The sequence below is a fragment of the Phyllobates terribilis genome, unplaced genomic scaffold, assembly GCF_046119375.1.
Source record: "Phyllobates terribilis strain yellow unplaced genomic scaffold, ASM4611937v1 Scaffold_5__5_contigs__length_657084704, whole genome shotgun sequence".
Classification (NCBI taxonomy): domain Eukaryota; kingdom Metazoa; phylum Chordata; class Amphibia; order Anura; family Dendrobatidae; genus Phyllobates; species Phyllobates terribilis.
Genome location: NW_027362765.1, coordinates 149,642,576 through 149,714,580, shown reverse-complemented (window position 1 = coordinate 149,714,580; position 72,005 = coordinate 149,642,576). Strand labels below are relative to the sequence as shown.

Here is a 72,005-nt window from a genome sequence, read left to right as displayed (position 1 = left end):
GATGAGGGATACCATACACACCAGGATAGGGATGGGGTACCATGCATACCAGGATGAGGGATACCATACACACCAAGATAAGGATGATGGGTGCCACGCATACGGGGATTGGGGGTGAGGGGTGCCACGCATACCGGGATTGGTTGTGAGGGGAGCCACGCATACCGGGATGAGGGGTGCCACGCATACCGGGATTGGGGGTGAGGGGTGCCACGCATACCGGGATTGGGAGTGAGGGATAGGGTGCCATGCATACCAGGATGAGGGATACCATACACACCAGGATAGGGATGAGGGGTGCCACGTATACCAGGATTGGGGGTGAGGGGTGCCACGCATACCAGGATTGGGGGGTGAGGGGTGCCACGCATACCAGGATTGGGGGGTGAGGGGTACCACGCATACCAGGATTGGGGGGTGAGGGGTGCCACGCATACCGGGATTGGGGGTGAGGGGTGCCAGGCATACTGGGATTGGGGATGAGGGGTGCCATGCATACCGGGATTGGGGATGAGGGGTGCCATGCATACCGGGATTGGGAATGAGGGATGGGGTGCCATGCATACCAGGATGAGGGATACCATACATACCAGGATAGGGATGGGGTACCATGCATACCAGGATGAGGGATACCATACACACCAGGATAAGGATGAGGGGTGCCACGCATACCGGGATTGGGGGTGAGGGGTGCCACGCATACCGGGATTGGGGGTGAGGGGAGCCACACATACCGGGATGAGGGGTGCCACGCATACCGGGATTGGGGGTGAGGGATGCCACACATACCGGGATTGGGAGTGAGGGATAAGGTGTCATGCATACCAGGATGAGGGATACCATACACACCAGGATAGGGGTGAGGGGTGCCACGCATACCAGGATTGGGGGTGAGGGGTGCCACACATACCAGGATTGGGGGTGAGGGGTGCCACGCATACCAGGATTGGGGGTGAGGGGTGCCACGCATACCAGGATTGGGGGTGAGGGGTGCCACGCATACCAGGATTGGGGGTGAGGGGTGCCACGCATACCAGAATTGGGGGTGAGGGGTGTCACGCATACCAGGATTGGGGGTGAGGGGTGCCACGCATACCAGGATTGGATGGTGGGGACAGGATGGGGGCAGCACAAATACAAGGAGGGGGGGCAGCACATACCAGCATGGGAGACCATATACCAATAAAAATGCTCACCACCCGGGCGTAGAACGGGTTCAATAGCTAGTCTATAATATAACAAGGGATGTGTCCGTCTGCGCAGTCTTGCCAGAAACAGACAAACACATCAGCTGTTACAGGTGAGAGGGAGGAGGATGAGGATGAAGGACTGTGGTGCCGGAGATCGCGGTATGCCTAAGCGCTGACTGCATCCCGCCATCTCCGGCGCCATTAGGACACACCTCGATCTCAGGCGAGGCTAGGCTGGAGGAGTGTGGCGCCGGAGTTCGCGTCTGCGCATAGAGAGATCTCCGGTGCCACTTTGTTGAAGACACTATGTGCAAATTTGTCTTCAACAAAATGGCGCCGGAGATCGTGTTATGCGCAGGCACGAACTCTAGTGCTACACTGCTCCTCCAGCCTCGCCAGAGATCGAGGACGCGCTGCAAGGAAGAGGGGAAAAGGTGAGTAGCAGTGTTTTTTTTTTTGTATGGATGGAAGAACAGCAGAGCAGGCAGGATGGGGGACCAGGATGGAGGATCATATACCAGGATGGGTGCACAAAGTCCAGGATGGGGGCACAAATACCAGGATGGGGGAGCATATAGCAGGATGGGGGGGAGCATATACCAGGATGGGGGACCAGGATGGGGGAGCATATACCAGGATGGGGGAGCATATACAAAATAAAGTTAATTTTCTCCCCGCTGCATTCGGCTGCGTCAGAGCACTGGGCAGCATAATAATGCTATTAACCTGCAGATTAACTGCATATACAGTGGGGAAAAAAGTATTTATTCAGCCACCAATTGTGCAAGTTCTCCCACTTAAAAAGATGAGTGAGGCCTGTAATTGACATCATAGGTAGACCTCAACTATGAGAGACAAAATGAGAATACAAATCCTGAAAATCACATTGTCAGATTTGGAAAGAAATTTTTTCAAATTTTGATTGAAAATAAGTATTTGGTCAATTACAAACAAGCAAGATTTCTGGCTCTCACAAACCTGTAACTTATTCTTTAAGAGGCTCCTCTGTCCTCCACTCATTACCTGTAGTACTGGCACCTGTTTGAACTTGTTATCAGTATAAAAGACACCTGTCCGCAACCTCAAACAGTCACACTCCAAACTCCACTATGGTGAAGACCAAAGAGCTGTCGAAGGACACCAGAAACAAAATTGTAGCCCTGCACCAGGCTGGGAAGACTGAATCGGCAATAGGCAAGCAGCTTGGTGTGAAGAAATCAACTGTGGGAGCAATAATTAGAAAATGGAAGACATACAAGACCACTGATAATCTCCCTCGATCTGGGGGTCCACACAAGATCTCACCCTGTGGGGTCAAAATGATCTCAAGAATGGTGAGCAAAAATCTCAGAACCACACGGGGGGATCTAGTGACTGCAGAGAGCTGGGACCAACGTTAGACAGGCGCCAGGGACTCAGATCCTGCAGTGCCAGACGTGTCCCCCTGCTTAAGCCATTATATGTCCAGGCCCGTCTGAAGTTTTCTAGAGAGCATTTGGATGATCCAGAAGAGTACTGGGAGAATGCTATATGGTCAGATGAAACCAAAGTAGAACAGTTTGGTAGAAACACAAGTCGTCGTGTTTGGAGTAGAAAGAATGCTGAGTTGCATCCAAAGAACACCACACCTACTGTGAAGCATGGGGGTGGCAACATCATGGTTTGGGGCTGTTTCTCTGCCAAGGGACCAGGACGACTGATCCATGTACATGAAAGAATGAATGGGGCCATGTATTGTGAGATTTTGAATGCAAACCTCCTTCCATCAGCAAGGGCATTGAAGATGAAACGTGGCTGGGTCTTTCAGCATGACATTGACCCCAAGCACACCGCCAGGGCAACGAAGAAGTGGCTTCGTAAGAAGCATTTCAAGATCTTGTAGTGGCCTAGCCAGTCCACTATAGAAAACCTCTTGGGTGAGTTGAAAGTCCGTGTTGCCCAGCGACAGCCCCAAAACATCACTGCTCTAGAGGAGATCTGCATGGAGGAACGGGCCAACATACCAGCAACAGTGTGTGCCAACCTTGTGAAGACTTACAGAAAACGTTTGACCTCTGTCATTGCCAACAAAGGATATGTAACAAACTATTGAGATGAACTTTTGTAATTGACCAAATACTTATTTTCCACCAAAATTTGAAAAAAATTTCTCATTTTGTCTCTCATAGTTGAGGTCTACCTATGATGTCAATTACAGGCCTCTCTCATCTTTTTAAGTGCGAGAACTTGCACAATTGGTGGCTGACTAAATACTTTTTCCCCCACTGTATGCAGGTTAATACCTTTTTTCTGATGACAGGATCCCTTAATTTTGTAGCATAATACTTCAATAAAATGGCGCCGGAGCCAGCGCATGCGCATGCTCTATCTGGTGCTATTTATTTTTAAGACACTGTGTCTGCAAATTCGCATATACAGTGTCTTCAATAAAATGGCACCGGATAGCGTGGCATGAGCTGACTCGGTGCCATTTTATTTAAGTAATGTACTACAACGTCAACATAGCAGTGCAATGCCCATCTCCATTACGCCTATGGCCGCCACGTGCGCACTGCTATGTTGACATTGTAGTACATTACTTGAATAAAATGGTGCCGGCGTCTCCGCATGCACATACCACGCTCTCCGGCGCCATTTTATTGAAGACACTGTATATGCAAATTCGCAGACACAGTGTCTTAAAAATAAAATGACACCAGAAATGTACCAATAAAAATGCTCGCCACCCGGGCATAGAACGGGTTCAATAGCTAGTATACATTATATACCTTTTGGCTGAGCGATTGTACGACTGTCAGCTATCTCTCCCGGCTTCCCCATGCATAGGAATGCTCAACATGCCACATACTTCTCTACCCCAGCATCATCTGGGCCAGTTGGGGGAACGCCATAAAAAAAGTGGTGGTAGACTGAGATCTCCCCAGAAATTGGTGAGTTTGGCCTACTGTTATCTACTGTGTATGGGTGCCTATGGAAGAGGAAAACAAGGTTTCCAAAACTAAAATTTTAGTGTAGACTTGTAGAGTGGGGTACATTATATGTCTGTACATGGTAAATGCAGGTTGAATATGGCAGCAATTGGTCCTACTTGAACCTTTGTGTTATATACCTTCATGAATTAGGGGCTCTGAAAACTATTCATTCTAGAGAAAATATGCAAGACAACTGACGTAACATGAGATAACAACTTCTTCCCATTGTTTCCCCAAATATATACAGGTTACTATTTCCAATATTTTCTATTCCACTTTCAATTAATCTATTAATATTACTTGTTTCCTTGAGTGGTCGTTTTGATGAGGGTGTTTTTATAAAAAACAAACAAACAAGTAGAGAATTAGAGGTGGCCACAGCCCAACTGATGTATTACAACTAGTGATGAGCGAGATGCTCGGAGCTCGCCGAGTACTTGCGCGATGCTCGGGCGGGAGCTCGGATCCCCATCCTGCATGTCTGGCGGTATTTAGAGCACCAATCATGCAGGGATTGTCTGCAACTCACTGTAATGCCACAGCCATGGTGGTTGTGGCATTACAGTGATTGCCCAAATCGATGGGAACAGTGCTCACAGTGAAACATGAAAAGCCGGCAATTCAGCAGCGGCATACACCGGTACCCGACAATTTAGAACAGAAAGAATAGAGCATCACACATACATTACATCAGAATGCCATCCCAGCTTGGGATAATTCTCTTGCTCAAGAGCTGAGCGCAGGAGAATTCTCCCACGCTGTGATGGCATTGCGATGACAGGCTGGATCGCAGCTGAGCGCTGCCATCAAGCATACCATCCTTCATAGACACTGCAGAGCGCAGACATGCTTGAGCTCTGCAGTGTCTCTGAAGGATGACAAGCTGGATGGCAGCGCTCAGCTGCGATCCAGCCTGTCATCAGAATGCCATCCCAGCGTGGGAGAATTCTCCTGCTCAAGAGCTGAGCGCAGGAGAATTCTCCCAGGCTGGGATGGCATTGAGATGACAGGCTGGATCGCAGCTGAGCGCTGCCATCAAGCATACCATCCTTCATAGACACTGCAGAGCGCAGACATGCTTGCGCTCTGCAGTGTCTCTGAAGGATGACAAGCTGGAAGGCAGCGCTCAGCTGCGATCCAGCCTGTCATCAGAATGCCATCCCAGCGTGGGGGAATTCTCCTGCTCAAGCGCAGAGCGCAGGATAATTCTCCCACGCTGTCAGTGACGTGCATGAGGTGAGCTGAGTTCATTGGACATGAACTCGGCTCATCTGGATGCCGTCATAGCGAGACACTGAGGAGCTTCACTGAGAAGCTTCTCAGTGTCTGCGGCATGGCAAGCTGGATGGCAGCGTTCTGCTGCGGTCCAGCCTGTCATCTCGATGTAGCAGAGCTGAAGCTGTCCTGGGAACCATGGAAAGGTAAGGATGAGGTTGGTTTATTATTTTATTTTTATTGCAGGAGATCGTTGGCTTCAGCTGGAATGGGCGTGACGGTAAGTAGAGTTTAATTTAGAACATTAAAGAATTGTGTGTTTATTTCAATTAAAGGACTTTATTCTGGGTGTTTGTGTTTTTTTTTAACTTTGACTATGGGGTTAGTAATGGGGGTGTCTTATAGACGCCTCTCCATTACTAACCTGGGCTTGATGTCAGCTGGCATTATAAGCTGACATCAACCCCAACCCTATTACCCCACTGCCACTGCTACAGGGCAGTGAGAAGAGCGAGGCAAAGTGCCAGAATTGGCACATCCTATGGATGCTCCATTTCTGGGGCGGCTGACGGCTGGTGTTTCTAGCTTGGGAGGGGACCCATATTCATGGCAACCTTCCTGGGCTATTAATATCAGCCCCCAGCTGTCTGCCTAGCCTTTGCTAGCTATTAAAATAGGGGGGACCCCACGTCTTTTTATTTTTGGGTCCCCCATTTTAATAGCTAGTAAAGGCTAGGTATTCAGCTGGGGGCTGATATTAGTAGCCTGGGAAGCTCTGTGGGTATTACCCCGTTCCCAGGCTTCAAACATCTGCCCCAGCCGCCTGCTTAACCTCCGCTAGAGACTAAAATTACGGGGAACCCCACGCCAATTTTTTTTTTAAGAAATCCTTTATTTTAACACTAAATGACAAGTACAGTAACCAACACTATCACTGTACTTATTATATACAGTACAGACCAAAAGTTTGGACACACCTTCTCATTTAAAGATTTTTCTGAAGGCATCAAAACTATGAATTAACACATGTGGAATTACATACTTAACAAAAAAGTGTGAAACAGCTGAAAATATGTCTTATATTCTAGTTTCTTCAAAGTAGCCACGTTTTGGTTTGATGACTGCTTTGCACACTCTTGGCATTCTCTTGATGAGCTTCAAGAGGTAGTCACCGGAAATGGTCTTCCAACAATCTTGAAGGAGTTCCCAGAGATGCTTAGCACTTGTTGGCCCTTTTGCCTTCACTCTGCGGTCCAGCTCACCCCAAACCATCTCGATTGGGTTAAGGTCTGGTGACTGTGGAGGCCAGGTCATCTGGCGTAGCACCCCATCACTCTCCCTCTTGGTCAAATAGCCCTTACACAGCCTGGAGGTGTGTTTGGGGTCATTGTCCTGTTGAAAAATAAATGATGTTCCAACTAAACGCAAACCGGATGGAATAGCATGCCGCTGCAAGATGCTGTGGTAGCCATGCTGGTTCAGTATGCCTTCAATTTTGAATAAATCCCCAACAGTGTCACAAGCAAAGCACCCCCACACCATCACAACTCCTCCTTTCTGCGTCGCACAAAGACACGGTGATTGGAACCAAAGATCTCAAATTTGGACTCATCAGACCAAAGCACAGATTTCCACTGGTCTAATGTCCATTTCTTGTGTTCTTTAGCCCAAACAAGTCTCTTCTGCTTGTTGCCTGTCCTTAGCAGTGGTTTCCTAGCAGCTATTTTACCATGAAGGCCTGCTGCACAAAGTCTCCTCTTAACAGTTGTTGAAGAGATGTGTCTGCTGCTAGAACTCTGCGTGGCATTGACCTGGTCTCTAATCTGAGCTGCTGTTAACCTGCAATTTCTGAGGCTGGTGACTCGGATAAACTTATCCTCAGAAGCAGAGGTGACTCTTGGTCTTCCTTTCCTGGGGCGGTCCTCATGTGAGCCAGTTTGTTTGTAGCGCTTGATGGTTTTTGCAACTGCACTTGGGGACACTTTCAAAGTTTTCCCAATTTTTCACACTGACTGACCTTCATTTCTTAAAGTAATGATGGCCACTCATTTTTCTTTACTTAGCTGCTTTTTTCTTGCCATAATACAAATTCTAACAGTCTATTCAGTAGGACTATCAGCTGTGTATCCACCAGACTTCTGCACAACACAACTGATGGTCCCAACCCCATTTATAAGGTAAGAAATCCCACTTATTAAACCTGACAGGGCACACCTGTGAAGTGAAAACCATTTCTGGTGACTACCTCTTGAAACTCATCAAGAGAATGCCAAGAGTGTGCAAAGCAGTCATCAAAGCAAAAGGTGGCTACTTTGAAGAATCTAGAATATAAGACATATTTTCAGCTGTTTCACATTTTTTTGACAAGTATATAATTCCACATGTGTTAATTCATAGTTTTTATGCCTTCAGTGTGAATGTACAATTTTCATAGTCATGAAAATACAGAAAAATCTTTAAATGAGAAGGTGAGTCCAAACTTTTGGTCTGTACTGTATGTGACTGACATGTTTCTATCTATCTAATCTATGTGTGATGCTCTATTCTTTCTGTTCTAAATTGTCGGGTACCGATGATGAATTGCCGGACGTTTTTTTTTAAAGAGACAGGTGCATGAAAACACTATTATTTTTTTTTAATAAATCCTTTAACACTAAATGACAAGTACAGTAACCAACACTGTCACTGTACTTCTTATATATGTGACTGACATGTTTCTATCTATGTAATCTATGTGTGATGCTCTATTCTTTCTATTCTAAATTGTCGGGTACCGGTGAATGCCGCTGATGAATTGCCGGCCGGCTTTTTTAAAGAGACGGGTGCATGAAAATCGGAGGGCACTAGTGTGTTCCAAGTGCCCTGCTATGTTTTTCATGCACCCTCCTATATACCCTGCCTGCCTGTCTGCCTGCCTATATATTCTGCCTGCCTGATGTTTAATTGAGCACTGTTCCCATCGATTTGGGCAATTTTTGACCTTCTGCAGACCGCAGAGGGGGACCACCAGAAAAATGCTCGAGTTTCCCATAGACTTACATTGGGCTCGTTGCTCGAGTCGAGCACCCGAGTATTCCAATGTGCTCGACCCGAGCTTCGAGCACCCGAGCATTTTAGTGCTCGCTCATCACTAATTACAACCTCAATTCCAAAAAAGTCTGGACACTGTGTAAAATGTAAAAAAAACAAGAATGTGATGATTTGGAAATCTCTTACACTTGAATTTTATTCAGAACAGAGCATAGAACACAGATAAGAAGGTGAACGTTAGACATTTTTCCATTTTACTTGAAAAAATTAACTCACTTAGAAATTGATGGCAGCAACACGTCAACAAATTTGGGACTGGGCCATGTCTACCATTATAAAGCATCCCCTCTTCATTTTACAAAAGTTTGTAAACATCTGGGAAATTAGACAAATTACTTAAATTTTCGTAGAGGAATGTTGTCCCATTCTTGCCTGATGTAGGATTCTCGCTGCTCAAAAGTCTTTTGTCTTTCCTGGATATTTCTATTTATAATGCACAAAATTTTTGTAATGCTGGTGGATGTGAACCCACTGTGCTACGTGCCAGGTTTACTCTGGAGGGGTGTGACTAAGCGTCTACAGGGTCTTCACTAGGGCGTCTGATGGTGAGGATAGGCTGCGTTGCCGGTAGACACCAGGTACCACTCCACGGTAGTCCCTGAGACTGCAGCAGCTGACCGGAGGGTCAGAGGCGTGGGTACGAGGTACAAGAGGGTGAGACAGAGGTGTAGTCAAATGATCCGAAGTCAGGGGATGCAGCACAGGATCAGAGTACAAAGCAAAGGTCAGGAGCGGAGAGGTCAGACAGGATGGGCATACAAGCCGGGTCAATAACGAGACAATCAATACAAACAAATTATTAAACAGGACACTAGCAGACGAACTAACTAAGAACCAATGTTCGGGGAGAGAGTGGTGAGAGGAACTGCCTAATATAGACCCTGCTGGCACAGGATAGGCAAGGGAACCTAATTTCTGAAAGACACTACAGAGACCGGCCATGCCCTCCTAAAGCCAAATGGAAACCACTTGCAGAAGCAGTAGTGCTGAGGAGTGCTGCAAAAGACAAACTCAGTGAGATGGCATGACATGAGGAGAAGTTGCGTGGTGACCATGGTGAGTAGGGCGGCGCTGAGGAGGCATGCTAGTTACCACCGTGTAAATGTTTTCTATCGGTCTGGACTGCAGGCGGCCAGTTCATCACCAGAACTCTTCTTCTATGAAGCCATGCTGTTGTGATGGATGCAGTACGTGGTTTAGCATTATCTTGCTAAAATGTGCAAGGCCCTCCCTTAAATAGATGCTGTCTGGATGGGAGCATATGATGTTCTAAAACTTCTATATCATGCTCAGCATTGATTTTGCCTTCCAAGATGTGTAAGCTGCTCATGCCACCAGCACGAATGCAACCTCATACTATCAGAGATGCACGATTTTGAACTGTGTGCCGATAACAAGCTGGATGGTCTTTCTCTTCTTGAGTTTGTAAGACACAGTGTCTGTGGTTTCCATTAAGAATTTCACATTTCGATTCATCTGACCGCAGGACAATTTCCATTTTGCCTCAATCCATTTTAAAGGATCTTTGGCCCAGAAAAGATGACAGTGTTTTTGGATTGTGTTGATATATGGCTTCTTCTTTGCATGACAGAGCTGTAAGTTGCATTTGTGGATTGCATGGAGTAGTGTGTTTACAGACCATTATTTCTAGAAGTATTCGTGAGCCAATGTAGTGATTTGCATGACCGAGATATGACTGTTTTTAATGCAGTGCTGCCTGTGTGCCCAAAGATCACGAGCATCCAATATAGACTGTTGGCCTTGTCTTTTGTGCACATGGATTTCTCCAGATTATCTTAATATTTTGATGATATTATGTACTTTATATGGAGAGATATGCAAAGTATTTGTGTTTTTATGTTGAAGAACATTTTTCTAAAATTGTTCAACAATTTTTAGACGTAGTTGTTCACAGATTGGTGAACGTTCAAACATCTTTTCTTCTGAGACTCTACCTTTATAACAACATGCTTTTTTATATACAGTCTCGTGACTTAGTTGAAAATTAACTCTCCAGCTGTCCTTCCTTAGTACCACTTACTTTTCCAGCCTTTCACTAACCCTCTCCTAATTTTTTTGAGATGAGAAAAAATATGGCTATAAGAGATTTTTAAATCATTGCATTCTTGTTTTCTTTACATTTTACACAGCACTTCAACTTTTTTAGAATTGGGGATATACAACAGAGGTACTGTTAAAGGGCCTGTGGTGGAGATTTCGACACTAAAAGGATTCTTAAAAATGATGTGCAACCTGTTAACATTCTGTAAGATTCTAGCCAATTTAATGCCCATAGAAAAAATGCATCTGTAAGCCAGCCTCAGGAAAAATTGCATGACTATATCCCTGAGGTTTATAGCCTATTTATGTGAGTTCTAATACTCTGACCATGTGGGTTTCTCCCATCTCCATCCCTGTACATCACATGCTCCCTGCTCTCACTCCTCCCTGTCTCTAGTGGTATCCTGTTTCACATGCTGGGTAGTAGTGCAGTATCTCTAACAAATTTCTGTTGAGTGAAGATAGTAATTATAGCACTACGTTACTCCTTGTAATAGATGGTAATCCCACCAACTGCAAACCCTGACAGCATCAAGACAAATGTAGAGCACAGAGCTGGTCAACATAATGAAAAATTAGCTATGCCAGCATCACCTGGTGGTCTTCTCTAAATCTGTCACGATTACTTCTATCGATGTGTCTGCAGTGAGTGACAGTTCAACCATCTAATCTAGGGCGGTGCATGCTGAAGTGTTAGTATGGTGATGTTCAGCTCAGCTGTCCAATTGAAGGCTGGGTGTACTGAGCTGTCATTGTTTTGAGTGACAGTCCAGCTTCCCAATCAGGGCCGGGGAGTGCAGGGTTTACTCCTTGTATCTTCTGTTTGAAGTGATTACCTGGCTATTTAGCTGGCTCTCTGCCTCCAATTACTGCCAGTTGTAGCTTAGCTCAAGTGGTGTGTGTTTGCTCTGTGCTTTTAGTTCTTGTATTCTGATCTTTGTTGCCCAACCTTGGATTTGCCTTTAACCATTTACTTGCCTAGCTCCTTTGTCTTGATCTGCTACCTTCCTGGAATTTTGACCTCAGACCGTGACCTGGCTACACCTCTGTCTTCCCCCTTAGTTTATGATGAGCTCTCTTGGTATCTGACTCTGGACCTCTTGACTACCCTGCCTCACGGCTTGTCCGTGAGTAGTAACTGGCGTTAAAAAACATTTTTTATAGCCTTCAAAAACACTGCTTCTGTTGACAGTGTCATAGTGGCAAAATGCAACTGCCAATAGGTAGAGACCCCAGCTTATACAATTTTTTACAGTTCCCAGTTTAATTCAGTTGTAAAGTTAAATGTATTATTTTGCAGTTAGCTTACTTTAGCAATGGCTTCATATAACCATAGAGCATAACATATTTCTTAATTAATACTCCAACCACTATGAAAGCAAAATGTTTACCTTCAAATAAGTCAGAATTAAGGTATACGTCTGAAACTATCTTCTTGAAGTTCAAAATCTCCGGTGACACATCATACTGTATGTTTTTCGTTGTCTGTAACATTTCAGTTGGTAACTGTGCAAGAATTTTTTGTTCCCCTGGCGCTTTGTGGCCCATAAGCCTGTAATTTTTCCCCTCTGACACTTCCCACCACTTCTCCTCTCTTGTTGACTTGTTCAAAACACCACGTTTGGCTGAAGCCTTTTGGTAGAGAATTCTTTGTTCTGAGAGGGTCTTATCAGGAGACTGGGATGATGTTGTCCTCCTAGAAAAAATAATGGTATTGAAAATTGAAGAAAGATTTGAAGTGTTATAGATAATCTGCAGCTCTATCAAAGCTAAATCCCTAGTGTCTAAGGAGGCTCAAAGGACTCACATCACATAAGAAGCCAATAGTATTAATGCTCCTTATTAAGTAGAGGTCCATATTGTAAATTTTGCATTGGAGAGCTACAGTTTGAATCCACAGCAGCATGGGCACAGAATACCAGAATCTATACAGCACTGTGTGCATTGGCACTTGGTTTTTTTTAAGCTTTACTTTTTATAATTGGCTTGAAAATATTTTTCTTTTTTATAACTTACGCTGCTTTCATTTGTTCCATTGATGTTGTCATTTCTTTTCCTCCTAAAAGATTGACAGGGTCTTGTGTGCCTTTTGTTGATTTCACGGAAGCTGTTTTTCCAGTCTTCTTAATTATGTCATTAACCTTAAATAAAAGTGTACAAAACTGCATCTATAATACATGTTCTCATCATCAAAATAGAACATACTACTAATAACAAATGTAGACATATATAAAATATATAAAATTTAGGTAGAAAGTTTTTGCGTTTGTGAAAATATCAAAATTTTGGCAAAACTTTTGGCTAACTTTCAAATTTTATATCCTTAAACCAGTAATTCACACTGTGCAAAATAATTTATAAATAACATTTACCACATGTCTACTTTACATCATACTACTTTACCCATATGTGGAGGAAAACTACTGTTTGAATCCATGGCAGAGCTCAGAAGGGAAGGAGCGTCATTTGGTTTTTGGAGAGCAAAATTGGCTGGAATAAATTGCGAACACCATGTTGCGCTTGCAGATACCCTGATGTGCCTAACCAGTGGAAATCCCACTGTTTAGTCTCTGTTTGACCCCATTTTAGAAACTACACCCCTCAAGAAATTTAGAGGTGTTGGGAGCACCTTGAACCCACAGGTGCTTCACAGAAATTTATAATGTTGAGCTGTAAAAATGAAAAAATATTTTTTTCCCATAAACATGTTACTTTGGCCCCAAATTTTTCATTTTCACAAGGGTAACAGGAGAAAATAGTATGTCAATACCCCATATGTGGTGAAAAACTACTGTTTGGGCGCACGGCAGGGCTCTAAATGAAAGGGGCGCCATTTGACGTTTGGAGCGTAAAATTGATTGTAATATATAGTGGACGCCATGTTGTGTTTGCGGAGCCCCTGATGTGCCTAAACTGTGGAAACCCCCACAAGTGACCCCATTTTGGAAACTACACCCCTCAAGGAACTTATCTAGAGGTGTACTGAGCACCTTGAACCCACAGGTGCCTCACAGAATTGTATAACAGTGAGCCGTGAAAATGAAAAACGTAATCTTTCCCACACCTCTCTTGGAATTTATCTACAGGTGCAGTGACGATTTTTACTCCATGGGCGTTTGCTAGAAACAAGCAGTAGTAAATTTTGCTGAGTGAATATTGAACATCTGCCACTGTAGTGCCCTTACATTGTAGTGCCCAGCTTGTGCTTCTGGAGACATGGGCCCCGTAAATTAAGCGGGGTTTCATCACTACAGAGATGCCAAACACGTGGATGCTAAATGTGGTTTAGGCACACTGTGGGGCTCAGAAGGAAGGGGGGCATTTGGATTTGGGCGAGCAGAATTTGCTGGTTTTCTTTTGGGGGTCAAGTAGCCATAGCGCTTTTCCAAAGTTTTTCAAAGTAACGTTGAAGTCCCCTATATTTCCATTGATGGATGACAGACCTGGGTGGGCACTTGTTTTTGTGGATTCAGTTGAAGCTTTTATTGGGAACATTTTACATAAAAATTTGAATCACATTTATCCTGTGCTCTACGCTGAGAACTTGCATTGAGGTTTCCATCTAAATCTCCGAATGACGTGATTCAAATGAAACCCCAAAAGGATCCATTCACTAAAAAGAGGCAGCACAGTTACTCTGGACTCCATCTGGCCTCTGTTCTGCGGTGTCCTTCTTTTCAGAAGTGCACAAAACTGTGGCTGACTGCACTTTTATGCACGCTTAAAAAGACGGACTCCTCCGAATAATATGACAGACAGAGTCCACAGTGTGTTCATCTGCCTCATTATAGGGAATCTTCTGCTGGGGGTTCCATCTGGATCACATATTTCAAAGATTTACATGGAAACCCCGATGTAAGCGCTCAGCATAGAGCGCAGGATAAATCTGGGCCGAACTACAATGTTTGGGAGGCAGAATGAAAAAATCAACAGCAGGTCAAGAATTGATTTTATTTATTTTTTACACCGTTCTCGGTGCGGTATAAGTGATTAAACAACTTTATTGTTCAGGTCAGTGTGATGGATGTGATAAAATGGACCGACTCCGACTCCTAAAATATATTAATTGGGTACAGTAGTTCAATGCAGTATGTGCTGTAATTTTTTCATAAGAATTTGGGAAAGTTATGAAATGTTCTATAAATGTCTGTTTCATTCTTGATCTAAGGATCTAGGCTTTTAATTGAGATGAATCTGTGCTGCATTTTATGTACATGCTCAGTAGTGAGGCAGTGCTGTGGAGTCGGAGTTGGAGGTTTGGCTTACCGACTCCACAGCCATGGCGATTACAGAGCTACCACATTTACAAAGTTTTTTAATGGCTATTATCAGACACTAAAAACTGCTTTTTTTTTGCAGAAACAAAGTTTTTGCATTGCCATATTTTGAGAACTATAATTTTTCTATATTTCTGCCAATAGAGTCATGTGAGGGCTTGTTTTGTGCGAGATGAGTTGACGCTTTATTGGTATAATTTTTGATAACATTTTTTGATCGCGTTCTATTTCGATTTTTGGGAGGCAGAATGAACAAAAACCAGCAATTCAGGAATTGTTTTTTTTTTTTTTTTTTATATGCCGTTCACTGTGTGACAAAAGTGATAAGAGAACTTTATTCTTCGGTTCAGTATGACTACAGTGACACCATATGTATATCTTTTTTTAAGGTTTTGCCGCTTTAACACACTAAAAACGATTTTGTAAAAAAATAATTGTTTTTGCATCGCTATGCTGAAAGATATCATTTTTTTATTTTTCCACTGATAGAGCCTCATGGTGACTTTTTTTGCAGGACAAGATGACTTTTTTAACTATACCATATTTGTTTACATTTGAATTTTTGATTGTGTTTTATTCCATTTTTTGTTCGGCAGTATGATGAAGAAACATAGTTTTTTGCCATGTTTTTTATTTTTTTACCGTGTTCACTGAAGGGGCTAACTGGTGCGCCAGTTTTATAAGTCTAGTCGTTCCAGACACGATGATAACTAATATGTCTATGACACACCACCTAGGACCGTGGGGAACTCGCCACCGGGTCGGTCGGTTCCTTGGGATAGTCACGGGGGCGTGACCCGGTCCGGGGCCCTGGGCGGTCAATAAAAAGGACAGTTTATGTAGGGGAAAAGTTTTGTGACACCACCAGTAGTATGCGGCTATAGGGGCCGCCACTGCTGAAAGAGACCACTGGGGCCGTTGGTGATGCAGCTGGGATGGATTTGCTCCCCACAGGTAGAGCGGGGCCCCAGGGCTACCGGTACGGTTTATGTAGGGGATTGTGGATGTTGGGGTGCAGGACTGAGGGTGCAGATAATGACCAAACAACACAGGAATGGTGGTTTCCTCTACCTTTACTTGATGTTTGATGGTGCAGACCGGGGCACTGGTAACAGAAGGTAATGGAGATCTGGGCAGCCTAGAAGCAATTTGGGATCCACCTCGCCAGGTGGGGTTGTAGGCATTCCTTCTGCGCTGTCCTCTTTGGCCCTGCTGCCTAAATCTATGCTGCGGCCCTCTTTCCTGAGTGATTGTTAAATCCTAGCCCGTATGGCAGGCAGCTCGAGCCTTTTACAGGTGTCGCTCCTTCGTGGCGGCTCAGGGCTCTAGTATGCCGCTGAGCCGCCGGGTGTTTGGTGGGGCCAGGATACCTGCAGTCTCCTGCCCTCCGGATTTAGCTGTCAGTACTTCAGTACCCGAGCAACCACGGACTCCGTCCGGTGTCCGGTTTCTGGTGCTTTTCTCTGGGGCGAGCTTGGTCACAGCTCCCCTCCCAGGTTCTCCTTTGTCTTCCACTCGCTCTCCTCCGTTCCCAACTGACTCTCCTCCATCTCCAACTGACTCTCCTCCGTCTCCAACTGACTCCCCTAACACCCACCTCCGGGCCCCAATTTAAAGGGGAAGCTCCCCTGAAACCGGGTTAGAGCTCCCCCTTCTGATCTGGAGCCAGGAAAGTGTTGGATGCTGGTGTTACCAAATAAGGGGACCCCTCCTTGCTTCCAGGCATGGCACCACCCCCTTTGAGGGAGGCAATGCCAATGTGGCAACGGGACTCCTGGGGTGCCACATCTACTATATTTGTTTATTTTTGTTTTTACATAAATATATGTATTTATTGGATTAATATTTTTCTTTTTTTTCATTGTTCTTTATTTTGTGATTTTTTTTTTAATATATTTTTAAAATTTTTGAAAACTTTTTTCTTTTTTTAAACTTTTTTACCTTGTCCCTTTTAAACTTTCCCTGCCCTATTCTTTTGCATTGCAGGACATTAGATCAGTGCATCGCACACAGGGAGGAGGCATGTCAGCTCCTGCTCTAATGACATGTTTGAATCACTCCTGTGTGCATGATTTGCGACTGTTTGACAGCTTTAATACATGTTAGTAATGCTTAAGAAACAACCATTCCTCACATGTATTAAAGCTGTCAAACAGTCGTAAATCATGCACACGGGAGTGATTCAAACATATCACTGAGTACGCTGAAGATACTCGGTACTTGCCTGAGCATACTCGTCGAAAGGATTAACCGAACATACTCGCTCATCACTACCTGTCATGCCTTGGTAGTTTTATCATGCCCGGCAGCCAGCCTCCTCTCAGAACGTGTCTTCAGTTCTGCTAGTGGTGTCCTGACGGATAAGTGCATCCGGCTGTCCCCTGAAAGTGTAGACCGCCTAACTTTCATCAAGATGAACAAATCATGGATCTCCATGGACTTTTGCATCCCAATCGCAGACTGTGCAGACTAGACGATGATGTTTTCCTTAGTGTCCTGCATTGATCTCGCGTTATTGCAGTCTGTGATATCTTTGTTGTGGCTTCTGCACTTGCTGAAATGTGGAGACTCCTGATTGGGTCTCCATCTGCTGGGTTGGCTGTAGTGGAAGAGGTGTCGGCCCCCATTATACTATTTCTACTCTAGTGAAATTGATGCCACTTTGGTGGTGTCTGCCCCTAATTTTTGGAAATGTGGAGACTCCTGATTGGGTCTCCATCTGCTGGGTTGGCTATAGTGGAAGACAGGGGCGACCTACCGCCCGTGCAGCCCGTTCATTGAACGGGGGCCCCGAGGGAGAGGGGGCCCCTCCAGCCTCCAGCAGGGGCGCCATCAGGGCATGACTGTCCTGACTCCAGTATGGGGCCCGGCCGGTCAGGGCCCCCTTGGGGCCCCCCTCTTGTGTGTCTCCTCATGGGGCCCCCGCAGGGCCGGCGTCAGCACCCGGCGCACCCGGGCAAATGCCGGGGCCCTGAGCAGGCGGGCGGGCCCTCACCGTCGGGCACCCCGCGCGCTATGGGACCCGTGAGCGGAGGAGAGCGGTGTCAGAGCCCGCTCCCCCCCGCTTGCTCAGGGCCCCGGCACCCGGCACAATACTTACCCCTCCCCGTGCCTCCGCAGCAGCTCCTGCATCCTCCGCGGCTGCTGCACTGTGACGTCTCAGGTCAGAGGGCGCGGTGACGTCTTTACACCGCGCTCTCTCCTGAGCAGTCACAGTGCAGAGCGGGAAGATGCCCGCAACGCTGAGGAGTCCAGAGCAGCGACAGCAGGTGAGATGTGAGGTGAGTATTTGATTTTTTTTTTTTATTGTATGGAGGCATGGGGCAGTATAAGGGAGGGGGATGTGTCATCCTGCATGGGGCATTATAAGGGGGGGGTGTGTGTGACATCCTGCATGGGGCATTATAAGGGGGGGTGACATCCTGCATGGGGCATTATATGGGGGGGTGAAATCCTGCATGGGGCATTATATGGGGGGGTGACATCCTGCATGGGGCATTATAAGGGGGGGTGACATCCTGCATGGGGCATTATAAGGGAGGGGGGGTGACATCCTGCATGGGGCATTATAAGGGAGGGGGGGTGTGGCATCCTGCATGGGGCATTATAAGGGAGGGGGGGTGACTTCCTGCATGGGGCATTATAAGGGGGGGTGACATCCTGCATGGGGCATTATAAGGGAGGGGGGTGTGACATCCTGCATGGGGCATTATAAGGGAGGGGGGGATGTGACATCCTGCATGGGGCATTATAAGGGAGGGGGTGTGTGTGACATCCTGCATGGGGCATTATAAGGGGGGGTGACATCCTATATGGGGGGGAACAGCCTGCATGGGGCATTATGTGGGGGGAACAGCCTGCGTGGGGCATTATGTGGGGGGAAAAGCCTGCGTGGGGCATTATGTGTGGGGAACAGCCTGCATGGAGCGTTATATGGGGTCCAGTATTCTGTATGGAGCGTTATATGGGGGGGGGGGGGTGAAATCCTGCATGGGGAATTATATGGGGGGGGTGACATCCTGCATGGGGCATTATAAGGGGGGGTGACATCCTGCATGGGGCATTATAAGGGGGGGTGACATCCTGCATGGGGCATTATAAGGGAGGGGGTGTGTGACATCCTGCATGGGGCATTATAAGGGAGGGGTGTGTGGGACATCCTGCATGGGGCATTATAAGGGAGGGGGGTGTGACTTCCTGCATGGGGCATTATAAGGGGGGGTGACATCCTGCATGGGGCATTATAAGGGAGGGGGTGTGTGTGACATCCTGCATGGGGCATTATAAGGAAGGGGGGGTGTCATCCTGCATGGGGCATTATAAGGGGGGTGACATCCTATAAGGGGGGAACAGCCTGCATGGGGCATTATGTGGGGGGAACAGCCTGCGTGGGGCATTATGTGGGGGGAAAAGCCGGCGTGGGGCATTATGTGTGGGGTACAGCCTGCATGGAGCGTTATATGGGGGCCAGTATTCTGTATGGAGCGTTATATGGGGGCCAGTATCCTGTATGGAGCGTTATATGGGGACCAGTATCCTGTATGGAGCATTTTATGGGGGCCAGTATTCTGTATGGAGCATTTTATGGGGGCCAGTCTCCTGTATGGAGCATTTTATGGGAGCCAGTATACTGTGTGGAGCGATTCGCTGGTTTCTGAGCTATTGTGGAATTTACAATAGATATCACTCATGTAATGTAAGAAGTGAAATCTTTGCATTGTACTATATATATATTTCTCTTCGGTATCTGTACATCATGAATCGTGGTATGTGTTAAAGGGGCCCACTGAGACTCTTTCGCCCGGGGCCCACAAAAACCTGGAGCCGGCCCTGGGCCCCCGGCCCCATGCTGAGCGCTAAGCGCTGGGACATCTCAGCGCTGCTTTCCTCTGTGTAGCAGTGTAGCGCTGCTGCAGCAGCACCTTCATGACTCCCCTGATTTCCGGTCATGTGATGGCGCCGTCACATGGCCGGAAGTCAGGAGAACCTGGTGGCAGCGACGTGGACGAGCACCAGAATTCTGCAGGGATCGCATGGGGGTAAGTATAACAAGTTTTATTTTTTTTTTAAATACAATTAATTAAATAGGAGTGGGGGGAATCAGAGATGCACAGGGGGATGAGAGATGCATGGGGGGGATGAGATGCACATGGGAGGGGATGAGAGATGCACGGGGGGGATGAGATGCACGGGGGGGTGAGATGCACGGGGGGGTGAGATGCACGGGGGGGTGAGATGCACGGGGGGATGAGATGCACGGGGGGATGAGATGCACGGAGGGGGGCTGAGATGCACGGGGGGGTCAGAGATGCACGTGGGGGGGTGAGAGCTGCACATGGGGGGGTGAGAGCTGCACATGGGGGGGATGAGAGATGCATGGGGGGATGAGATGCACATGGGGGGGATGAGAGCTGCACATGGGGGGGTGAGAGATGCACATGGGGGGTTATGTTTACATAACTTTGTTGCCCTATGAAGGGCGGGGGGGGGGGCAAAAATTTCTTGCACAGGATCCCACTACAGTCTGTGTCTGCCCCTGGTGGAAGAGGTGTCAGTCCCCATTATACTATTTCTACTCTAGTGAAATTGATGCCACTTTGGTGGTGTTGGCCCCTAATTTTTAGAAATGTGGAGACTCCTGATTGGGTCTCCATCTGCTGGGTTGGCTGTAGTAGAAGGGGTGTCAGTGCCCCATTATACTAGGTCTACTCTGGTGAAATGGATGCCACTTTAGTGGTGTGTGTGGCAATAATTTTTTGAAATGTGGAGACTCAAAGTTCGGTCTCCTTCATGCGTGTTGTCTGTAGCAGTAGGGCTCCCAGACTGGCAGACATGCCTTAAATTTTCTAGCAATAGTAGTCTACAAAACTGATATTTGTGCCACCTGAGTGTGGTTGGGCAGAAAAGCAGCTTGAGCTGTTGCATGTGGCATCAGGGATCCCAGCACAGCAGGCCTACACCGATTCCTCACCCACCTCGTTTTAATTTGAAGTTAAATTCAAAGCTGTAAATGCTGGCCCAGGCCCTGATACCTCATGCATGGCCCATGGCTGACTGCTGCTGTGCCATTATAAAATTTGTACTGTGGGTCAATTGATGCCACTTTTCCTGGTGTCTGACCCTAATTTGAGCTGTTTTGGCAGCTTTTGGGCTTCTTTGAAGGGGTTATGTATGTGTTTGGTTTTGCCTCCCATTGAATTCAATGGGATTCAGACATGTTCGTCGAACTGTTTGACGAATTGTTCGGAGAACATCGGGAAGTTTGCCTATCTGAAATGAATCGAACCTTGAGAGGTTCACTCATCTCTAATGGTCTCGCCATATATGTACGGTGGTTTGGGGAAATGCACCTCCCACAGCGCCGTACATGTACGGTGGATGTCGTAATGGGGTTAAATATGGACAATATCAGGCTTGAAAGTTATCCCCCATCATTAAAAGTTATCACCTTATCATCAATGAAAGGTGATAACTTGCAGATTTGTGGCAATGTAACCACTTGGTGTCACGCACAGTGTAGGAAAGACAAAATGTGACACAAAAGGATGAGGGGAAGCGATGCCCAGACACTAGGGAAAGGAGGAAGTGGAGACCTCCTAAGCTGATCTGCAATCACCCTGTCAACCCCTACATCCCTATATTGGTTCCTCACCAATCGCCGCACAGGAACCTATCCCTGTATTTACTTAGCGCTTGGCCCTAGATAGGGATGAGCGCTAGTCGATCCCCACTGACTACTAAAGACAGCAAGGGGAGACAGGCACGGGGGAAGTAGCTTAGCTTGAGTTGACTTCAGAGAGATGGTACACACGTCCTCTTAGCACCAGAGAGGAAGTAAGAACTGCACTTGCTCCAAGCCTTCACAAGAGGTCATGTGAATATCACTGGCTCCTCCCTATTGCAAAGTGAAAGTATTTATACACCCAGGCCAGGGTGTTAATTAGCAAGAGGAAGGTAGCCACTGGGTCCTAGAGTGAGACAGATCTAAGAATGGTGTCTGTATTGCCAAACGAAGAGATCTTCTGCAACCAACTGCAGGATGACTGTCTGTCATATCTGACACACCCGTGACTCTTGGGCCCCCAGCAATCCAGAGAGTGGGCTCTGAAGTGCCCTGATGAAAAAGAGCAGTGGCTGCTCATGCACCATCCCTGCATTTATTTTCTATGATACTTTCAAGATTGAACACTGCACTTGGCTATCTCTGGCATAGAGAATGTATGGAACAATGGCATGCGTGTTTGCATTTTAAAGCCTAATTCTCGGGATCAGTAGGGGTCCCAGCGGTCAGTTTCCCACTATCAGTATTTGGTCAGTATTTTTTCTCAGGAGTGAGAGCCAAAACCAGGTGAGGAACAATCAGACAAAAGGTATAATAGAAACAAGTGCACCAATTCTGCATTTATCACACACTCTTGGTTTTGTCTCCCACTCTTGAGAAAAAATACTGACCAAATACTGATAGTGGGGCCGTGGCCTTTAAGTGTAATGTTTTTGCCCAGTGTTTTTATATCTTGAATATATCTAAGTTGTGACTTAGTCAAAAATCAATATAGGCTAAGTGTTTGGGATCTTTTCATTTCCAGCTTTTGGGTCTTGATATAATACCTGGTCAAGTTGTGTCTCTGGGTCTTCGCCTATACTGTTTAGTAGTAAGCTATCACGTGAAATCTGTTCATTCTGTGACTCTGTTGGTTTTTGATTTATTTCCACAGCTTGTTCTTGGGCGATCATTAATGGTGGCTTTACATCTGCAGGTTGTACTTTGCATTTTAAGATTCCTAATAACTTATCTTCCTTAGCTTCCAGCTCACTTTTGTTAATGTGAAAGTATACGGCTTGTTTCTTGTCCACGATGATAGTTTTCACCGTTTCATGTTTCCCTACAGGTGTATCTATGGTCTCAGCTGTGGTGTCCTCTATTGTCTCATAACATTCCTCTAGTGTTGCTTCTGGCAAAGGTTTTCTTGTCTTCTCATCGTGATGTAGCTGCACTGGGCTGTCTTTTTTTTTCTCAATATGTACAGCCTCTGTTGGTAAATTATCTTTCTTTCTCTTAAAAATGCTATAGAGGAACTGTATTATTTTGCTCATGTTTTGCTTTGTTGAGTTACTTCTTAATTGTTCTTGCTTTCCACGCGTGGTCCAAGTTGCTTGAGATGTAGAAACGATGAATCCCTATGTAACCAAAAACAATCATTCAATCTGCATGGACTAGAAATTAAGGATAAGATTTAACTATATGTTTACATGTAAAGCGCCTTGGAATAAATGGAGCTATAATAATAATAACTATAATACAAAACAGATAAACAGAAAATCCATACACACTTTTTTAAAGACTTTTTTTTTACCCCTTAACAATTGCCATGCTTTTAAGGTTTCTCATTTAAGGGACTTATTTTCATGAACTGCCTTTTGATGGCTTTGCTCTAGAAGAAGATTGTGGTTCTTTGTGCTGTAAACACCCAATGTTTAGGCTGTTGTTAACAAACAGCCTTGGGCATTAAGACACAGATCAGTTTTTCAAAAAGTTGGTCTCCAGTCTTTTAAACTGCTTAGATATTCTAGGCAATAGTAACAGTGACATCTAAGACAAGGTGCTCTGGTGAACTTAATAGACTGAAAGTGACTGCTGCAACCAATCACTTGACTAGTCGTTATGGTCAGTTTTACTTGCAATGATCATGTGACTGATGCATGGGAAGTCCTCACTTCCAGGACTGCAAGAAATTGCTTGAACAGCAGCTCTGGAGCAGTAGGATATTCAACTGGTGGTAATGGCTATTTCTTTATCATATTCTCTATTCTATTGCGTCTTTTGAATAGTCCTGAAAAAACACTTAAAGGAGAAATTTTGGTTTTAATTTATTTGCACCTAAATTGTGAGATTGTGGTTGCAACTGAGGCCTCCTTCACATGCCTGTGTTTCCAGTATTTGTGGTATCCACTTTTTTCATGGATACCATAAGAAACCATGATAACCTATGGTGCTATGAACATGTCCTTGTTTTTACATGGACCGTATGTATGTCTGTGCAAAACACACGTAGACATGTCTGTTTTTTTTTCGACAGCAGAGATGACAAGGGCCAATAGAAGCCTATAGGTCCATGAAAAACACATACTGCACACGGATGGCATCTGTGTGCCATCCGTGTTTAACATTTCAAAATATAGAAGAAACTTTGTCATTTATTCCTTTCTTTATTCATACTGGAAAAACACTGATGACACACAGATGACAAACTGATGGAAAACACTGACACCGGTACCAGTTTTTCACGTACGTGTTTTATATGGACGCGTGAAGGAGGCCTGACACTGATTTGGTCAGATGGATTGATAGATTATAGAGGTGAAGTGATGTCTATTTTATTTCACTAAAAGGACTACCCAGGACTCTATTCTTTAATCTAAATTGGCTCTACTGTATTTCATAATTGCAATGGATTTTACTAAATTTGGTGGATGTTAAAAAAATAATCAGCACAGAATTACGAACCTAAAATTCACATTGTGTTAAATACCAGTGGAGTTTTTATTCTTAAATTCAATTATAATAACTGATCTGTTACTCAACAATCCCATCTCCAGTGCTGTGCTCTTCATTGCCATCTTGCTGTGTTTGGTATCCTCTGCTCCTTGTAACATACCTGGCGGCGTCCTTGCATAGTGGTCCATCTCCCACTGTGCAAGAGCGCGCACTTGATCTCCTGTCCAGAATGTCTCTCTGGCTTCCCTCCATGCTGTCTGTTTGTGTCTGTTTCTGCTGCTTAAGGGCGGCGCCCGATCACTTCCTGCTTTTTGTACCTGCTGTGGGTCACACCCCTTGTGCGTCCTCAGCCTATTGCTGTCTGTCACCTGGTATATAGCTCAGCTGCTCCCATCTATCCCTGCCTGAGCATAGTGTTTCATTCAGTGTGTGCTTGCACTCTGAAGGTGCCAGGTCCCGTTCTGTGTTCTCTTGTCTGCCTATCCTGGAGGCTGTATTTCCAGGCCTGTCTGAACACGCTCCTAGCCTGTTCCTCCTGCCTTCTAGGGGCCGATTACCTAGACCCGTTCCTGTATCTTGTCTGACCTGTCTGAACACGCTCCTAGCCTGTTCCTCCTGCCTTCTAGGGGCCGATTACCTAGACCTGCTCCTGTATCTTGTCTGTCCTGTCTGAACACGCACCTTGCCTGTTCGTCCTGCCTCTCTGGGGGCCGTATTCCCAGACCCGCTCCTGTATTCCGCTGCAGTGTCGGTCTCCTCCGTACACTCAGTTCCAGTCTGAACTCTCTCCTATCCTTTACCTGTTTTGCCTCTATGTCCGTTCCCTTCCTTTTTCTGCAGAGTCTGAACTCGTACCTAACTCCTGCTTGTTGTCTCTGTACTCCCGTTTGTGAGTTTGTGGTCCACTCGCTACTTCTCTGCTAGTACCCTGTGGGTGTCTGGCTCTGCCTTTCCCTTCCTGTCTGTTCCGTGTGAACAGAGCCCTGTCCCCCCTACTCAGCCTAGCCTGCTCTGACTCCTTTGCTCACCGCTCCGGTGGTTCTAGCCTGCTCTGACTCCTTTGCTCACCGCTCTGGCGGTTCTAGTCTGCTCTGACTCCTTTGCTTACCGCTCCGGCGGTTCTAGCCTGCCCTGCTTCTGCCCACTGCTCCGGCAGTCCTGTCCTGCCCTGCTTCTGCCCGCTGCTCCGGCAGTCCTGTCCTGCCCTGCTTCTGCCCGCTGCTCCGGCAGTCCTGTCCTGCCCTGCTTCTGCCCGCTGCTCCGGCAGTCCTGTCCTGCCCTGCTTCTGCCCGCTGCTCCGGCAGTCCTGTCCTGCCCTGCTTCTGCCCGCTGCTCCGGCAGTCCTGTCCTGCCCTGCTTCTGCCCGCTGCTCCGGCAGTCCTGTCCTGCCCTGCTTCTGCCCGCTGCTCCGGCAGTCCTGTCCTGCCCTGCTTCTGCCCGCTGCTCCGGCAGTCCTGTCCTGCCCTGCTTCTGCCCGCTGCTCCGGCAGTCCTGTCCTGCCCTGCTTGTGCTCGCTGCTCCTGCAGCCCCGTCCTGCTCTGTTCTTGCCCACCGCTTCGGGCGTTCCCTCTCTGCTGTGGTTGTCTACCGCATCTGCGGTTCTGTGACCCAGTCTGTACTGGGTCTTAACCTTTCTGTGCTCCAGCCCGTCCTTTCGGCCAGTACCTCCCTGCCTGCATACTCGCCTGTATCCACCCATCTGCATACCTGCCGTGTTTGCTTATATCCACCAGTCTGTGCCAGCCTAACCTGCCTGTTCCTGAGTCCCAGTGTGTACTGGGTCCTATCCCGCCTGTGTTCCTACCTGCTAGTGCCTCCCTGTCTGCACTCTAGCTGTGCTTGCCTGTACCCCTCTACCTGTATTGTTCCTGAGTCCCAGTGTGTACTGGGTCCTATCCCGCCTGTGTTCCTACCTGCTAGTGCCTCCCTGTCTGCACTCTAGCTGCGCTTGCCTTTACCCGCCTGCCTGCATACCAGTCGTGCCTGCCTATACCCTCCAGTCTGTGCGCCAGCCTAACCAGCCTGATCCAGTAATCCCTGTGTGGGTCAACCCCCGTGTCCGGAGTTTGACCTGGAGTAGCACCTGGTCCCTCTGCCCGGTTTCTCCCTGGTGCACTGGCGTCGTATGCAGTCGTGCCATCTTGGTCGGATCGGCCAGATACTTAGTCACGCCCCTCCAGGCACTCTCCGGTTCATGGTCCAGTGGAATCACTACAATCACACGCACACGCCGCTCAGCCCGGGCGTGTGCATAACAGCATGCTCAGGCCATGGTTCCCGTTGAGCCCCACGGCCTTCGCTCTCTGAGAAGTTTTCCAGCGAATACATGCATTAAAATAAATAAATATTTTTTTTTCCTTTAGCTGAGTTCCAGGCGAATTACGCACCCGTCCAGATGGATCTATCTGCTCTCGTTCCCGCGGATCCGCTACGTTATTATGGGGATCCTAGACAAAGTCGTGCATTTGTGGAGCAATGCATGCTACACTTCAAGTTCTACCCTCTATGTTTTCCCACCGATCGGGTTAAGGTGGCATTCATTATGTCTTACCTGGCGGGTGATGCCTTGGAATGGATCAACCCCCTATATGAAACACAGGATCCGATCCTCCTGGACCTAATGGCCTTCCTGGTGGCCTTTCTAATGGTCTTCGATGATCCTAACCCGGAGGCTCCTGCTGAAGCTTCACTTCCCAATATCCCGGAGCAGCCCCAATGGGTAATGTGTGTGGGTAGCGCAATAGTCCTCCAGCCCAATGAGACTACTGCCCACCCAGAATCCTCACAGGGTGACTACGCTTTCCGGAATACTTCTCCCAACCTCAAGAGGCAGTCCAGACGTGCTAGACGTAGAGGCAAGCCGTCACGCCAGGGTCTGTCCTCCCTGAGACCTCCTGACCCCAACCTTGAAGTCCCTACTGAAGCTTCATCTCCCTGTATCCCGGAGAAGCCCCAACGGGTAATGTGCGTGGGTAGTGCACCAGTTCTCCTGCCCGAAGAGACTTCTGCCCATCCAGACTCCACACAGGAGAACTTCCTGCACCCGGCATCAGATGCTTCACCCACTTTAACCGGTGTGCATGTCCAAGGATGCTCCAAAGCTGTGGTTACCTCAGAGTCTGTGCACCTCTACTACCTGGCGGAGGACCCCCTGTTGCCTCCTGAATCCTCCGGGATACCACTCGATGACAAATGGAGAGAGAATTCTCTACACCCGGTACTCGATACTTTGTCCGCTTCGTCCTGTGAGCCTGACAATGGGTACCCCAAAGTGGTAGTTACCCCCGAGTCTCTACACCCCTCCGACCAGGCGGAGGACCTCCAGTTGTCTCCTGAACCCTTCGGGGTGCTACCTGGTAGCGAAAGGACAGAGACTCTCCTATACTCTGTACCTGATACCTCGCTCGCTTCGTCCAGTGAGTCCAACCTAGTGTACTCCGAAGCAGAGGTTACTCCCGAGTCTCTACACCCCTCCGACCAGGCGGAGGACCTCCAGTTGTCTCCTGAACCCTTCGGGGTGCTACCTGGTAGCGAAAGGACAGAGACTCTCCTATACTCTGTACCTGATACCTCGCTCGCTTCGTCCAGTGAGTCCAACCTAGTGTACTCTGAAGCAGTGGTTACTCCCGAGTCTCTACACTCCTCTGACCAGGCGGAGGACCTCCAGTTGTCTCCAGAACCCTTCGGGGTGCCACCTGGTGGTAAATGGACAGAGACTTTCCTATATCCTGGATCTGATACCTCGCTTGCTTCGTCCAGTGAGTCCGACCTAGTGTACTCTGAAGCAGAGGTTACCCGTGAGTCTCTACACCCCTCTGACCAGGCGGAGGACCGCCAGTTGTCTCCAGAACCCTTTGGGGTGCCACCTGGTGGAGAATGGACAGAGACTTTCCTATACTCGGTACCCGATACCTCGCCTGCTTCGTCCAGTGAGTCCGACCTAGTGTACTCTGAAGCAGATGTTTTCTCTGAGCCTCTGCACTCTTCTGACCCGGCGGAGGACCTCCAGTTGTTTCCTGAATCCTCCGGAGTACCACCAGAAAACAAAGAGACAGTGACTTTTCCTCATTATGTACCTGATAACCCGTCTATTTCTTCCTGTGAGCTTGACAAGATGTACCTCGAAGCAGAGATTACCCCCAAGTCTCTGTCCCCCTCCAACCCGGTGGAGGACTTCCAGTTGTCTCCTGTACCCTCTGGGGTGCCAACTGAAAATATGTGGAGAGAGACTTCCTTGTGTGCTGTTCCTGGTACTCCACCCGTTTCGTCTGTTGCTAAGGGTGGCTGGATGGGAGGTAGCATCCTAGCTACCCAGAGGAGACCAGTTTTTCCGGTGGACAGGGGAAGTGATCTCTTCGAAGTGAAGAATTGGCCCTCGAATTCCCTGCGGAAGATTCTGGCAGGCCTGAAGAAGAGGGGGCGTAAGGGGGGGGGTACTGTAACATACCTGGCGGCGTCCTTGCATAGTGGTCCATCTCCCACTGTGCAAGAGCGCGCACTTGATCTCCTGTCCAGAATGTCTCTCTGGCTTCCCTCCATGCTGTCTGTTTGTGTCTGTTTCTGCTGCTTAAGGGCGGCGCCCGATCACTTCCTGCTTTTTGTACCTGCTGTGGGTCACACCCCTTGTGCGTCCTCAGCCTATTGCTGTCTGTCACCTGGTATATAGCTCAGCTGCTCCCATCTATCCCTGCCTGAGCATAGTGTTTCATTCAGTGTGTGCTTGCACTCTGAAGGTGCCAGGTCCCGTTCTGTGTTCTCTTGTCTGCCTATCCTGGAGGCTGTATTTCCAGGCCTGTCTGAACACGCTCCTAGCCTGTTCCTCCTGCCTTCTAGGGGCCGATTACCTAGACCCGTTCCTGTATCTTGTCTGACCTGTCTGAACACGCTCCTAGCCTGTTCCTCCTGCCTTCTAGGGGCCGATTACCTAGACCTGCTCCTGTATCTTGTCTGTCCTGTCTGAACACGCACCTTGCCTGTTCGTCCTGCCTCTCTGGGGGCCGTATTCCCAGACCCGCTCCTGTATTCTGCTGCAGTGTCGGTCTCCTCCGTACACTCAGTTCCAGTCTGAACTCTCTCCTATCCTTTACCTGTTTTACCTCTATGTCCGTTCCCTTCCTTTTTCTGCAGAGTCTGAACTCGTACCTAACTCCTGCTTGTTGTCTCTGTACTCCCGTTTGTGAGTTTGTGGTCCACTCGCTACTTCTCTGCTAGTACCCTGTGGGTGTCTGGCTCTGCCTTTCCCTTCCTGTCTGTTCCGTGTGAACAGAGCCCTGTCCCCCCTACTCAGCCTAGCCTGCTCTGACTCCTTTGCTCACCGCTCCGGTGGTTCTAGCCTGCTCTGACTCCTTTGCTCACCGCTCCGGCGGTTCTAGTCTGCTCTGACTCCTTTGCTTACCGCTCCGGCGGTTCTAGCCTGCCCTGCTTCTGCCCACTGCTCCGGCAGTCCTGTCCTGCCCTGCTTCTGCCCACTGCTCCGGCAGTCCTGTCCTGCCCTGCTTCTGCCCGCTGCTCCGGCAGTCCTGTCCTGCCCTGCTTCTGCCCGCTGCTCCGGCAGTCCTGTCCTGCCCTGCTTCTGCCCGCTGCTCCGGCAGTCCTGTCCTGCCCTGCTTCTGCCCGCTGCTCCGGCAGTCCTGTCCTGCCCTGCTTCTGCCCGCTGCTCCGGCAGTCCTGTCCTGCCCTGCTTCTGCCCGCTGCTCCGGCAGTCCTGTCCTGCCCTGCTTCTGCCCGCTGCTCCGGCAGTCCTGTCCTGCCCTGCTTCTGCCCGCTGCTCCGGCAGTCCTGTCCTGCCCTGCTTCTGCCCGCTGCTCCGGCAGTCCTGTCCTGCCCTGCTTGTGCTCGCTGCTCCTGCAGCCCCGTCCTGCTCTGTTCTTGCCCACCGCTTCGGGCGTTCCCTCTCTGCTGTGGTTGTCTACCGCATCTGCGGTTCTGTGACCCAGTCTGTACTGGGTCTTAACCTTTCTGTGCTCCAGCCCGTCCTTTCGGCCAGTACCTCCCTGCCTGCATACTCGCCTGTATCCACCCATCTGCATAACTGCCGTGTTTGCTTATATCCACCAGTCTGTGCCAGCCTAACCTGCCTGTTCCTGAGTCCCAGTGTGTACTGGGTCCTATCCCGCCTGTGTTCCTACCTGCTAGTGCCTCCCTGTCTGCACTCTAGCTGTGCTTGCCTGTACCCCTCTACCTGTATTGTTCCTGAGTCCCAGTGTGTACTGGGTCCTATCCCGCCTGTGTTCCTACCTGCTAGTGCCTCCCTGTCTGCACTCTAGCTGCGCTTGCCTTTACCCGCCTGCCTGCATACCAGTCGTGCCTGCCTATACCCTCCAGTCTGTGCGCCAGCCTAACCAGCCTGATCCAGTAATCCCTGTGTGGGTCAACCCCCGTGTCCGGAGTTTGACCTGGAGTAGCACCTGGTCCCTCTGCCCGGTTTCTCCCTGGTGCACTGGCGTCGTATGCCGTCGTGCCATCTTGGTCGGATCGGCCAGATACTTAGTCACGCCCCTCCAGGCACTCTCCGGTTCATGGTCCAGTGGAATCACTACAATCACACGCACACGCCGCTCAGCCCGGGCGTGTGCATAACACTCCTGTGTGCTTTAGGTTTCTTTGGTAATCTGGGGCGCACCTAAGGTCTTACTAAGGTTTGTACTAAATGAGCCTCCTGATAGACCCAGCCCTGTTACATTCATTCTGTTTGTCTCCTAAGAAATCCAGCTATGCTACAACTGCTGGACTCCGCTACATTCACTAAGTTAGTCTCCTGAAAAACACAGCTCTGCCACAACCCTACAAGTCAATGGATCCCAATGGTGCAGTGGGAACAACCTCTTTGACAAATTTGCTAAACAAGTAATATGACTATCTATGAGTAAATATGACTTAGTTCAGGTGGTGCCTGTTCTCTCCATTTTGATGGAAGCAAGAGTACAGCCAATAGTTTCTTCACATCCAGTACACAACTTTTCCTGCATCTATCAACACCATTAGGGTTCAACTGGAATCCTAAGGCCTGTCAGGGCTTTAGCAATCTGTACTGTGCACTTTGAACTTTATACATATCTGTCGCTGATAGAACAAAAGAAGCCTATATATTCACTTTGCTTTCTGGCGATCGGCAACACCTCTGTGAGTACGGGGCTATCATATAATGTTCTTCGTTGTGTCCTTCTTTTCAGTTTTTTGTAAAGTGTTCGTTGAATCTGGTCAGATTCAATCATTGGCTGATGAACTTCTTCAGTTGAGAAAAGGAATTATTCCGTGGACCATTTAATTTCAGATTCCTGCCTCTGAACTTCTTTAGAATGATGAAGCTTTATCTGCAGTCTTCTATGCTGGACTCTCAAGTTAGATTATTGATAAACTGGCCGGTAGTGATCTGTCTACTTCCTTCGACAATCTGGTGACTTTTGTTTCCTGTGTAGATATTTGCTTCCAAGAGGGATTTAAAGAGAAGAGTCAGGATTGCGGGCTACTAAGAGCTTCTATCAAGCCTTCATTCAAGGAGTGATTCACTGAACCCGTGCATCTTGGGCTCACTTCTTTGCCACCCTACATCATTGAAAATTGTTTTTTGTCTCAATTTCCTCTAAGTTTTCAGAATTTTCTGCACAGGCTTTTGTGGGATCAGGTGCTGCAGAAAATTTTCTTGAATACTCAGCTGTTTTCAATCGCCGCTGAGGCTTATCACTGTGAATCTTGCTTTTGGCAAAGTTTGTTTCTACACCAAGAAGGTGATACCCCAAGTTGGAGTTTTTCATTTGGAGGACATTTAGCATTTTATTCTTTTGGTTTGGTCCAGAAATCAGATTAACCAATGGAGTCCTTATTTTCTGCATTGCATTAAAACAATATATGTCATCTGCTATAAGTTTCTGCTCTGCTTCCTTGGAATCCAATATATATAATCGTCTTATCCCGTCTGTCTGTCCTTCTGTCCTGGAAATCCCACGTCGCTGAATGGTCCGGCCGCGGCCAATCAGCGACGCGGGATTTCAGAAAAAGATGGTGGCCGTTAGCGGCTCATCTGCCGCACGGAGGTCCTTCTGCTGCATGGCTGCTCGCAGCAGAAGGACCCCGACCGGGGCGCCGCTGCCCTCCATGCGGCTACCATTGGGAGATCAGCGCCTAGGGCCGCTGATCTCCCGACGGCAAGTGTGAAGGGAGGACCGGGAAGTGGCACCGCCGGTCGGGATACTTCTGCTGCGAGCAGCCGGTCATCTCCCGGCTGCTCGCAGCGGAAGTACCCGCACAGACAGCGCCGCTCCTCGGTCCTCACTAATACTATTCGCTGATTGGTTGCGGCCGCCGGCCGCGACCAATCAGCGATTTTGGCGCCAAATTTAAACACGCTCTCCAGTCCTCAGTAACAGGGTTCGCTGATTGGTCGCGGCCGCTGGCCGTGACCAATCAGCATTATTGGAGCCAAATTTAAACCCTGCACCAAATGTAAACACCGCTCTGCTGATTGGTCGCGGTCGCCGGCCGCGACCAATCAGTATTATTGGCGCCAGATTTAATCACCGCTTTGCTGATTGGTCGCGGTCGCCGGACGCGACCAATCAGCAATTCTGGCGCCAAATTTAAACACGCTATCCGGTCCTCACTAACACGGTTCGCTGATTGGTCGCGATCGCCGGACGCGACCAATCAGCAATTTTGGTGCCAAATTTAAACACGCTCTCTGGTCCTCACTAACACGGTTCGCTGATTGGTCGCGGTCGCCGGCCGCGACCAATCAGCGATTTTGGCGCCAAATTTAAACACGCTCTCCGGTCCTCACTAACACGGTTCGCTGATTGGTCGCGATCGCCGGCCGCGACCAATCAGCGATTTTGGCGCCAAATTTAAACACGCTCTCCAGACCTCCCTAACACGGTTCGCTGATTGGTCGCAGCCGCCGCCTGCGACCAATCAGCGATATTGCCGCCAAATTTAAACAACGCTTTGCTGATTGGTCACGGTTGCTGGCAGCGACCAATCAGCGATTTTGGCCGGTCGGCTGCATACATATTCTAGAATACCCGATGCGTTAGAATCGGGACACCATCTAGTCTAACATAAAACTTCTATACCATGACTTTACAAATGTGTTTAACAAATGAAAAGACCTTTTCTCCTCATCAGCCATTTGACTGAAGTATTTGTCTTCTACCAGGGTCTAAACCTTCCTGTGGAAGAGTATCCTTTGTCTGTTCCAGAAACTGAAGCTTTTTATCATCTTATATCAAGAAGAATATGGAGTGGAGCTTCATCCACAAATCTAAATCATGGGCAGGAGCAGTATTCTTTCTTAATATAAAAAATATGGATCCTTTAAACCATGCATCGATTACCGGTAAAGGTGAGTGGATCAGTCAAAATTAGAATTTGCCCGTTTGTTCATTTTTTCCCAGGAAATTTGATTTGAGTTATTCTCCTCAAATGTAATGTCCCTTATTATACTGTGGGGTCTTTCCAGACTCCAGAGCATAATAAAAAAATGGGAAAAAAATCCTGATACTCATATACTCACCTCACCAGCCCCTCTGCTACTTAACGCCACCTGTCCGATCCTCGCTTCTTCTTCTGATTCCCTGATGCTCACGCAGGAATGCACAGGCTTGTCACACTGAGCCAGTACTTCCAGTTTTCATGAGGCCTAGGAGGGTTTTGAACATGCACGTCGAAAGTCACAATGCACGTCGTGACATCATGACACCGTGACCCTCCGCGCTCTCTTCCACAGAACCCTGCTGGGCCTCATAAAAAACAGAATAACTGTAATTTTGACCAGGGGTGCCCAAACTTTTACATGCCACTGTACCTAGACAACATATTTATTTTCCCTAAAGATCTTTACTCTCATTGCTGGTTTGTTTGTTCAATTTTTCAGACTGTGGCAAAATAATCGGTATGCAAAACTTTAAAAATGCCTATTTGATGAGCTATCATTTTTTGGATATATTATTTCCTTTGGGGGATTTTAAATGCATCCTGAAAAGGTTTTGGCAGTTGTGGACCAGCCTTAATCCCTGGACCTCAAAGCCCTTCAAATATTCATGCAATAGTATTTCTTCTCATCACCCTTACCGGGAAGGCAAATTCTTGGATCTGGCAAGACTCTGCAATCCAAGCCTTGAGTCCTACACACGTGGTCAAAATTGTTGGTACCGCTCGTTTAATGAACGAAAAACCCACAATGGTCACAGAAATAACTTGAATCTGACAAAAGTAATAATAAATTAAAAATCTATAAAAATGAACAAATGAAAGTCAGACATTGCTTTTCAGCCCTGCTTCCACAGAATTTTAAAAACAATTAAACTCATGAAATAGGCCTGGACAGAAATGATGGTACCCCTGAAAATAATGTGACAAAAGGGACATGTTAAATCTAGTTGTGTCCACCAATTAGCATCACAGGTGTCTACAATCTTGTAATCAGTCAGTGGGCCTGTATATAGGGCTACAGATACTCACTGTGCTGTTTGGTGACATGGTGTGTACCACACTCAACATGTACCAGAGAAAGCAAAGGAATGAGTTGTCTCAGGAGATTAGAAATAAAATTATAGACAAGCATGTTAAAGGTAAAGGTTATAAGACCATCTCCAAGCAGCTTGATGTGCCTGTGTGTCACGGGTGTGTCGCCACGAAGATCGTCACGATTACACAGCCTGACTTCTCGCAGCTGACTTTTTGGTGCTTTGTGTTTTCGGCAGTGAGGGAGTTAATTCTCTCTCTCTCTGTGCTAGACGAGGTCCAGCCTCGCCCAGCTGCAATCAATGCTGCTGTAGTGAGTCTCCTTCAAATGCCTGCTGGTCTGTTTGGGAAGTGTCGGTGAAAGCATTTCATACAGACTTACAGAGCGGATCGTGGTATTTGGAGTTTCTGAGATAAGTGTATTTGGAGTGGTTTTTCCCTTCCTCGCTTTATCATTTATCTCCTTTCCCGTTGGTGTTCCCTCTGTTGTAGTTGTGTAGTTTTTGTATGCAAGGTGGTTTTGGTTTTTCCCTTGTACTGTCTCGTTCGTCTAAGTACTGTGTGTGGGCATATTATTACTTGTCCTCTTTTGTTGTGATTGGGGTCCTTCTCAGGACTAGATTACTTAGGTGCAGGGATCCTCAGGAGGTAGGGGTTACGCTGGCGGCCTGGACCTCTGTACCTTTAACAGTACCTCCAGGTTGAGGGATTAGTCAGGGCCCCAGCTTAGGGTCAGCTTAGGCCCCCTACCTCCAGTATACAGAGACAGCGTGACACTGTGACTACAGTTGCACATATTATTCAGAAATTTAAAATCCTTGGGACTGTAGCCAACCTCCCTGGATGTGGCCGCAGGAGGAAAACTGATGACAAATCAAAGAGACGGATAATACGAATGGTAACAAAAGAGCCCAGGATAACTTCTAAAGAGATTAAAGGTGAACTTCAAGCTCAAGGGAACATCAGTGTCAGATCGCACCATCCGTCGTTGTTTGATTCAAAGTGGACTTCATGGGAGATGACCAAGGAGAACACAATTGTTGAAAAAAAATCATAAAAAAGCCAGACTGGAATTTGGCAAACTACATGTTGACAAGCCACAAAGCTTCTGGGAGAATGTCCTATGGACAGATGAGACAAAAATGTAAGCTTTTGGCAAGGCACATCAGCTCTATGTTCACAGACGGAAAAATGAAGCATATCAAGAAAGGAACACTGTCCCTACTGTGAAACATGGAGGAGGCTCTGTTATGTTCTGGGGCTGCTTTGCTGCATCTGGCACAGGGTATCTTGAATCTGTGCAGGGTACAATGAAATCTCAATACTATCAAGGGATTCTAGAGAGAAATGTGCAGCCCAGTGTCAGAAAACTTGGTCACAGTCGCAGGTCATGGCTCTTGCAACAGGATAATGACCCAAAACACACAGCTAAAAACACCCAAGAATGGCTGAGAGGAAAACATTGGACTATTCTGAAGTAGCCTTCTATGAGCCCTGACCTAAATCCTAAATCTTTGGAAAGAGCTGAAACATGCCGTCTGGAAAAGGCAACCTTTAAACACGAGATAACTGGAGCAGTTTGCTCATGAGGAGTGGGCCAAAATACCTGTCGCGAGGTGCAGAAGTCTCATTGACAGTTACAGGAATCATTTGATTGCAGTGATTGCCTCAAAAGCTGGTTCAACAAAATATAAAGTTAAGAATACCATCATTTCTGTTCAGGCCTATTTAATGAGTTTAATTTTTTTTTTTAATTCTGTGGAAGCAGGGTTGAAAAGCTACAGTGCCTACAAGTAGTATTCAACCCCCTGCAGATTTAGCTGGTTTGATAAGATGCAAATAAGTTAGAGCCTTCAAACTGCAAACGAGAGTAGGTTTTATGAACAGAAACATAAATCTTACAAACCAAAAAGTTATGTTGCTCAGTTGAAGTTTATTAAATTTTAAACATAAAAGTGTGGGTCAATTATTATACAACCCCTATGTTTAATATTTTGTGGAATAACCCTTGTTTGCAATTACAGCTAATAATCGTCTTTTATAAGACCTGATCAGGCTGGCACAGGTCTGTGGAGTTATCTTGGCCCACTCCTCCATGCAGATCTTCTCCAAGTTATCTAGGTTCTTTGGGTGTCTCATGTGGACTTTATTCTTGAGCTCCTTCCACAAGTTTTCAATTGGGTTAAGGTCAGGAGATTGACTAGACCACTCCAACACCTTGACTTTTTCCCTCTTGAACCAGGCCTTGGTTTTCTTGGCTGTGTGCTTTGGGTCGTTGTCTTGTTGGAAGATGAAATTACGACCCATCTTAAGATCCTTAATGGAGGAGCGGAGGTTCTTGGCCAAAATCTCCAGGTAGGCCGTGCTATCCATCTTCCCATGGATGCGGACCAGATGGCCAGGCCCCTTGGCTGAGAAACAGCCCCACAGCATGATGCTGCCACCACCATGCTTGACTGTAGGGATGGTATTCTTGGGGTCGTATGCAGTGCCATCCAGTCTCCAAACGTCACGTGTGTGGTTGGCACCAAAGATCTCGATCTTGGTCTCATCAGACCATAGAACCTTGAACCAGTCTGTCTCAGAGTCCTCCAAGTGATCATGAGCAAACTGTAGACGAGCCTTGACATGACGCTTTGAAAGTAAAGGTACCATACAGGCTCGTCTGGAACGGAGACCATTGCGGTGGAGTACGTTACTTATGGTATTGACTGAAACCAATGTCCCCACTGCCATGAGATCTTCCCGGAGCTCCTTCCTTGTTGTCCTTGGGTTGTCCTTGGGTTAGCCTTGACTCTTCGGACAAGCCTGGCCTCGGCACGGGAGGACACTTTCAAAGGCTGTCCAGGCCGTGGAAGGCTAACAGTAGTTCCATAAGCCTTCCACTTACGGATGATGCTCCCAACAGTGGAGACAGGTAGGCCCAACTCCTTGGAAAGGGTTTTGTACCCCTTGCCAGCCTTGTGACCCTCCACGATCTTGTCTCTGATGGCCTTGGAATGCTCCTTTGTCTTTCCCATGTTGACCATGTCTGAGTGCTGTTCACAAGTTTGGGGAGGGTCTTAAATAGTCAAAAAAGGCTGGCAAAAGAGATCTTTAATCCACACATGTGAAGCTCATTATTCTTGGTGCCTGAACTACTTCTTAATACTTTAGGGGGACCAAACAGAATTCTTGTGGTTTGAGGGGTTGAATAATAAATGACACTCTGAATGAACTTTTAACGTTTAAAAAAAAAAAAAAAAAAAATTTGCTGCAGTGCATTTCCCACTTCCAGGCTGATCTACAGTACAAATGTCACAATGCCAAGTTAATTCCGCATGTGTCAACCAGCTAAATCTGCAGGGGGTTGAATACTACTTGTAGGCACTGTATGTCTGACTTTCATTTGTTCATTTTCATAGATCTTTAATTTATTATTACTTTTGTCAGAATCAAGTTATTTCTGTGACCATTGTGGGTTTTTCTTTCATTAAACAAGGGGTCCAACAATTTTGACCACGTGTGTAAGTCTTGTTTCTCCTATGCTCCGGTCCTGGATCATTCTGCCATCACCAAACCACTTTTTCAGGAGAAGCCTTTTTTTTGCAGTCTTCGTATGAATCTAGAAATCATTACTGCACTTTTCATCTAAAAACATTGCTCCCACGGAGCAAAGTTATTCCGGGAACTCCTTGATGTAATGTAAGCACTGTGGCCATTCTCTGGCAGTCTTCTCATGAGTCTAAAAACCAACTTTGCGCTTTTTTCTCCAAAAAAATTTCCTCTCACGGAGCAAATTTCTCCAGTGACTTTTTGCTGTAAAGTTAGTTCTGGATAAGTGGCAACGTCTTTGGAGGAATCAAGTTTCCTGTGACAATTTATACCGTCTGAAAGAATCTGGAATATATTCAGTCAACCCATAGATTTAATCCATGTGAAAAGATGATCACTCATTTCTTGATTTGACTTCGTACTTACCTAACATCCAACAAAAAAACACAGGGCTGATGCCCTCTGTAGATCATTTGATCCATTTAACATCTCTGAAGACATACCATCTCATATCATCGAACCAGAAAGCATCATGGCATCTACCTTTACGTCTCCTGAAGTTCCTCTAAAGGGATGACCCTTTGTCTCTACCCAACTCCACCAGAAAGTTTTGTTTGAGTACATTCTTGACTCATTTCAGGTCATCCAGGAGTGAAACGAACTGAACTTCTCTCTCGCTTTTATTGATGATTTGTGTGGACTCAAGATGTTAGAGTCTATTATCATGTCCTCAATGTTCCTATAGCCATCGTCCCATCTCTACAACTACCGTTCTTCGAGCAGCCAGCCTCCTTGAGTATCCACCTCACCAGGTGGGACACACCTTCAAATTATGCTCAAACAGATTATTATACATTTAGGATAATAATTTATTACAGTCTGGGCTCTCTGCCCAGTTTTGTATTTCTTCTTATCTATGACGTTTAAATCTTTGTTAGCTGCTTAATTTTTTCGTTTTCAAATTTGCTCTTCATCCTTATCTTGTCACTATTAAATCAGGAATGCCCTTTGGGCCTCTAAAATATTATTCTGCAATTTCTTTATCTTTGATGAAGTCAGGTCTTACCATTTTAATTTTCTCCACATTCAAGTCTACTTTAAGTCTTTATCTTTGTCTACCACAGTCTTCCCCATAAGCATCTATTTCCTGACCCAGACACATTTATTTGTGGCGATTTTTCTGTAAAAACTGGTATCTCCATGTCAAACTGCTGTTTTTTCTTTAAAGGGACACTTTTGCCAAACTTTTCCATATCTTAATGATAAATCCATGACTATTATTTGTTTTCGTCTTTTAACTTGGAAATTCATTTAAGTAATTATTTTTATCTTTCCTTTATGTAAACTACCATATTTTTCGGACTATAAGACGCACTTTTTTCCTCCAAAATTTTGGAGGAAAATGGGGAGTGCGTCTTATAGTCCGAATGTTGGGGGGCTCTATATTTATGTGTGTTGTGTGGGGGGAGCGGTATCGGTGGAGGAGCGGGGCACAGGAGGCAGCAGCCGCCTACTGCGGCCTACACTGTCCCTGCTGCTAAAGAAAATGAATATTCACTGCTCCCCATGCCCATGAGGCGTGGGGAGCACTGAATATTCATGCTCCTTAATAGCGGTATACAGTGTAGCCGCGCTGCGGCTCCTGCTGCTGCCGGCTATCCCCTGTGCCCGCTGTTAAAGGGCATGAATATTCATCCTTTCTCCACACCCATGGGCGTGGGGAGGGGGTGAATATTCATGCCCTTTAATGAGCGGGCACAGGAGATAGCCGGCAGCAGCAGCAGTCGCATCGCATCTACACTGTGTGTCAGCTATGAAGGAGAGTGAAGTCACTGCTCCCCGCGCACACAGTCCCGGCGTGGGGAGCAGTGACTTCCGGCAGCTGATCTCTCCTTGTGAGCCGCTCATGGCAGTGACGTCATGCGCGGCTCACATGGAGAGATCAGTGCAGGCAGACCGGACGCAGCGCTGGAGGAGAGAAGAAAGGTGAGTAGGAGTGTTGTTTTTTTTTTTAATGTGCAGCATGATGGGGATTAGGGGGACCATGCACACTAGGACAGGGATTAGGGGTGCCGTGCATACCAGGACAGTGATTAGGGGTGCCATGCATACCAGGACAGGGATTAGGGGTGCCATGCATACCAGGACAGGGATTAGGGGGACCATGCATACTAGGACAGGGATTAGGGGTGACATGCATACCAGGACAGGGATTAGGGGTGCCACGCATACCAGGATAGGGATGAGGGGTGCCATGCATACCAGGACAAGGATTAGGGGTGCCATGCATACCAGGACAGGGATAAGGGGTGCCATACATACCAGGACAGGGATTAGGGGGACCATGCATACTAGGACAGGGATTAGGGGTACCATGCATACCAGGACAGGGATTAGGGGTGCCATGCATACCAGGATAGGGATGAGGGGTGCAATGCATACCAGGACAGGGATTAGGGGTGCCATGCATACCAGGACAGGGATAAGGGGTGCCATGCATACCAGGACAGGGATGATGGGTGCCATGCATACCAGGACAGGGATGATGGGTGCCATGCATACCAGGACAGGGATGAGGGGTGCCATGCATACCAGGACAGGGATGAGGGGTGCCATGCATACCAGGACAGGGATGAGGGGTGCCATGCATACCAGGACAGGGATTAGGGGTGCCATGCATACCAGGATAGGGATTAGGGGTGCCATGCATACCAATACAAGGATGAGGGGTGCCATGCATACCAGGACAGGGATGAGGGGTGCCACGCATACCAGGACAGGGATGATGGGTGCCACGCATACCAAGACAGGGATGATGGGTGCCATGCATACCAGGATAGGGATGATGGGTGCCATGCATACCAGGATAGGGATTAGGGGTGCCATGCATACCAGGACAGGGATTAGGGGTACCATGCATACTAGGACAGGACTGAGGGGTGCCATGCATATCAGGATAGGTATGAGGGGTGCCATGCATACCAGGATAAATATGAGGGGGTGCCATGCATTCCAGGATGGAGGGATAACAGGCATACCAGGATGGGGATGGGGACCACGTATTAAAGGAAGGGGGCGGCATATATACCAGGATGGGGGATATTGTCAGAATTGGGGGACATTACCCCTATACCAGTGTCAGCAGAAGACCCCCTCCCCCTTAAAAGTGCATCATGACCACATTTTTTGCTTAAATTTTTATTTTTTTATTTTCCTCTTCTAAAACCTAGGTGCGTCTTATGGTCCGGTGCGTCTTATAGTCCTAAAAATACGGTAGTTCTTTTCCTGCCTTTTTATCTTCCTCTATGTGCACGACAGAGATGCTATATTCACTTCTACACACTAGAGGTATACATTAGACTGTAATGTATCCGAATAAAGTGGTATTCAAGAGGATACCTGGATCATACAATCCCACCAATTGTCCACTCAGTGATCACTGGTACTGGGCAGTACTATCAATGCTGGTGAACTCCCTGAGGTTTTCTCATGTAACGGTGTTGAGAGTATACAAAGTAGGGTTTGATCGAAGAAAAAAAATCCAGCAAAGTGGAATCCTATGGGCATAAAGAGCAAATAGAAAAAAGGGATTGAAGGACCTATTAAAAATTGTTCCAATGAATTGGTGGTGCACATTCACGTAAATTGCAACTGAAGGCAAAGGCTACACGCTGAAACACTTGCTGGGACCTGGCTCCATTCCAGCAGGAGGAGATGAATACAGGTATTCAATTTGATTATTTTTTTCACTTGGTTAAATTAATATGGCATTAATGCAATGTATATCTGGCCTTTTGGCATCTATTTAGATAATTATAATTCTTGCAAGCTTGCCATATTCAGTATCTTTGGTTAATATTGTCTCATCTCCTCCTGCTGTTTATGTGTCGCCTTAGTGATAGCTCACTGTGCCTTTTTATGCAAAATAAAAAATGTGTTGTTTTATTCTTGAATAAAGTTGATATTTAACTATTATACTTTGGAAATATAATCTTTTTGTGAATAGGTGTACTATTAATATTATACAGTACAGACCAAAAGTTTGGACACACCTTCTCATTTAAATATTTTTCTGTATTTTCATGACTTTAAAAATTGTACATTCACACTGAAGGCATCAAAACTATGAATTAACACATGTGGAATTATATACTTAACAAAAAAGTGTGAAACAACTGAAAATATGTCTTATATTCTAGGTTCTTCAAAGTAGCCACCTTTTGCTTTGATGACTGCTTTGCACACTCTTTGCATTCTCCTGATGAGCTTCAAGAGGTAGTCACCGGAAATGGTCCTCCAACAATCTTGAAGGAGTTCCCAGAGATGCTTAGCACTTGTTGGCCCTTTTGCCTTCACTCGGCGGTCCAGCTCACCCCAAACCATCTCGATTGGCTTCAGGTCTGGTGACTGTGCAGGCCAGGTCATCTGGCGTAGCACCCCATCACTCTCCTTCTTGGTCAAATAGCCCTTACACAGCCTGGAGGTATGTTTGGGGTCATTGTCTTGTTGAAAAATAAATGATGGTCCAACTAAACGCAAACCGGATGGAATAGCATGCCGCTGCTGTGGTAGCCATGCTGGTTCAGTATGCCTTCAATTTTGAATAAATCCCCAACAGTGTCACCAGCAAAGCACCTCCACACCATCACACCTCCTCCTCTATGCTTCACGGTGGGAACCAGGCATGTCCATCCGTTCACCTTTTCTGCGTCGCACAAAGACACAATGGTTGGAACCAAAGATCTCAAATTTGGACTCATCAGACCAAAGCACAGATTTCCACTGGTCTAATGTCCATTCCTTGTGTTCTTTAGCCCAAACAAGTCTCTTCTGCTTGTTGCCTGTCCTTAGCAGTGGTTTCCTAGCAGCTATTTTACCATGAAGGCCTGCTGCACAAAGTCTCCTCTTAACAGTTGTTGTAGAGATGTGTCTGCTGCTAGAACTCTGTGTGGCATTGACCTGGTCTCTAATCTGAGCTGCTGTTAACTTGCGATTTCTGAGGCTGGTGACTCGGATAAACTTATCCTCAGAAGCAGAGGTGACTCTTGGTCTTCCTTTCCTGGGGCAGTCCTCATGTGAGCGAGTTTCTTTGTAGCGCTTGATGGTTTTTGCAACTGCACTTCACTTGGGGACACTTTCAAAGTTTGCCCAATTTTTCGCACTGACTGACCTTCATTTCTTAAAATAATGATGGCCGCTCGTTTTTCTTTACTTAGCTGCTTTTTTCTTGCCTTAATACAAATTCTAACAGTCTATTCAGTAGGACTATCAGCTGTGTATCCACCAGACTTCTGCACAACACAACTGATGGTCCCAACCCCACTTATAAGGCAAGAAATCCCACTTATTAAACCTGACAGGGCACACCTGTGAAGTGAAAACAATTTCCGGTGGCTACCTCTTGAAGCTCATCAAGAGAATGCCAAGAGTGTGCAAAGCAGTCATCAAAGCAAAAGGTGGCTACTTTGAAGAACCTAGAATATAAGACATATTTTCAGTTGTTTCACACTTTTTTGTTAAGTATATAATTCCACATGTGTTAATTCATAGTTTTGATGCCTTCAGTGTGAATGTACAATTTTCATAGTCATGAAAATACAGAAAAATCTTTAAATGAGAAGGTGTGTCCAAACTTTTGGTCTGTACTGTATATATATATATATATATGTGTATATATATATATATATATATATATATATATATATACACACAGTATATATGACCATGCTGTGCTCGTCCAGTCATTGAAAAGAAAAGAGAAGTTAACCCCTTTGGTTCTTTGCAGAAGAACTCTTGTTTATGACGTAGGGTAAGAATGCTGTTGTATTGCAGTATGTAGTCTAAGCAATCAGATGATTGCAAGTTCAGGTTCCGTAAATGGATTGTAAAATATACATTAAATTTTTTTTTAAAAAATATATAAAATAATCATCATAATTCGCATCACAGAGTCCATAAAAGTCTGGTCTATCAAAATATAAAATTAGTTAAAACACACGCTAAAAGCAAAAAAAAATTAAATTAAAAAACGTTGAATTTGCGTTTTCTTCAGTCACGCCCAGTTGCCCCCAAAAATGCAATAAAAAATTATAAATATGTTGTTTGTACCCTAAAATGATATCAATAAAAATGGCAACTCGGTGCACAAAAAAATAGCCCTCACAGCTTCATCGACAGAAAAAAAAAGTTGTAGGTTTCAGAAAATTGTCACACAAACAACATTTTTCTCTTGCACCAATTTCAGAATTGTTTTTTCACCACGAAATGTAACGAAACGATACAAGCTTGATAACGCGTAATTGTACTGACCTGGAGAATCACGTGACCAAGTCATTTTTACGGACAATAAAAAAAAAAAACTTGAAAAACTATAGTGATATTGCAGTTTTTTCACAATTTCACCTCACTTGGATTTTTTTTTCTCGTTTGTTAGTACACAATACAGAAAAATGAATGAAGTCATTCAAAACCATAACTCGTTTATCAATAAACAAGCCCTCGTAAGGCTATATCGACGTAAAAACAAAATTATGGCTTTTGGAAGGAGGAGAGACCGAAAAAACGAAACTACATAAATAAAAATTTGGACGGTCCCACAGGAATTAATAGATTTCAAAAAAATGTCACAAGATCAGCCCCAACAGATGCTAAAAAATATTTACAGAAACACCAACGAAAATGTTAACAAAAACACTTGAGGATAAAAAAAATACTCGTCATTTTTGACCACCGGAAAAAAAAACTAGTGTAAACATATCCTTTCACAAACATGCAGTTCAGTTTTTTAAATCCTCGGCCAGGGAAATTATTTGTGTTTTTTAGCAGAGATTTCACCTTTTCAATTTATACGGTGAAATCTGCGTCAACACCCACAAGGAACTTTTGCAGGAAAATCCACTGTAGATTTACAGCGGACAAGTGCGCCACAATTGCTTCACCTGGTGAATTGCCAAAGGCCCAAGATTGCTAGGGAATTGTGGGCATTCAGGGGCAGCCGGAGGCGTGACCGGGACAGCGGGGACGGCCGGAGGCGTTACCGGAAGAGCGGAGGGATGGTCCGGAAGTGTTACCGGGATAGCGAGGGCGGCCAGAAGCGTTACCGGGAGAGGGGGGGCAGCAGGAGGTGTTACCAGGAGAGCAGGGACATCCAGAGGCATTACAAGGAAAGTGGGGGCATCCGGAGGCGTTAACTGTAGAGCGAGGATGGCCGGAGGCGTTACCAGGAGAGCGGGGATGGTCCGGAGGCGTTACTGAAAGAGAGAGGGTGTCTGAAGGCGTTACTGGGAGAGTGAGGGTGTCCGGAGGTATTACTGGGAGTGTGGGGGTCTGAAGGCATTACCGGGAGATCGGAGATGGCCATAGGCATTACCAGGAGAGCGGGGATGGTTCTGAGGCATTACCGGGGGTGCGGGAGCAGCAGGAGGCGTTACTAGGAGAGCGGGAGCATCCGGAGGCGTTACCGGGAGAGCGGAGATGGCTGGAGGCATTACTGGGAGAGCAGGGATGGTCCAGAAGCGTTACCGGGAGAGCGAGGGCGTCCGGAGGCATTACCAGGAGAGCGGGGGCATCCGGAGGCGTTACCAGGAGAGTGGGAGCATCCAGAGGCATTACCAGGAGAGCGGGAGCGTCCGGAGGCGTTACTGGAAGAGTGAGGGTGTCTGGAGGCGTTACTGGGAGAGCGAGGGCGTCCGGAGGCATTACCAGGAGAGCGGGGGCAGCAGGAGGTGTTACCAGGAGAGCGGGGGCATCCGGAGATGTTATCAGGAGAGCAGGAGCGTCCGGAAGCGTTACTGGAAGAGTGAGGGTGTCTGGAGGCGTTACTGGGAGAGTGAGGGTGTTCGGAGGCGTTACTGGGAGAGCACGGGGGGTCTGAAGGCATTACCGGGAGAGCGGGGATGGCCAGAGGTGTTACCGGGAGAGTGGGGGAAGCAGGAGGTGTTCCCGGGAGAGCGGGGACAGACGGAGGCATTACCAAGAGAGAGGGGATGGCTGGAGGTGTTAATGGGAGTGCATGGGTATCCAGAGGCATTACCAGGTAAGTGGGGGCGTCTAGAGGTGTTACTGGGAGAGCGGGGATTGTCCAGAGGCCTTACTAGGAGAATGAGACCGGACGGAGGCGTTATTGCGAAAGTGGGGGCGGACAGAGGCGTTACCAGGTCAGTGGAGGTGTCTGGAGGTGTTACTGGGAGAGCGGGGCCTTACTGGGAGAATGAGACCGGACAGAGGCATTACTAGGAGAGTAGGGGCGGACAGAGGACTTACTGGGAAAGCGGGGTAAGGCTATGTGCCCATGATGCAGAAATGCTCCGGATTTTTTCCTGAGCATTTCTGCATCTCCCTGGCAGAAAAAACACATGCGGACTGTACATGCGTTTTTCCTGCCAGGGACAAGCGGATGTGAAGCGTTCTTCACATGCATTTCCGCATGCGGGTTGACAAGCGCTTTCCAAGCGATTTTAGCATCACTTGGAAAGTGCTTGACAACTTGGTCACACTATATAAATCCATGCAAGCGGCATGGATTTATATAGTGTGACCTTAAAAAATGGTAAAAAATAAATATATACTTACCTTCTGATGGCCCCCGCAGTCTTTATTCGCTAAGTCCTGGCTTGCCGGCAGCTTGCGGTACACTGAAGGACCTGCCGTCACATGACTAAATGACGTCAGCGCAGGTCCTTCAGTCCACCGTGATCTGCCAGCAAGCCAAGACAAGCGCATGGGGGCCATCAGAAGGTAAATATAATATTTATTTTTTATCTTATTCTTTTTTTTACAGGTTCTGCGGTACCCGGGTCCGGAGGAGAGTCTCCTCTTCTCCAGACCCGGGTACCATCCGAACATTGAAAAGCATGGAATCCGCATGTACAGATCCAGTGATGCGGATTCCATGCGTTCCACTGCAAGTGAATGGCAGCGAAAATGCAGCGCGTTTCTGCAAAATAATTGGTAGTGCTGCGTTTTTTTCCGCAATGATAATCCGCAGCAGAAATTTCCGCAGCATGTGCACAGCACATGTGGATTATCATTGGGGAACATGGCAGGCCTTCTACCATGCGTTTTTTAAGCGTTTCTGCAGCGTTTTTTCTGCTGCGGAAACGCTTAAAAAACACATCGTGGGCACACAGCCTAACATGGTTTTTAAGGTTGAAGTAAGACTAAGTCCATCTAGTTCAACCCATAGCCTAACAAGTTGATCCAGACCAAGGCAAAAAAAAAAACATGTGGCAAACACTAAGCTCCACATTGGGGAAAAAAATTCCTTCCCGACTCCACATACGTCAATCAGACTAGTTCCCTGGATCAACGCTCTATAAGGAATCTAGTATTTATAACCTGTAATATTATACTTTTCAAGAAAGGCATCCGGGCACTTCTTAAATGTTAGTAGTGAATCACTCATTACAACATCATGCGGCAGAGAGTTCCATAGTCTCACTGCTCTTACAGTAAAGAATCCCCGTCTGTGATTATGATTAAACCTTCTTTCCTCCAGACGTAGAAGATGCCCCCTTGTACCCGTCTCAGGCCTCAGAGTAAAAAGATCAGTAGAAAGGTCTTTGTACTGTCCCCTCATATACTTGTACATAGTAATAAGATCACCCCTAAGCCTTCGTTTTTCCACAGTAAATAACCCCAAGTGTAATAACCTGTCTTGGTATTGCAGACCCCCCAGTCCTCTAATAACCTTGGTAGCTCTTCTCTGCACCCGCTCTAGTTCAGCTATGTCTTTCTTATACACTGGAGACCAGAACTGTACACAGTATTCTAAGTGTGGTCGCACTAGTGACTTGTATAGAGGTAAAATTATGTTCTCATGGGCATCTATGCCTCTTTTAATGCATCCCATTATTTTATTTGCCTTTGCAGCAGCTGCCTGACACTGGCCACTAAACGTGAGCTTGTCGTCCACCAATACACCCAGGTCTTTTTCAGTGACAGTTTTGCCCAGTGTTTTACAATTAAGCATATAATTATACATTATACATTGGTTTGGATGTGTTACTGGGAGAAAGAGAGTGGACGGAGGTGTTACTGGGAAAGCGAGGGCGGACAGAGACATTACTGGGATAGCGGGGACAGCTGGAGGTGTTACTGGGAACGTGACAACGTCTGGAGACCTTACTGGGTGAGCGGGAGAGGCAGGAGGCCGTACTGGGAAAGCGGGAGAGGCAGGAGGCCGTACTGGGAGAGCGGGAGAGGCAGGAGGCCATACTGGGAGAGCGGGAGAGGCAGGAGGCCGTACTGGGAGAGCGGGAGAGGCAGGAGGCCGTACTGGGAGAGCGGGAGAGGCAGGAGGCCGTACTGGGAGAGCGGGAGAGGCAGGAGGCCGTACTGGGAGAGCGGGAGAGGCAGGAGGCCGCACTGGGAGAGCGGGAGAGGCAGGAGGCCGTACTGGGAGAGCGGGAGAGGCAGGAGGCCGTACTGGGAGAGCGGGAGAGGCAGGAGGCCGTACTGGGAGAGCGGGAGAGGCAGGAGGCCGTACTGGGAGAGCGGGAGAGGCAGGAGGCCGTACTGGGAGAGCGGGAGAGGCAGGAGGCTGTACTGGGAGAGCGGGAGAGGCAGGAGGCCGTACTGGGAGAGCGGGAGAGGCAGGAGGCCGTACTGGGAGAGCGGGAGAGGCAGGAGGCCGTACTGGGAGAGCGGGAGAGGCAGGAGGCCGTACTGGGAGAGCGGGAGAGGCAGGACGCCGTACTGGGAGAGCGGGAGAGGCAGGACGCCGTACTGGGAGAGCGGGAGAGGCAGGAGGCCGTACTGGGAGAGCGGGAGAGGCAGGAGGCCGTACTGGGAGAGCGGGAGAGGCAGGAGGCCGTACTGGGAGAGCGGGAGAGGCAGGAGACCTTACTGGGAGAGCGGGAGAGGCAGGAGGCCGTACTGGGAGAGCGGGAGAGGCAGGAGGCCGTACTGGGAGACCGGGAGATGCAGGAGGCCGTACTGGGAGAGCGGGAGAGGCAGGAGGCCGTACTGGGAGAGCGGGAGAGGCAGGAGGCCGTACTGGGAGAGCGGGAGAGGCAAGAGGCCGTACTGGGAGAGCGGGAGAGGCAGGACGCCGTACTGGGAGAGCGGGAGAGGCAGGAGGCCGTACTGGGAGAGCGGGAGAGGCAGGAGGCCGTACTGGGAGAGCGGGAGAGGCAGGAGGCCGTACTGGGAGAGCGGGAGAGGCAGGAGGCCGTACTGGGAGAGCGGGAGAGGCAGGAGGCCGTACTGGGAGAGCGGGAGAGGCAGGACGCCGTACTGGGAGAGCGGGAGAGGCAGGAGGCCGTACTGGGAGAGCGGGCGAGGCAGGAGGCCGTACTGGGAGAGCGGGAGAGGCAGGAGGCCGTACTGGGAGAGCGGGAGAGGCAGGAGGCCGTACTGGGAGAGCGGGAGAGGCAGGAGGCCGTACTGGGAGAGCGGGAGAGGCAGGAGGCCGTACTGGGAGAGCGGGAGAGGCAAGAGGCCGTACTGGGAGAGAGGGAGAGGCAAGAGGCCGTACTGGGAGAGCGGGAGAGGCAGGACGCCGTACTGGGAGAGCGGGAGAGGCAGGAGACCTTACTGAGAGAGCGGGAGAGGCAGGAGGCCGTACTGGGAGAGCGGGAGAGGCAGGAGGCCGTACTGGGAGAGCGGGAGAGGCAGGAGGCCGTACTGGGAGAGCGGGAGAGGCAGGAGGCCGTACTGGGAGAGCGGGAGAGGCAGGAGGCCGTACTGGGAGAGCGGGAGAGGCAGGACGCCGTACTGGGAGAGCGGGAGAGGCAGGAGGCCGTACTGGGAGAGCGGGAGAGGCAGGAGGCCGTACTGGGAGAGCGGGAGAGGCAGGAGACCTTACTGGGAGAGCGGGAGAGGCAGGAGGCCGTACTGGGAGAGCGGGAGAGGCAGGAGGCCGTACTGGGAGAGCGGGAGAGGCAGGAGGCCGTACTGGGAGAGCGGGAGAGGCAGGAGGCCGTACTGGGAGAGCGGGAGAGGAAAGAGGCCGTACTGGGAGAGCGGGAGAGGCAGGAGGCAATACTGGGAGAGCGGGAGAGGCAGGAGGCCGTACTGGGAGAGCGGGAGAGGCCGTACTGGGAGAGCGGGAGAGGCAGGAGGCCGTACTGGGAGAGCGGGAGAGGCCGTACTGGGAGAGCGGGAGAGGCAGGAGGCCGTACTGGGAGAGCGGGAGAGGCAGGAGGCCGTACTGGGAGAGCGGGAGAGGCAGGAGGCCGTACTGGGAGAGCGGGAGAGGCAGGAGGCCGTACTGGGAGAGCGGGAGAGGCAGGACGCCGTACTGGGAGAGCGGGAGAGGCAGGAGGCCGTACTGGGAGAGCGGGAGAGGCAGGAGGCCGTACTGGGAGAGCGGGAGAGGCAGGAGGCCATACTGGGAGAGCGGGAGAGGCAGGAGGCCGTACTGGGAGAGCGGGAGAGGCAGGAGGCCGTACTGGAAGAGCGGGAGAGGCAGGAGGCCGTACTGGGAGAGCGGGAGAGGCAGGAGACCTTACTGGGAGAGCAGGAGAGGCAGGAGACCGTACTGGGAGAGCGGGAGAGGCAGGAGACCTTACTGGGAGAGCAGGAGAGGCAGGAGACCGTACTGGGAGAGCCGGGGCGGACGGATGTGTTACTGGAAGACTGCAAGGGGACGTAGGCGTTGCTGGGAGAGTAGGGGAAATTGGGGGCATTACCGGGAGAGCGGGGCCCCAGAAATGTTGTGTGAGTGACAGTGGTAGAGAGATCTGATGCGCGTTCTCCATCGCAGCAGAAATGTGACGCTGACCCTAGTCTGTATCACTTACACTTAGCAATGGGGCTAATCCATGTCAGTCGCCTACGAGGAATGTGAGCGGAAACCACATCAGTGAGAAACGTCACTTACTTTTTTTCACGAAATGTGAATTTATAAAAAAAAAATTAAAGTGTACAGATTTTTACTAATAATAATGGGAATCCATTTTATACGTGGATTACAGCAATGAGTGCGCCTCAAAATCTGACTGAAAATTGTGTCGTGTGAACATAAACGCTTTTGGGAGGGAGATGAAAAATTCTATCTTATAAAATATGTGCAAATGAGAGGGAAATATGGGCGCATGCGTCACACCCGAGGCGCTGCTGCGAGTATTACCCTGGCACAGGCCGACCCGCTGTTGTGTGGTGGAGTTCGAGGAGGTCTGCGGCCTAACACGCTTGTTGCCCAGCAACGGATGATCCAACGGCTCACTGTATTGCGCAGCATTGTAATTTCCGCGGCTCACAGCGCCCCTGCTGGCAGGAATAGTGTACCGCAGTAGATTGTAAAACGTCGTACTTCCTGATCACGTGATCTGAGTCCGGCAGCGGCGCCGGCTACAGATCTCCTGAGGCCGTGTGACGTCATCCGGCTGTGTACTTCTCTGAGGGCGATACTGATATCACACAGTGCCCTCATGGAAATGATAGCTCAGCACTGCAGTGCCAGCCTCAGTGACCCAGAAGTGCCAGCCAAAGAGTACCCACAATTGTCATCCACTGCCCAACAAGCTAATTATCTTATAAGTTCCAGCCATAGCCTGACCTGTGCTGCCAGACATTACATGGCTGCATCTACAGTACAGTATACCTTGTATTGGGAAGCATAAGTGAATATCAAGGACATTAGAAGAAAAAAAAGGTCCCCCAGGCATGCTTAAAATGGGGTGACAGGTGCCCTTTAAACACCAATAGCTTATTGTTGTTTTTTTTAATGTGCCTTAAAGTACACCAGAAGGCCACAAAATGCTATAACCAGAAGCATTGTTGAGCATTTTCTGTCTCACTGTAGGCTTGTAGACAACTTTTGACCCCAAGAAATGTAGAAAAAAAATGGAAAAAGTGTGGACCCCCCCTCAAAAATAGCCGTGTGTGAAACTAGCCTTACACATGGACAGGCTCTTTGCTTATAAGTAAAGCTATGTGCAGGCGAGAGTATTTTTTGTCATATGAGAAAATCAGTTCAATTATGCTAATCACACTCTGATTACAGTTTGATCATAGTGGGATCCGATTGTCTCGGATGAGGAGAAGATAGAGAAAAAAATGTCTCCATCTGCTCCATTCTGTCAGTGCGTGGAAATTGAACTGTCATCCATGTGCAGTCCGATGTTTTCCTTGGACTCATTGACTTGCATGGCCGAGCGCGATCCGAATATCGGATCTATTTTGGACATGCAGAGATTTTTTTCCTTGGACAGGAACTGTCTGAGGAAAAAAATTGGATATTTGTATGGCCCCATAGACTAACATTGGTCCAAGTGCAATCTGACGTCTTGTCGGATCGCACTCAGACCCATAATACGGTCGTCTCCTGCACGAGCCCTAATGGTAGCAGAGCTCAGGCTAAGTGCACACAGCCTCTGGCCTATACACCTATGTAGTGTACATCGACAGTGGCCACAGTCTTATTGGATGCTGCAGCATCAGTCTACCATAGCAAAAAAACAATGTATACTACATAGCGTTCCTCGCTTTGGTACACGGTATCAGTAACTTCCAATCAGGTCTATGGGAGTTATGCAAAGAACAGCTGCGCTCACCTGCTTTTATAAAAGTAGGTTCACACGAGCATATAAAAAATCGTTCACAGTGTCATCCAGAACAATTTTTTTCTCACTCGTCATCCATATTCAATCCGTTTTTTTTACAGCAGCAGCTATTAATCATTTACAGGACCATTTTACGATTTCCTATGTTACAGAATTCCAATGTAAAGCCGTAAAAATTGGTTGCTATACTGTGGCATCTGATTTTTTTTTCACACCCATAGACTTGAATGGGTGAATCTCATCTGAATTCCAGAGGAATATCGTGCATACTGCAATTTTTTTTTCCACACAGTTTTGCTCAGTGAAAAAAAATTGCTTATCTGCACTGCCATATTGAATGACATTGGTCCGAGTGTGATAACTTTTTTCAATTTATAGCACTCAGACTGAAGATGTGGTCATATGCACAGGCACTGACACTGTCCACTTTTCAAACTGTAAACAGAACTTGGTAAACTGATAAATATGCCAAATGTCGCCAAATTTCTGCTCAACTACAAAAATGTGCTACTTTTTAATGCCAGTTTTCTGATGTAAAATGCTTAAAGTGGTTTTCCCACAAACAAAGTACACTTTAATCAGTAGATCTTGAAATAAAAACAGGTTCCACAATTGGATGTTGTGAAGGATGGGGGGATGTAATGGCAGCTTACAATCATCCTGTAAGGATGTGTAATTGTAACAAGACACCTGGCCAGCTTCAAATGATTTACACCTCCACCAGCTAGCTAGCAAGCTCCTACAGGAAGACCCCCTGTGGATCCAAACCATGGGGTCTCCTTTGTTCAGACAGCTATGATTTCATAAGCAAATACTATACATCCTAACCGTACATCGTGTATATTTCCGAGATCCCCAGAACATGGCGAGCGCCCGCATGGATCTCAGCCAGTTTTAGCACATAGGGATAGGGAGATGCATAGAACAGCTAGTAGAAACCAGATAGCAGAGCTGTGTGCTTGGTGTAAACGCATAGCCGGGGCCCGGTTGGATCCAATGGCACAAGAGCTGCTGCCCTAGGACCGTCCAGAAAGGAGTTATGATCTTTCATAGGTTTTGGCAGATTTAACTAGAAACTTCCTGGGGAGGGGACTTAGGTACAGCCCAGGGGGCAGGAGGGGAGTGACACCGAAGGGGTTAAATGCTCCTGTAAAGCAAGGCCTAGTGCTTTTTTCTCTGGGAAGTCGCAACAACATATCATGTGGTGGGGAGAAGTCTTACAACAGAGGGGACCACAAGCCTCCCATGTGGCAGCCCCTGCTCCGCAAGCCAGGTCTTTCATCTGACTTTTAACTGACTCTTAATATCTGCATACTTTTGTACCAGTACTATTGTATTTGCACATCTGACCATTATATATGTATAACCCTTGTGTATGTAGGGTATTGTCTAGTGTGCCCTTATATAAATTAACCTTGGGTTGCTCTTTTATTTCTATCCACGAATCCACATGTCCATTTCTCAGTTTAATTTCCCATGCTACCGGGCTGATTTCTGGCCTGATATAATTTCTGTTAACGGACCGGGCTTATATCGAATTGGAATTGGTGGTAGCTCTATTGGGCTGATGAGGTTCTGTTTCACTGGGGCTAGTGAAAGGGGCATCCCAGCCTGCCAGGGGGTGTGAGTGAGTGTGGTGCCACGTCAGTGACTGAGTGGGCCACATCTTCTCACTCCTGTGCGTTCCTGGGCCAGTGAGGACAGGGGGTGTCTGTGTAAACCTGTACTAATCTGACCTTACATGTCCCAGAGGGGTGCGGAATGTCACGTTGGTGCAAAGTGCGGATCCGTATCAACTGATCCATCTGACGTAATAGGGACGTCAGGCGGGGTGGGGAGGTGCAGATTCATCACAGTTGTGTTAAATGGCTGTATAATGGCTGTGTCTGGGCATGCAGGGACATGGTCTGCACATAAACACATACATCTGATGGCCAAATGAGGAGAACACAAAAAATAGTACACAGACAGGATACCATGGGATCGCAGATGCTGCTTTTCTGTAAGGTAAAACATTTCATGCCTGTTTAACCCCTTCCCGACATTTGACATAAGTTTATGTCATGGGCGGGAAGGGGTTCCCGCAAAATGACGTACATTTACTTCATGGCGATCATGCGAGCACAGGAGCTGTGCCCGCACATTCACCGCCGGGAGTTTGGCATAAGTTATAGCTGAGCGCCAGCTGGCATGGCCAAGAGCGTACACACCGTCCTGGGCCATTTTACCCCCTAAATCCCACAATCTATAGTGATCACAGCACTTAGAAGGCTGGGAGAGGGAGGGGGGCTCTTTCTCTCATGCGATCGGCACACCCGCGATGTCATCGTAAGGGCCTGATTGTTGCCATGGTCTGCCAGCCACTGAGGCTTGTTTAAACCATGCCCGGAGTGTCGTCTAAGAGTCTTCTGTCAGTGCAGCACGGACAGATATAATGGATTGCAATGCACTATACCAGCGATCAGTGTAAGGGCTCGCTCACATTAGGGTACAAAAATTCGGTCTGATGTTGCTCCTGAAAAGTTGGACAAGTGGAATCCTTATGGTTGAACTTATGTCATGTGAGTACAATGTAAGTGTGCAATTTTTTCTCACCTGGCATCCGTATGACATGAGTATGCAATCCGTATGATATGCGTTTTTAACATCATCTTTTACGTACTGTAATTCTCTATGTAAGTTAAAGCTAGTTTACAAACTAATAAAGCAGTGTTATATGAAGAGATAGATAAATAGAATCACTAGATGTCCTGTAGATATATAATGTCACAAGCCCCCTTCATATAATAAACTTGCACCCTTTAGTGCCTTTCATGTGCCACTAAAGGGTGTTTAGCCTTATTTAACCTATTAAATAAATAATAAAAAAAGACAATGCGGGGGTCTCCCCTATTTTTGAGAACCAGCAAAAATAAAGAAGACAGCTGTGAGCTGATATTATCAGGTTGGGAAGGTCCATGGATATTGGGCCCTTGCCAGCCTAAAAATACCAGCCCACAGCCGTCCCAGATGTGGCGCATCATAATTAGATGCGTCAATTCTTGTGCTTTGCCCGGCTCTTCCCGAATGGCCTGGTGCGGTGGCAATAGGTGTAATGGTAGTTGGGGTTGATGTCAGCTGTGATTTGTCAAAAAACGAGGCTCCATACCCTTTGGACATTGGATTTGGGGATTGTCGTGTGAACGCCATGGATTGCATCAGACCTGCTTGGGAACTTTTTGTTTTCTAATAAATTGGTGAACAAGGAACAATATCTTGTTTTTGTTTCTCTGTTTTTAAGTTTGTCAGGTTTCCATTTGTGGGCTATGGCAGTTTTCGTGGACTAAGTTGAGCTGCATAAAATAAAAAAAATTACACATATTTGGTATTGCTCCATCCAGTACGACCCGACCTATAAAACTGTCAGACTTGTGACAAAGTCATTGGTAAAGTACTGGAGGGGAGATATGTTTCACTGAGACTATTAGTGATGTGAAACCTTGACATTTTTTCCAGCATGTTATGTGCTGAGGGGTTAATCATCCATTATTAATGGGCTAGGTTTTTATGTGAACAGCTGTAGAGAGGGTACGAGGCTGTTCACCATATGTCCACCCCAGGATGTGGCCTGAGCTATAAATAGCCAGCTTGTTGACTCATTCAGTATTCAGTAGGACTGGAGAGAGGAACTCCAGTGCTTTGTGTCCTGACAAGGAAAAGCTGAACCATTTGTTTGCTAAACTCTGAGCGGGCGGATCCCCGCTACCACAAGGACTGTGCTTTGTGCTACCACTTTGTTTTGTTTTCCTGTTTTTGCCGAAAGGGTTGTGTTTATTTTTACCTCACCATGGTTTATGCTGCCTGTATAATAAACCTGGGAAGAATTTAAAGAGACAGTGTTCCCGTGTCTACCTCCGTGTGCTGTCAAGTAGGCCGATCTACTAGACACTATTTAACTCCTTCAGTGAACTCCGTATAAAAGATTAATACAAAACGTGTAAAAAAAACGTATGCTTTTTCATCATACCGCCAAAATAAAAGTGGAATAAAACGTGATCAAAAAGTTGAATATAAATAAAAGTGGTAACACTGAAAACGTCATTTTTTCTCACAAAAAAACAAGCCACCTTGCAGCTCCATCAAAAAATGTCATGTGCCTGAAAATGGTACCAGTAAAATGTCAACTTGTCCCTCAAAAAACAAGCCCTGACATGACTCTTTTAGTGTGTGACAGCTGCCAAACATAAAAAAAAGATATAAATCTGGTATCACTGTAATCGCACCAACCCGAAGAATAAAGTCGTCTAATCACTTATACCGCACAAGAAATGGGGTAAAAAAATAAAATCAATTGTTGACCTGCTGTTGATTTGTTCATTCTGCCTCCCAAAGATTGCAGTAAGGCTCAGCTCACATTTATCCTGTGCTCTATGCTGAGCGCTTACACAGGGGTTTCCGTGTAAATCTCTGAAATACGTGATTCAGACGGAGTCCCAGGCGGGAGATACATTGCACATTGCACTTGCAGCTCTCTTGCCCTTGGTACATTGCATTTGCAGGTCTCTTACCCACCCTACCTATTCTTCCCGTGCTTCTTGTGTCTGACTGACGGATCACTCTTATTTCAGTGACCTGCTTTCCTACTGAGAACTCTAGCCAGCGCTGTCAGTGCCTGGGGCGGTGCTGCCACTGTAAAGTTCTCATGACTCTGAAAGATCCAGCGTATCAAACTGCGTATCCTATGGCAGAGGGATTGTATGTTTTCATACTAACGCCCCCTGTACACATTAGACTAAAGTCAGCTGAATTCGCAGATATTGGTGGGATTGTCCAATAGCCTGATATCTGTAGGGGTTGATCTATTCATTGTGCGGTGAAGGACAAGAATTGTCCAAGTTTTCTGGATGAAATTCAGATGATTTTCATACCCTCGTCTACAGCACAAATTGACTGAAAAAAGGACAAAAATCAATAAAAACATCACAGAAAAAAAGACAGCCGTACTTACCAATACCATGTCCAGACACAAATGTATAACAGAATGCAGTAAGTCCCCCATGATAACGGAGGTGGCAGCACATGTGCAAAATACTAATAAACCAACAACTTACTAACCCACCAAACATCCGTTGAATGGCTGCCTAGTATTCAAAATGCACACAGGCTTGCATAGGTTGCCATTCACACCATTATGTGAGATGCACCTCTGTCCATATAACAGCCTATTACCAACGACCCTAATATTACATTTGCTGCCAATACCATATGTACACCTGTAAAGTGACCGCGAGCGGTAGCCACGGCCGAGCTGCTGCTTCTTAATACCCTGGCACTTTACTGGAAAATGTGGGTCCTGGCAAGATGTTGGTAATGTGAGTACCTTGCACCCATGCAGGCCGCCTTTAGCCGATGGTGTTGGCTGGCCTGGACCACGAATTCCACAGATTAATAAAGGAGACTTCCGTTCAAACATGGGGACTTTACTGAACTTGATTATGGTTATGTACAAGGGGTAGCGGTTACACGGTCTTAAGCACGTTTCATTCACAGTAAGCTTTTCGCTTCTTCCTCAAGCCATGATGGAACAATTCATCCCAAGACTCTCAGGACCAATCTTTGTATATTTCAATACTTTAGAATTAAAGGGTTTGTTCAGTTTGGAGACAATTTTCCTTACATTACTGACGAATTCTCCAGATTAAGAAACGGAAAGGACCCACAAATACGAACCCTGTGCAGCTGCATGGAGATGCTGTGGGCAATGTGGCTTATTCACACCTTAAAAAAAACAATGGCGCATTTACACTGGCGGACTATCAGTAATGAGCATTCCTAGGAAAGCAGGTTTCCTGATTATCGGCATTTCTAAATAAGCTGCAAATCACCCAGTTAACGATGTTTTGAAGGTTGTTTAAAGATCATCATTCTTGGCAGCACAATGTCCTGCTGAGGACAATGATATTCTATAGTATATGCTTAAAATGATTGTATTGATGATTGTTCTGTAAGAGAATTAGTGCAAATCGATTGCAGGACACAGGCCAATCAGCAATGTCAGTAATCTGTAGCCATCGGACAGGAGCGCTAGAAATCATCACCTACCTCCCGGCATCTGCAGCACTTCTTGTCATTAGCCATCCGGGCACAACGTCATATGTACATCACGTCACAATGACGTTGTACCTGGCCAGCGACTCAGAAGAAGAGCCGCATATTTCGTGAGTTATAAGGCAGTTCTCAGGACTTCTGTCCTTCCAGCCACAGACAGCTGACATGGCTGAAGGACCAGGTCATGCTAAACAAGTCACATCCCCTCTATACTGTGCGCATGGAAGTGCAATGGTCGGCCGGTATAAAGAGGCCATTAAATAACCACCAATCGGTTTGCAAGTAGCTGATCCACGGTCAGACGCTATTAGCTATAGCAAATGTATTGCGCTTCCCGCTGCCTATAAGAATATATGCAAATGAATGCAATTTCATTAATTAGTTCCATAGCTCGCAATTACTGGTTGATTGGCCACCAGTAATACATTTTATGCTAGGGTTACATGGCGGCATGTGTCAGGTGACATTTACATTGTGCGCCTCATTGCAAGATAGATTATAACGATTTCTTATGGTATTGCGTTGCGATTTTAACCTAACACGATTGCGACATAGAGATACAGATGTTCAAATGTTTCCAAATGTGTTGGATTTTCTGTTTTTCTTTACTACAGGAAAATAAAGGAGACAACACAAAGTTATATTTATAATATTGGGCGTTTTATTACTTCGTTATTTACTATACTTATATATTTGAGGTTCTTAGTGCACATTTTGATCAAATTGTGCAAGCCCACCTGCAAACGACAAGGCGACCTTATCAGATGGTGCCCTACACTAACAGACTAACCTATTTATTGTGTTTATACTATTCTTATCATCACAATCCTTTCATTACTATTACAATATTATCCCCTTTACAACCCAAGGTGGTTTGCACGTTAATTACCAGGCCAGTTTTTACAATTCTGACCACTGTCACTTTATGAGGTAATTACTCTGGAACGCTTCAACGGTTCCGCCTGATTCTGAAATTGTTTTTTCGTGACATATTGTACTTCATGATCGTGGTAAAATTTCTTCGATATCATTTGCGTTTATTTGTGAAAAAAATGGAAATTTGGCGAACATTTTGAAAATTTAGCAATTTTGAAAATTTGAATTTTTATGCCCTTAAATCAGAGCGATATGTCACACAAAATAGTTAATAAATAACATTTCGCACATGTCTACTTTACATCAGCACAATTTTGGAACCAACATTTTTTTTTATTAGGGAACTATAAGGGTTAAAAGTTGACCAGCGATTTCTCATTTTTCCAACAAAATTTACAAAACCATTTTTTTAGGGACCACATCAAATTTGAAGTCACTTTGAGGGGTCTTAATGACAGAAAATACCCAAAAGTGACACCATTCTAAAAACTGCACCCCTCAAGGTAAGGTGTTCAAAACTACATTCAAGAACTTTATTAACCCTTCAGGTGCTTCACAGGAATTTTTGGAATGTGGAAGAAAAAAATTAACATTTAACTTTTTTCACAAAAATGTTACTTTAGAGGTAGTTTTTTTTATTTTCGCAGTGGTAACAGGAAAAAATGGACCCCAAAATTTGTTGTGCAATTTCCCCTGGGCACGCAGATACCCCATATATGGGGAAAAAACACTGTTTGTGCGCACGGCAGGGTTTGGAAGGGAAGGAGCGCCATTTGACTTTTTGAATGTAAAATTTGCTTGAATAATTAGCGGACCCCATGTTGCATTTGGGGAGCCCCTGATGTGCCTAAACAGTGGAAACCCCCCACAAGTGACACCATTTTGGAAACTAGACCCCTCAGGGAACTTATCTAGATGTGTGGTGAGCACCTTGAACCCCCAGGTGCTTCACAGAAGTTTATAACATTGAGCCGTAAAAATAACATTTTCACATTTTTCCCACAAAAATGTTTTTCAGCCCTCAATTTTACATTTTCATAAGTGTAACAGGAGAAATTGCACCATGCAATTTGTTGTGCAATTTCTCCTGAGTAAGCAGATACCCCATATGTGGGGGAAAACCACTGCTTGGGCATACGGCAGGGTTCGGAAGGGAAGGAGCACCATTTGACTTTTTGAATGTAAAATGTGCTTGAATAATTAGCGGATGTGACCCTGATGTGCCTAAACAGTGGAAACCCCCCACAAGTGACACCATTTTGGAAACTAGACCCCTCAGGGAACTTATCTAGATGTGTGGTGAGCACCCTGAACCCCCAAGTCCTTTACAGAAGTTTATAACATGGAGCCGTGAAAATAAAAAAATCAAACTTTTTCCACAAAAAATATGTTTTAGCCACAATTATTTTATTTTCACAAGGGTAAGAGGAGAAAATGGACCCCAAAAACTTTTGTGAAATTTCTCCTGAGTACGCCAATACCCCATATGTGGTGAAAATACAGTGTTTGGGCGCACGGCAGAGTTCAGAAGGGAAGGAGCACTGTGTGACTTTTTGAACGCAAAATCGTCTGGAATCGAGAGCGGACGCCATGTCACGTTTTGCAGAGCCCCTGATGTGCCTAAATAGTGGAAACCCCCCACAAGTGACCTCATTTTGGAAACGACACCCCTCAAGGATTTTATCAAGGGGTATAGTGAACATTTTGAACCCAGACGTACAACACAGAATTTGAGAACATTAGGTCATCATATTGAATAAGTTGTCATTAGTCTTGAGCGCAAGTGCTCGCTACTTGAGTTTGCATCGGGTACTCAGGTATGCACCATGTATCAAGGGTGCTCAAGTGACATGCTCGAGTCCCCGCCCGCATGTTTCATGGTTATTAGACACCAAAAAAAAAAATATGCGGGGATCGCTCATGCATGGCAGGCAATCCCCGCGAGGTTTTTTTGCCGTGAAGCATATGGGGCGGAGACTCGAGCATGTCACTCGAGCTCCCACGATACTCAATGCATACCCGAGCACCCGATGCAAACTCAAGTAGCAAGCACTTGCGCTCAACACTAGTTGCCATATCGTCATCTTTTTTTTTTTACTTTTGAAAAAATTCCCAACCCCAGCTCTAACCCTAGCCCAACCCTAACCCCATCCCTAGCCCTAACCCCAACCCTAACCCTAGCACAAGCCTAGCCCAACCCTAGCCCTAGCCCAACCCTAACCCTAGCCCAAGCCTAACCCTAGCACAACCCTAACCCGAGAGTTTATTTTTTACGCCATTCCTCGCGTGGTATAAGTGATTAGAACGACTTTATTCTTCGAGTCGGTGCGACTACAGAGATACCAGAATCATATCGGGTTTTTATGATTGACAGCTGTCACACACTAAAAGACGCATTTTTTTTGTAAAATCTAGTTTTTGCATCGCCATATTTTGAGAGCTATAATTTTTTCATATTTTGGCCGACAGAGTCATGTGATGGCTTGTTTTTTGCGGGATGAGTTGACGTTTTTATTGGTGCCATTTTCAGGCACGTGACATTTTTTGATCACTTTCTATTCCGATTTTTGGGAGGCAGAATAAACAAAAACCAACAATTGAGGAATTGTTTGTTTTTTTATTTTTTTATTCTGCTCCGCGTGTGGTAAAATTGATAAGGTAGCTTTATTCTTCGGGTCAGTACGTTTACAGCGGTACTACATTTATATAGTTTTTTTCTATGTTTTGGCGCTTTTACATAATAAAAGCAATTTTATAGAAAAAAATATTTTTTTGCATCGCTTTATTCTGAGAGCTTTTTTATTTTTCAGCTGATGGGGCTGTATGGCGGCTTGTTTTTTGCGTGACGAGATGCCGTTTTCAGCGGTACCATTTTTATTTAAATTCGTCTTTTTGATCACGTGTTATTCCATTTTTTGTTTGGCGGTATGTTGATAAAGCATTGTTTTTTTGCTTCGTTTTTTTTTTTTTTACCGTGTTCACTGAAGGGGTTAACTAGTGGGACAGTTTTATAGGTCAGGTCGTTCCAGACGCGGCGATACCAAATATGTGTACTTTTATTGTTTGTTTGTTTTTTTTTTCATAATAATATTTATTGATGGGTACATTATATTTTTATTTTTGTTGGATTTTTTTTTTATTTTATTTTTTATATTTTTACAAAAAATTTTTTTTCACTTTCTGACAGTTTTTTTACTTTTATACTTTGTCCCACTATGGGACTTTCACTTTTTTTACTCTGATCGCCTGCATAGCACAGGAATGGAACACCATCCCTGTGCTATGTAGGCTGTCAGCGCTGCACAGGGAGACCATAGTTTGATCATGCACTGCTCATGACCAAAAAATCTTCCTGCTGTCTGGTGACCCGGATGTTGTCATGAGTACATCAGGTCGTCATGGCAACATCCGGGAAGCCGCAGCAGACAGCGCTGGAGGCCGGAAGAGGAGGTGAGTATACCAATCACCTCCCCTTAGCCACCGCAATGCTGCGATCAACTTCGATCGCAGCATTGCCGGGGTTAATGTGCCGCTCCCTGCACATAGCACCGGGTGTCATCTGTGACAATCAGCTGACACCCGGCGGCAATCGCGCCCGCACAGCCTGTGTGCGCGCACGATCGCAATGACGTATTACTACGGGTCAGGCTCTTAAAGCCCAGGGCACAGACACGTATTAATATGTCTTGGGCTTTAAAGGGGTTATTATACTTATTGTTGCTACTGCCAATTTGTGTGAAGGGGAAAAATTCCTTCTTGACCCCGGGAAAAAGCGATCAGTTCTAAAGCCCTGGTTCAAACCTGCTGATGCCTAATATACTATGCTAGGCGGATTATAATGAGGGCAATCCGGGCTACCGCCCGGGGCCTCGGGTCTCCAGGGGGCCCGGGGGGGCTATGGCCGGATTGCCCTCATTATATGTGTGGTCCCGCGGCACATACCGGCAGACACTCCCCCAGCAGCGGTGCACGGCCGCTGCTTCTTCTTCGGCCGGGCCAGCACTGCAGCAGTTAACTTCGCTGTGTGCTGGCCCGGCCGCGTCACTGCTAGGAGACACGGCCCTGTGCGCGGCCGTGTCTCCTAGCTGTGACGGCACGCAGTGCTCGCCCGGCCTGCACTGCTACTTACCACCGGAGAGGAGCAGGAGCCAGGAGGACTGGAGTCGAGCCGGGGGATGGTGAGTGTGTGTGTGTGTGTGAGAGAGTGTGTATGTGTGAGAGTGAGTGTGTGTGTGTATGTGTATGTATGTATGTATGTGTGTGCAGGCAGATATCATTGTGTGATGTCTGTTTATATGTATTTTTGTTTTTCAAATGTGTTTATGCGTGTATGTATATGTCTGTATATGTTTGTGTGCGTGACTGCGTGCGGCCTCCTGCTGAGTATAGATGGCGCCGTGCGGCCTCCTGCTGTCTCTGGAGGGGGGGCCGTGCGGCCTTCCGCTGTGTATAGATGGCACCGTGCGACTCCCTGCTGTGTATAGATGGCACAGTGCGGCCTCCCGCTGTGTCTAGATGGCTCCGTGCGGGCTCCCTGCTGTGTATAGATGGCACAGTGCGGCCTCCTGCCGTGTATAGATGGCTACGTGCGGCCTCCTGCCATGTATAGATGGCTACGTGAGGCCTCCTGACGTGTATAGATGGCTACGTGCGGCCTCCTGACGTGTATAGATGGCTTTGTGCGGCCTCCCGCCATGTATAGATGGCTACGTGCGGCCTCCTGCTGTGTATAGATGGCTACGTGCGGCCTCCTGCTGTGTATAGATGGCTACATGTGCTCAATATTGAGTCATACAATTAATGTAAGGCTATGTGCCCACGATGCAGAAATGCTCCGGATTTTTTTTGAGCGTTTCTGCATCTCCCTGGCAGAAAAAACGCATGCGGATTGTACATGCGTTTTTCCTGCCAGGGACATGCTTATGTGAAGCGTTCTTCACATGCATTTCCGCATGCGGGTTGACAAGCGCTTTCCAAGCGATTTTAGCATCACTTTGAAAGTGCTTGACAACTTGGTCACACTATATAAATCCATGCAACCGGCATGGATTTATATAGTGTGACCGTAAAAGAATGGTAAAAATTAAATATATACTTACCTTCTGATGGCCTGCCGACGTCAGCGGTCGCGTGACCCATCACATGACTAAATGACGTCACGGCAGGTCCTTTTCAGACCATCGCGAGCTGCCGGCAAGCCAGGATGCATCGGATAAAGACACCGGGGGCCATCAGAAGGTAAGTATAATATTTATTTTTTATTTTATTCTTTTTTTTACAGGTTCTATGGTACCCGGGTCCGGAGGAGAGTCTCCTCTTCTCCAAACCCGGGTACCATCCGCACATTGAAACGCATGGATTCTGCATGTACAGATGCAGTGATGCGGATTACATGCGTTACAATGCAAGTCAATGGCGGCGAAAGCGCCGCTCTTTCGCAAAATAATTGTTAGTGCTGCGGATTTTTCCGCAATGATAATCCGCAGCGGAAATTTCCACAGCATGTGCACAGCACATGCGGATTATCATTGGGGAACATGGCAGACCTTCTACCAAGCGTTTTTTAAGCGTTAACGCAGCGGAATTGCCGCTTAAAAACGCGTAGTGGGCACACAGCCTAAAAAAAATTATTATAATTAATATTGTGCCAAATTAATTTCACGTGAACTATCACATGATCTATCACAGTGGATCATGTGACATGTCACGTGATACATCAGGTGTGTGTGTGTGGGGTGGGGGGCCCGCGCCTTCTAAACTGCCCGGGGCCCTTGCTACTCTTAATCCACCCCTGGCTATTATTATACTATTTCTAATAATGCTATACTATTATAATTTATATCACTATTTTATTACTACCACTATTTTTAAAAAATATTTATTTGTATTGTTTTAACTTAAGTATTACTAATATTATGATTATTGTTACTAATATTTCTATTATACTATTATATCTCTATTCCTAATGCTATTGATCCAGAAGAAGGCAAAAAAATCCTGGACACTTTTGGCCAATTCACACAGGGAAAAAATTCCTTCTTAACCCCTGGAAAAGGCGATCAATCCTATTATTAATATTTTATTTCTAATATTATAATATGATCGTATTACTTTACTAGTGAAATTATCACTGTTTTATGATCATTTACATTACACTTTATACTATATTACTATTCCACTAGTGCTAATTCTACTAAAATCTTACTAATACCTAAGTCCTTATTCCTAAAAATGTTGATCCAAAAGAAGGCAAAAACCCCTGGGCACATTCAGCCAATTGGTGTCTCAGGGGGGAAATTCCTTCTTGACCCCTGGAAAAGGCGATCAGTCCTAGAACCCTGGATCAAATTTCCTATTATCTATTAAAATTGTAATAAATATTATTCATATTTTATTTATAATATTATAGAATAATCTTATTATTACTTTACTAGTGAAATTATTAATGTTTTATGATCTTTAATATTACACTTTTTACTATATTATATTACTATTCCACTAGTGCTATATATTCTCCTATAACCTTATTAATAGCTAGGTTCTTATTCCTAAAGCTGTTGATCCACAAGAAGGCAAAAACCCCTGGACACATTCAGCCAATTGGTGTCTCAGAGGGAAATTCCTTCTTGAGCCCGGGAAAAGGCGATCAGTCCTAGAACCCTGGATCAAACCTGCTGCTATTTTTATGTTTCTATCATTATTGTACAATTAATGTTATAGTTATTTCTCCTTATTACAATATTACATACTATATTATTACTCCTAATATTATAAAAGTCTTTATAATGTTTTTACAGCATTTTTAATATTTTTTAATCCAATAATTGCTATTTTATGTCTATGCTTTTTATTAGTTTTAGATTTGAAGGTGTCGATGTTACTACAGCTGGAATGTTGATTCCATAGAGTCCATCAACGTCGCATTGGTTTGAGGAGGATGGTCCAGATGATATTCCTCCTTCCTCTGAGGTTGGTGTTCACGTATTGAAGGATGGACTTCTGGCGGATCTTCTGTCTTCGTGCCGGCTGCTGCTGATTGCTGAACACTTCTAGTCGAGTTGCTGTTCTTTTGCACAACGTTTTCTTTTGCTTCTGATGCCTTCTCATCTTCTTCTTTCTCATCAGTGTCTTCTGCCTCATCTTCTTCAAGCTCTTTTACCTTACCTGCCTCCTTGGACATCTTCATCTCTTCCTCTTTCGGCTCCTCTGCCGTCATTGATGTTGGCGCGGGTTTTTCTTCATCCAAAGGATCTGACAGATATTTCTTCTAAGCTTCATGGTTGGTCGGCATGAAGCGCTAAGAAAAGAATAGATTCAGTCAGTTGTCTATTGAGACGTTCTTTTACATCTATGGCCAGAACATGGATGACATAATATGTGTTATGATCAGTGACCTCCATCTTGAAGATCAGTGATGGCAGGAATCTGGTGCAATAGATCAGAAGTTGTTGTTCTCTCTCATCCTTTGTGCTGGGATAATCTAGAAAGAAAACACAACCAGATAAGGAGATCAATCACACAATGTCAAGAGGCATCAAATCATTAAAATTACAGGAAAATTCCTTTATCCCAACATCAACATGACCTGATAGATTCTGAACGATTCTGGGCATAGAAAAGCATACAATCTATTGAAAACTATTTTCTGACTTTTTGTTCCATCTACATTGTGTTGCTATTCTGTGCTGTACTAATAGATGTTCTGGATTATCAAATGCTGGATTAAAGGAATGACACTATATTTTCAGATGAACTGTGAATTATTCTTATTTAAGTAATAATCGCACATGAGAAGTGTACAGGTCCGAAAACACATTCCTGGCAGAGGTAAATGTCCTAAAGAAAACAGAATCCGGTGAGTGTCCACTTATCACTCATCAGGGATGGAGAATAGGACAAGGGGTCCGGTTATGATGAAGATGCTGACCCTCAGAGATCTGCGGCTCCCTGCCATCCTGTATATATCGTCTTCTGTAGAAGCCATAGAAAAATCTGTGAATCCAAAAAAGATTTAGTCACAGATCTGATAAAGACACAGACACTGCAGCTTTCCACACATATTCATAGTGAGCGTTCCCCCGGTATTGGACCCCCATTACACTCATACATGTAGGCAATATGACCACATGGAGCATAGCCTTTACTGGGTGCTAATAAAGGTGCTAGTGGCACCAGTATAGGTAATACCACATGGAAAACATGGTTCACTGGATTGTACTGGTGCCCAGTAAATAAAGATGTATGGCATGCATGTGTTCTTCATGCCCATAAGTACAGGTAAGTCCACAAAAATGCCAGCCAAATAGGCCTCATTGACAGCGCGTAAAGACTGACCTCCATTAACAGTGCCTGAACACTAATCCCATTGACATTAGCGGCAATAAATAATACTGGCAGCAGATTGTCCTGTGTAACCTAAAGATAAAATTTCCTGCAGCCACTAGGGGGAGCACAGTGCACCAGTAGATATATATTATGCTGATAGCTCCCCCTAGCGGCGGGTGACAAAAGCCGTTATGGCAGATTTGTCTGCTCTGCCCAGTTTCTCTCCTATTTTAAGTTTAGATGAAAGGATAAAATCATCAGCGGATTCCAGATAACATGAATGAAGCTTCAGGGAGATGAATAAATCACTGTCAGTTACATCAGATGATGGGATGGGAGCACTCACCGACATCCATCTTCACTGCTCACTGTCCTGTAACAGACTGAGCATGATTGACAGTTTGCTTTTTTTCAAATTCAAATGCAGCGACCCTATTGGCTGCTGACCAGTGTCATGTAACATACTGAATTTAAAGGGACGGGATGCTCTTATTTAAATTTTAAAGGGACAGGTAATCTGGGGGAAACCGCTTTACTTTACCATACAGAGGGATTGACATGTCATTAAATATCATATCAGAACATTAGGGGCCTGATTGATTCAAGGAAATGTGCCATAAAAAAATATTATTTTCAACAATTGAAAAAATGTTAACTGTTCATGTTTTAATTAAAAAAAAAACATTTGTTTTTAAGGGAGTAAAATCTGGAAAATAATTTAAAAAGTCTTGATATTTTACACTTTTAAACATTAGGGGGAGCAGCTGCTGAAATTTTCCATGTAAACCTAATGTACTGAAAACTCACATTATGACTGCAGTAAAAGTGGGCGGGATCTGCTTACGTGTGTGTGTGATGTCTCCTCCCCTTCTTGGTGTTTGCAAAAGCATAAAAGAGGATGAAGTTTGGGATCACAGTGCGGAGCCATTTTTTTGGTGACTGCAAAGTGATACTGACAAGCAGACAGTGTCACCGAGGATGGCTGTTCGTTGGTGCTGCTCACTGTATTGTACGTTGAGGTTAGATTCGGGGAGTGTAACACACGCTGGAATTAGATACAGGGTTCAATGTAGTGCATCACATGATGGGATTAGATATGCATGGCCCACTCCCTTCTTTTATATGGGAGCTGTAGTGTAATGTGTGACACTTCTCCGTCCACTTTTATGGGAGCTGTGGTGTAATGTGTGACACCGCTCCATCCACTTCTATGGGAGCTGTGGTGTAATGTGTGACACCCGCTCCATCCACTTCTATGGGAGCAGTGGTGTAATGTGTGACTCCACTCTGTTCACATCTATGGGAGCAGTGGTGTAATGTGTGACATCCGTCCGTTCACTTCTAGGGGAGTAGTGGTGTAATGTGTGACATCCGTCCGTTCACTTCTAGGGGAGTATTGGTGTAATGTGTGACACTGCTCCATCCAGTTCTATGGTAGCAGTAGTGTAATGTGTCACCAGTCTGTTCACTTCTTGAGGAGCAGTAATGTAATGTGTGACTCCGCTCTGTTCACGTCTATGTGAGCTGTAGTGAAATGTGTGACCCCACTCCATCCACTTTCTAGGGGAGCAGTGGTGTAATGTGTGACCCCGGTATGTCCACTTCCATGGGAACAGTGGTGTAATGTATGACCTCGCTCTGTCCACTTTCTATGGGAGCAGTAATGTAATGTGTGACACCGCTCTGTCCACTTCTAAGGGAGAAGTAGTATATTCTGTGACCACTGCTCCTTCTACTTGTATGGTAGCAGTAGTGTAATGTATGACCGTCCCACTCAATCCACTTCTATGGGAGCATTGGTGAAAAGTGTGACACCACTCCATCCACTTCTAGGCGAGCATTGGAGTAACGTCTGACACCGCTCTATCCACTTTTATTGGAGAAGTGGTTTAAGGGGCATTAGATACACAGCTCTGTGTTGTATCACACATGATGGGCATCAGATACACAGCTCTGAGTTATATCACACATGATGGGCATTAGATACACAGCTCTGGGTTATATCACACATGATGGGCATCAGATACACAGCTCTGAGTTATATCACACATGATGGGCATTAGATACACAGCTCTGCGTTGTATCACACATGATGGGCATCAGATACACAGCTCTGAGTTATATCACACATGATGGGCATTAGATACACAGCTCTGGGTTATATCACACATGATGGGCATCAGATACACAGCTCTGAGTTATATCACACATGATGGGCATTAGATACACAGCTCTGCGTTGTATCACACATGATGGGCATCAGATTCACAGCTCTGAGTTATATCACACATGATGGGCATTAGATACACAGCTCTGCGTTGTATCACACATGATGGGCATCAGATACACAGCTCTGAGTTATATCACACATGATGGGCATTAGATACACAGCTCTGGGTTATATCACACATGATGGGCATTAGATACATGGCTCTAGGTTGTATCACACATGATGGGCATTAGATACACAGCTCTGGACTGTATCACATGATGGGCATTAGAAACACCACTGGCACTGTATATCAAGCATGATGAGCACTAGATACACAGCTCTGGGTTGTATCACACATGATAGGCATTAGATACATGGTGCTGGGCTGCATGATAGGCGTTAGATTAGATACACGGCTCTGGTATATCACGCTTGATGGGCATTAGATACATGGCTGAGTTAGTGTGGTGGTTACACTGCCATTCTCTGATCACTGCGGTGACAGCTCCTTGGAGCGGTGATCAGCAGTATGATATTGTACTGCTAATGTCAGGCTGCTAATCACCATTCACTCGGCACCGAAACTCATCTCATCCCGGACCTCCGCTCAGCTTTCACCACATTCCTGCACCTCCTGTCACCGTTCGCACTGAGCGCTGTGAACGGTGAAATGGGAAAAGTGTAGCTGTTGGCATAGCCCAAATTGCCCTCATTATAATCCACCTATGAGTCCAGGGTAGTCACCACCTCCCTGACTAATCAACCATTTATTTGCATAGCTTAAGTAAGCACAGATTCAAAGTTGATGTAATATTAATTCAACAGTCACTAAACCACACAAAGGGGCTTGTTAGAATGCAGAGAAAGGCTGCTATACATATATGGTGACGGCTTTGGGGGGTTAGGGTGATTGTCAGTACTGACAAAGCCTATGGGCCAGATTGTATTCATCCACGTGTATTGAGGGAGATGAGTTTAGTAATTGTCAGACCGCTTGTATCTCCTCTTCTTAGGGTATATGCAAACTGTTTCTAGGTGGTCAAAAATGCAAGTTTTTCAAGCATAAACCGCTTCAAGAAAGGGTCATTTTTTTGTGAAGTTTTACTTTTCCTGTAGTGATTTTAAAAAGTTTTGGAACAGTTTTTCCTGAAGCTTTCATTGCAGCCTTTTGATTGTGAGCCCTATCTACGAGGGTCAGTCAATAAGTAATGCCTCCTATTTTTTTTCTCCTTAAATAAGGTAGTTATGTTAAATATTCGAATTTGGCACAATTCCTCAAACCTTCTTCTCCAATCCACAGCAATTGCAACTTCCTGCACCAACAGGTGGCAGGACTGTATCCGTTTGCAAAATGGCTGACATCGATGTTCATATTAGACAACGTTCTGTGATTGAATTCTTGCATGCAGAAGGTGAAACGCCCATTCGATTTCATGAGAGACTGAAAAATGTGTACGGTGATGCAACAGTGGATGTCAGTACTGTTAGACGATGGGTTCGTCGCTGTAACACAGCTGAAGGGCCATCACCGTTGGCTGACAAAATGCGGAGTGGCAGGCCAGTAACCGCAGTGACTCCAAGCAACATTCAGCGAGTCGATGACATCATTCGTGGTGACCGCCGGGTGACTGCAGATGAATTGTGTGGCATTATCTGCCTCAGTAAAGGCAGTGTGATGAAAATTATTGGACAACTGGGATACAGA

General features: G+C 46.5%; 1 protein-coding gene across 1 annotated transcript; it reads right to left on the bottom strand.

Annotated features, from left to right (window-relative positions):
• Positions 1-11,833: 11,833 nt before the first annotated feature.
• Positions 11,834-51,502, bottom strand: LOC141271490 (uncharacterized). Its single transcript, XM_073681555.1, has 4 exons — positions 51,366-51,502; positions 22,414-22,983; positions 12,545-12,669; positions 11,834-12,224 (listed from the first exon to the last, which is right to left on the bottom strand). Exons 1-4 carry the CDS (start codon positions 51,474-51,476, stop codon positions 11,834-11,836), a joined length of 1,197 nt encoding a protein of 398 aa, XP_073537656.1. The 5' UTR covers positions 51,477-51,502.
• Positions 51,503-72,005: the final 20,503 nt, after the last annotated feature.

Excerpts from the sequence above, each read along its gene's own strand:
- LOC141271490 (XM_073681555.1), bottom strand. The coding sequence starts at position 51,476 with ATGCTGCGCAATACAGTGAGCCGTTGGATCATCCGTTGCTGGGCAACA. Across the intron at positions 22,984-51,365 it reads GCGGGTCGGCCTGTGCCAGG|GGATTCATCGTTTCTACATC; the intron begins GTAATACTCGCA and ends TTGGTTACATAG. Across the intron at positions 12,670-22,413 it reads CAGAGACACAACTTGACCAG|GTTAATGACATAATTAAGAA; the intron begins GTATTATATCAA and ends CTTTTATTTAAG.